The sequence below is a fragment of the Cryptomeria japonica genome, chromosome 9, assembly GCF_030272615.1.
Source record: "Cryptomeria japonica chromosome 9, Sugi_1.0, whole genome shotgun sequence".
NCBI lineage: Eukaryota > Viridiplantae > Streptophyta > Pinopsida > Cupressales > Cupressaceae > Cryptomeria > Cryptomeria japonica.
Window position 1 is genome coordinate 658,885,608 of NC_081413.1, and position 72,089 is coordinate 658,957,696.

Below are 72,089 nucleotides of genomic sequence, written 5' to 3' on the forward strand. Positions count from 1 at the left end.
GAAAAGACAATATTTCCTCAAATTGATTTAATCATTACAAGTCGATCAAGTTTTCTACAAGATCTAAATCAGCTTACAGTTATCTACCTCATCTAGGGATAGGTTGTTCTTGGTTTCCTAACTCTTGAAGGTTCAAAGCATCGAACAGATATATAAAGCCATAAGGAGTTTTTAAACCAAATTCAAAATTAATAAAACTCAGACAACCATTAATCTATTAAATAAGATATTTAATCTCCGACAAAACATCATTAACATACTGGTCTAAAACCGACCTCTACAGTTTCGTATTATTTCTCAAGCCCAGATGCATTATACGGATTACGAAAATATAAATGCAGAAAGAGAATCTAAATGGAGATAATCATTTCCAAAGCATATCGTTTAAATTCAAATACCCAACGATAAATATTTCACTTACTTCTCAATTACTCAAATGATATGTTCTACGATAATATTTAACATCATCAATTAGTAACTACATCGTATTTCAACGATTTTCCAGTAACATATTATTCTCTATTAATTTTATTTTTAAACAATACTACCTCAATTAGCCAAATGCTCTAATCAGCTAGAAGGTAAGATCTAGATTTATTAATCCAAGATCAATCAGAATATATTCGACAATATTAATTTGCAAAATTACAGTTATAGAACCTAATTAAAAGGAATGCATAAGCCATAAAATGAAATTGAATAATAGTTAACTTATAACTTCCATTATAAAATTAATTAATATCCAATTAACATAATCAAGATTAATGCAACCTTAATCATAATTAAGAACTAATTAACACTAACATTAAAATAATATTTAACATATTATAAGCTCACTCTTTTTTTTTTTTTGAATGGTAAAAAAATACATTAAAAAAAACCATGTTAAAAAAACTATGTTTTCTTTTTAACAAAAAAAAAATGCATTTTAAAAATTAGGGCGAGGGCGGGCCGTGCCCTAACCCTAGCCATAGGCGCGGGGAGCATGGGCAGTGCCACGGTGGTGCCCGCAGGTGCCGCGGCGCCCTGCGGCCATCGCGGCCCCTGTGGCCACCACCGTGAGCCGTAGGCACTGCGGACTGCAAACGGCGGAAGGGGAGCTTGCGGGGGACGAGCGGGGGAAGGGGAGGAGGAGCGGGTGGAGCTCCGCTCCCCGCCCTCCGAACCCCAACCCAAACGGTGCTAAAAACAATGCACAACTCGGTTCATATTCACGATTTCATTTTTTTTTTAATTAATCTCGCCCAGTTCAAAATTTGATAATAAATTTGATTAAAACACCCAGGTTCGATAACATTGAACCTCATTTTTTTTAAACACACAGGTTCGAATAAAAGAACAAAACGCACAGACTGGGTTTTAATATACATATTTTTTTTTTTAAAACACCCAGTCCAAAAACTGAAACAAACGCCCATCACCAAATTTGATAAGAAATTTTGATTCAATAAAAAAAAATTTGATTTAAAAGGGTCTGGTTCGGTATCAAGTTCTTTGGTGATTTTCCTTCTTCCCAACAACAAAGGGATTCAAACACCCAAATAGCAAAGATGAATAACACATCTCAATTAAAATCTCTAGCCAAACTCATAATGGACAATCAAATTGATTTTTCAATAACAAATTCATTTCTTTCAACCAGAACCGTAAATTCTTTTGGCAGCAAGGAAACAATTCAGGATCCTACCTTCATTCGCAATCCTGGAATAGTTGAAGGAGAGCCCACCTGTCAGATCCAGCAAAGCTTACTTCCTCCCAACACCCCCAATTTTGTCCAAAATTATTTTCCAACCAAAAATTCCCAAAAAAAGTCCATCCCCCCAAAATTTCCCCAAATTTTGGGTTATATGGAAGAGTTGACCAAAAATTCCATTTTTGGAATTAAAATTTTTATTTACAAATAATTCTCAACAAAATAAATTTCTTTTCAATTCCAAAAACGATTTTCTCATTTAATCAAATTTAATCTTTCTAATCTCAAAAGCCAACAGATTACGATCAATCTATTGCGATAAAATACAAAACTTTCTTTTTCAACAGCATAAATATAAAATGCATTTAATATTCAAAATCAGTCATTTAATCGAATTTACTCCCAATTTGAAATGAGCAATCCAATATCCACGGAAATCGCATAACGGAAACCAGATTAATTTAGTCCATAAATCTCTAATGCACAAACACATATATAATCAAGATAATTACTAAGGACTAATTAATCAAATTAACCATGCACACCAAGCATGCAAATCAAGAAGGTCAACCAAACAGACGACTCACAAACCCAAACAAAAAGGGAATACCGACGATGACTGGCGATGCTCACTTGAGCACGACTAAGGTCAACTAGGGTCTTACGACCACCTAATCCAACTCTAAGGATTAAAAAGGTACACTCAAACCTGTACATCCAGGTGAAGATGAACTTCGCACTCATGCGGCGTTGTACCTGAAATTTCCTGCAACCAAGAGTCATACATGCATACATATATAAAATTTAATGAAAACGTTAGCCCGATATTAATACCATGAAATAGGAACACTAATCAACTTGCATACAACTAGTGAGAAAACCACATCAATAGCTATGCGTTAAATCAAGCATCTGACTGTAACATCATATTAAGATAAACTAATCAAGATTAAACCAAGGTTAGAGATTGATTAGGGCAGGGGTGCTACAAATCCTAAAAATTATTTAAACCCTAAGTTTGATCCTAATCTTCATCCTAAACCCTATCCCAAAACATAACCCTAACCCTGACCATGACTTTAATACTAAACCTAACCATTATCCTCACAATAACCGTATTCATGGTGTATATCCTAACCATAACACTAACCTTAAATCTAACCCAAACCATTACAAACACTAACATTATTCCTAACACTAACCCTGAACCCTAACCCTAACCATGATGTAGAACATAACCCTAGCTATAATACCAATGTTAACCCTAACCCTAAGCTGAACCATGATGTAAAACCTAAGCTTTACCATAGTCCTAACTATAACTCTAAACCATTACCCTAATCATATTCCTAACCCTAACCCTAACCTAACCTAATCATAACCCTAAACCCTAACCCTAAAAAATGAGGAATGGGTCTACAATTCTTAAGATGCACCAATCATCTATTACAATGCATTAATAATATATGAAGGGTATTAATATCTTGGTGCATCCTAAGGGCTCGATGGCCATTTCCCTAAAAATAACTTTAAACCTAACCCTAACCATGATGTACACCCTAAACCTATCCATAATTTAAACCATGATGTAAACCCTAATCCTAATCATGATGAAAATCCTTAGCTTAATTATAACCACTACTATAATTATAACCCTAAAACTAACTATAATACAGACCCTAGATCCCAACCCTAACATGATGCAAATCCTAACTCTAACCATAACCATGATATAAACATTAACATTAATCCTACTACTTACCCTTGACCTTAAACCTAACCATGATGTAAACCTTAACCCTATCCATAATCCTAACAATAACTGTAACATTAAGCCTAACCATAAACCTAACCCTAACTCCAACCCCAACCATGATGTGAACTATAACCCTTACCATAATCCTAGCTATAACTCTAAACCCCAAGCCTAACCTAACCATAACCATACACACTAACCCTAACAATAATCCTTAGCCCTAACCCTAAAACATAATCTAACCCTAACCCTAACCATAACCATAACTAAAAACCTCTATGTAATCCTATCCATAATCCTAATCGTAATCTTAAAACCTAACCCTAATCTTAATCTTAAACATTAACCTAACCATAGTCATCACCCTAACCCTAAGCCTAAGCTTAACCCTAAAAACAATGTTAATCATCACCCTAACCCTAACCCTAACACGAACCCAAAATTTAACCCTAGCTAATATGTAAACCCTAACCCTAGCCCTAATCCTAACTACGCCCCTAACCATAATCCTAAACCTAACCTTAACCCCAACCATGATGTAAATAATAAACCTAACCATAACCCCAAACCATAACCCTAATCATAATCCTAACCTTAACCCTAACCTTAACCATATTTGAATACTAATAATAAATCTAACTACAATTAAACCCTGAATAAATTATAATACTAACCCTAATCCTAACCCTAATCAAGATGTAAATCCTAACCCTAATAATAACCATACTTATAACCCTAAACGTAACCATAACCCAAACCCTCAAATTAACCCTAATCCAAACAATGATGTAAACCCTACAACTTTGAGCCTAAACCTAATCTTAAACCCTATCACAAACCATAACCCTAGCCCTAAACCTAACCATTATCATAATCCTAACCTTAAACCCTAACCTAATCATAACCCTAACTATGATGTAAACCTTAACCTTGACCATAATATTGATTTTAACTCTTATCCAAAACATAACTGTCAACCAAATCCTAATCCTAACCATACCCCCAGTTATAATTCTAACCCTTATCCTACCTTTGACGTAAACCATAAACATAATTGTAACCATTTCACTATACCCTAACCCGAACCATAAGTTTAAACCTAATATTAAACTACAACCATAACCCTAACCCTAATGATTATCCTAAAGCAAACCCAAACCCTGACGTTGAAGCTAGCCCTAACCATTACCATAACCCTAATGCTAATCATAACCCTAACTAGAACCATGATCATAATCCTTACTGGAACCATGATGTAAACATTATCCTCAACCATAACACTAACCTTAACGCTAACGCTAATTATAACCAAAATACTTGCCATTAAATAAAGTTTAATATATCTTAGATTTTAGTATTTTCTTTGATCCTACAACACATATATATTGATTAATTTTATGTTTTCCATGTTGGGCGGTGCCAATGTCACTAGCATATATACCTTAAATTTTAATTTATTCTATATAAAATACGCAAAGAGGTATCATTCTGAAGGCACCTATTTCAATTTAGGGTATACAATTGATTAAAAATAGGCACCTCAAGAAGTTGATAACATTCTATCTTTTTAAAACTGAAATAATTCTATGAATCTAATAATTCTAATAATTCTATCATCTTAATTCAATTTTTAGATTAACAAATCTATTTTTAAGTAACATAAAATGAATATCATTATATTTTAAAGATTCTAACATTTCTTAAAATTATTTAAATTATAAAAAAATTAATTAAATTTAATTTATAATACTTAAATCTCAAAACTAATAAACTATTTAATAATAAACCAAAATACTTGCAAAATAATCAACTAAGCATGTACAATTTAAAAAATTTAAAAATAAAATTATAAAAAATAACTTAAATTACTTATTGAAAAGTATAATGCTAGGTCCCTGTGATTTAAATTTTAAAACTGGTGGTCCCATGAATTTTGTCATAGTTCACCTTAGAAGTTTAAACTCAAAAAGGAAACTGTTAAACTCCGACATTTAAGGAAACTAGTGATCTCATGAATATAAGATTTTTGTATGTGCATAATAAGGCATAGTTTAAACTCAAAAAAGAAACTGTTAAACTTTGACATTTAGGGAAACTAGTGATCTCATGAATATAAGATTTTTGTATGTGCATAATAAGGCATTGTGAACAATCCGACATGTTGTTTTTACTGCATCACGTAAAACTGCCACATGGTTGCGCAGTGACTGAAGACCCTGCATTTCAATTAAAAGAAGAAATATTTCATGAAGAAAAAGATTACATTTAAACTGACCATTCCCATTAAATGTTTCTAAGCAAACTTACGACAAAGTAAAATTGTATGAATATATATCACCCATCACTGTAATTGGTGATCGAAAAATAAGAAGAATAAGAATGCAAGCATACAATGAAGAGCCCATCACAACTCCTTTGCCTGCCATTTGTTTTGAAATTACAAAATTATATGCAATGATAATAAAGACAAGTATTTATATATTAAAAGCGTGAATTATTTAGGGAAGCTCTACATTTTCTCTCAACACATTGGAAACTTTCTTGTTTGAAGAAAAGTATTTATATATTAAAAGCGTGAATTATTTAGGGAAGTTCTTCGTTTTCTCTCAACACCTTATCCGGATGGGGTAAGCTTTGCAGGTTGTGCCATCGAAGAAAGAATTTAATTAGTTGCCTCCTTTTGAAAATGTTTCTATCTAGCCTTCTTCACCTCCTCCTTGGTGAATCTCATCTAAGTAGCTACTTCATCTACTATCTTTGATACCTTTCTCTTCCAGGCAAGAGTAGGGAATAGTTGGTACAAACTAAGGTCCTTTTCTTTACATGTCTCAAATCTCCCTTCCTTTGGATACACTGGTTGACTCAAGAGATGTTTTGCATAACCTTCAAGTATAATGGAGCCAACTTCATACCCCATGGACATGATCCAGACAATTTGGGGCTCCACTACTTCCATCAAGCATTCATCCTTATCCACCATAAATAAAATGGTTTGCTCATACCTCTCAACAACCTTCTTAGGAATCATTTCCCTATTTTTCATTGAGGCTTGGGAGGTTTGGAAGTATCCCCAGAGGGAAGATATTCTCATAGTACCATCACCAATTCCCCATAGACCTTCCTTGATCTGCATGGCCAATGGTCTATAATTGGGCCCATTGGACCTTGCCATTTATACTGGGTATCTCTTGAAAGAAGTATTGTGCCAGGAAAATAAAGAGTGTACCATATTTAAAAGTATGCTTTTTTTCCTCCTTTATCTTCTTTAGATTGCTTAATAATTCATTTAGAAGTGTCGTGCACATGTCATACATGGAAAGAGAGGGGGAGAGAGAGATGGATAAAGAGAGAGAGATAGAAAGGGGGAGATAGAGGGAGGGATAGAGGGAGAGATAGAGATAGAGGATAGAATAGAGAAGGAGACTCAGAGAGAGAGAGGATGGGATAGAGACACCTAAGAGAGGGGGAGAGAGAGAGAGAGAAAGAGACCAAAGAGGTAGACGGAGGGGAGGTGAGAGAGAGAAAGATAGTGTGAGAGATAGAGAGAGTTTGAGTGAGAGGAAGGGATGGAAGGATAGTATAAGAGACTAGAGAGAGAAGTGCAAAGAGAGGGACAAAGAGATAGAGTGAGAAAGAAAGGTAATGAGAAAGGGAGAGAAGGAGGGGGAGGAGAGAGGGAGAGAGTGAGAGAGAGAGAGAGAGATACACCTAAAATGAAGGGAGATTGAGATATAGAGATAAAGAAAGAGAGAGAGAGAGAGAGAGTTAAGTGAAAAATAGAAAGAGAGGGGTGGAGGTAGGGAGAGAGTGGAAAGAGATACACCTGACAAAGGAGGAGAGTGAGAGAGAGAGAGAGAGAGAGGAATGGATCGAGATGGGGAGAGAGAATGAGAGTTATAGGAAACAAAATACTTGATAGAGGAAGAGATAGGGAGGGGGAGGGAGAGAGAGATAATGGGAGAGAGACACCGAAGAGAGGGGAGAGAGTGAGAGAGAGAGATATTTGAGAGAGGGAGAGAAAGACAGAGATAGATAAAAGAGAGAAAGAGGGTGAGGGAGATGAGAAAGAGAGGGAGAGATATGTAAGATAGGTAAGAAAGTAGAGAGGGACAGGTTTAAGAGATAAATAGGTAGGGGTTGAGGAAGAGAGAGGGAGAATGTAGGGAAGAAATGAGAGAGATAATATTGATATAACAGTTTGATGCTATTTGAAAGGTAGAATACTCAAAAAACTAGAATCTTCATTATAACTCTTAGAGATCTGGAACCACTCTCAAACATCTTGACAATATCTAAGAAACATAAAAGACAAAGAGAAATGCCACTTATACTGAAATATTATATTTTATGTATATATCCTATCGAAAAACCTAATGGAACGCTAAATGAACTGCATACAAGTCCATATTACTAATTTAAATTTTATTGATATACAAACGCATATGTTTTTTACAAACTAAAACTACGTACGGGGTTTTAGTTTCTAACCATGTATGCGATTAGTATACTTTAAACCCCATACACGGTTTAGCTTCGGTCAGGCTTGGCAAAAAGAGCCTAAACTTCTATAAGGGGTTTTCTAAATTTCAAATACCCCGTCTGCATTTTGTGTTTTTTCATGTTTTTTGGGGGTGTGTCCACCTTTTTGCATACCATCTTGGTGCACACACCCAATATTGATATTAAAAATGATTGAAAACAACTATCTTGACATTGGTTAGGGTTAGAATGATGTCCAATTAAATTAAGAGTTGATCAGGATCATGAAACGACAATTGAGGTTGATGTCAACAAGACCTAATTCAAATTTGAGAAAATGGGATCGAATAGGAAAAGAATGCGAAAGAATGACACAATTACAACAATTACACCTCATCACCAATTTACTGCTCGTTAAATAATTTTTTTTTTCTTTTATAACATTCTATCTTTTTAAAACTGAAATAATGGTGCTTCATTTCATATGGAATCCTTTCTTTTCTGCCACGTCATCCCCAATCTACCGCTAGTTAAAATAAATATGTTTTCTTTTGATAACGGTCTATCTTTTTAAAACTAAAATAATGAGGCCTCATGTCTGCTATTTAAATAAATTTGTTTTTCTTTAAATTATTTAAACTATAAAAAAATTAATTAAATTTAATTTTATAATACTTAAATCTCAAAACTAATAAACGTTTTTATAATAAACCAAAATAACTTCAAAAATGATCAACTAAACATGTACAATTTAAAAAATTTTAAAATGAAATTATAATAAATAACATAAATTACTTAATGAAAAGTATAATGCTAGGTTGCTGGAGGGGGCCTTCCTAAAAAGTAGAGCTTGAGTTGGAGAAGGAGCTACTGAGATTTAACTCCCAAAAGAAGTTGTTAAACTCCAAAATTTAAGGAAACCATTGATCTCATGAATATAAGATTTTTGTATGTGCATAATAAAAACAAGTAAAATTAATTTATTTCCCTCCAAAACTATTTTTATAATAGAAATTAAATTAACAAAAGATTTTGTATGTGCATGATAAAAACTAGGAAAAATTTATTTCCATCTAAAACTATTTCTTAATAAAAATTAAATTTAGATGTTTAACAAGTAGGATGCCTCTATTTTTGAAAAAGATCTCAAATAATCTTACAACATAATTTTTGTTTATTCATAAAACCCCATCTTCTTTAAAATAGAGCTTAAACCCCTCTCATGTAAATCATTCCATGATATCTTCTCACTGTAGTGGCGAGTACTTGCCTTATAATATTGATATAAGAATAATTGTGAATATAAATTTTATATATTAATATAAAATATAAGAAAATTAGCATTAATCATAACTAAATAAATCTAGTTAATTATTATAAAATTGATTTAATATTATGATATAACATTGATATAATATGATAATTATTAACATTAATATTTAAAAATTAAAAAATAATAATTTAGCATTAATAATAAAATAAATAAATCTAATTAATTATTCATTAATTTTTTATATTAAAGATCAAGAATAAACAAAATACAATTAGCTGTAGACAGGGGAGGCTACGCCTCAACCATCAAAACCACTGAGGATCTTTGTTACATCACTAGAGAGTAGTGCGATATCAGAAAAGGAATAGTGAAAAAAGGGAAAGTCTAAGCACTACTGCAACATGTGATCAAAAGGATCAATCCAAGTGGTCCACCCTTGGGCCCCTTCCATCAAAACCACCTTCTTTCGGTCCTGGATCTAGGTTAGCATGGCAATGTGATCAGCCTCGGGCATCCTGTCGCTGATGATCTCTTTGTGTAGTTTCTTTAGAGCCTCTTCAAAGAAAGACTGGTTTTTTGCAAGCCTCCTCCATTCATAGCCATCCTTCATCTCATGTATGAACATAGTTGCGTGACCATCTTGTACAAACTAGAGGAACTTATGCCTTTCGACATTCATAACGAAGGAGACCTGCGAGGCATTATTAAAAAAATTGAGTCTACGAAGAGACTCAGTAAGATACTTGCCATTGCCATTAAACTTGTCCTCATTTCGCATCTTCCAAATGAACCAAAGGATATAAGAAGATAAGATAAACAAAATTAAATTAGCATCCATTTTTAGCCCATCAATATAACTAGAAATAATGTTAAGGGTATCCACATTATTAGGAATGCAAAAACAAAACATTAACCAAACCTCCCTGGCGAAGGAGCGTTCTTTATCATATGGTAGGTTCTTTTCTGGGTGGGAGAGAGATTGTGGGCAGCACTGAGCTCTTCCTAGCTGATTAGACACCACTCTCAAATAAGTCCTCAAAGATCTTGATGTTGAATTTGGCCCAAAGTTTGGCCGAGCAGCCTTGAGTGCGGCTAAAGGTTTACTAGCATGAAAGAGATTCCACCTAATCAACCTTTCCCCATGAATGGTGCCATTGCTGCTAATACTAGGGCTGTCAATAAGATGTCTAATATGCTCCCAGGCCTTCCAAATGGATTTAAAAAGATATGAGCCTTGCATGGAAATAGGAAAGCGAGCTACCACTAGGTCAGCCAAGGGAAGGGCTTTCCAAGACTTGGCATTCTTAGAGACACCTCTCTCAATATTGTTTCTAATCAGGAATTTCTAGGGCTCCATGCCATCTAAGGAATGAAATATCCATTTCGCAGCAAGGGAAATACCCATTTGTTTAGTCATGTGACACCATTTCCACTTAACTGCATGCATTTTTCTCCCACCTTTTCCATCAGAACAAAGGTATTGCCTTATGGCTTTTTGGATATCAAGGATTTGGTAGTTATTGAACATCCAGGTAGAGGAGTAGTAGACACTATTTGAGGAGAGGATTTTCTGACAGAATTGGATCCTACCAGCAAGTGAGAGGAATCTATTATCCCACCTATGTAGTTTTTTGTCAATCTTATCTTTATCCATTGCCACATCTCTTTAAGAGAGGGAGAAATAGAGAAAGTGATGCCAAGGTACCAGACGATTTTGTTGGGGCCTCCCCACTGAAACCTGTAGGGAATAAGCCAATCTAGGGGTTTCTCTTTCTAGCCAAGGAGAGTAGATTTGGCAAGGGAGATTTTAGCTCTAGAAATGATACCAAAGGTTTTAAGCTTTTGAACAAGGTTGTCAATATTCTGGGGTGAAAGTTCAAGGAAAATGGCAGTATCATCCACAAACTGGATGTTGAGGAGGCTGGAGTCATTAGGGAGCTTAATTCCTTTGACATAGGAGGATACAGAATTGTCCTTGAGAAGATAGTATAGAGCATTTGATGCAATGACAAATAGAACAGGTGCAAGCGGACAACCTTGCTTGATGGATCTACTAAGTTAAAAGTTCTGGGATAAGGATCCATTGACTTCAATTTGAGCCAAGGCATCCTCGAGAAGGACCTTAACATATTTGTAGAAGTTAACCGAAAACCCAAAGGCTTGTAGCATCATGATGACAAAGTCCCATTCCACATGGTCATATGCTTTTTCAAAATCCAGTAGGAACATAGCAGTGTCTTGGTTAGAGGCTCTAGCCCAATCCATGGCTTCCCAACTCATAATGAAGGTTTTCAAGGATATATCTACCCTTGATCAAACCTGTTTGGGTAGGGTAGATGAATTTAGGGAGGATCTTTTCAAGTTGAAGGGCAATAACCTTAGCCAAAATTTTGTAGGAGACATTGAGGAGGGTGATGGTCCCCTTGTTAATGTTAGCACCAAGGTTGCCATTGTCAAAAGCTTCAGAGTAAACACCATGTAGGTCAATGGCAATCCATTCTAGATTGGCCTTGTAGAATTCAATAGGGAGGCCATCTGGGCTCGACACTTTGTCAGATTTCAGGGAGTTGATAGTAGCAGTGATTTCCTCAACAGATACCCTTTGGTTGAGGAGGATGGAGTCCTCAGGGGAGATCCTAGTTGGGATCATGGTTTTGCACTTGTCACTAATGTCCTTAGCCTTGGCATCGTCTTTAGAGGTGAACAAGTTTTTGTAGAATAGTTCAAAAGCATCTTTGATAATGGGGAGGTCAATAATTTCTTTATTGTCAATAATCAGCCTATCAATCTTTTCCTTGGATTGTTTGTGCTTAAGTAGGTTAAAGAAGAATTTGGAGCCCTTGTCCCCAAATTGTAGCCAGTGGGTGAGAGCCCTCATAATAGCCCCATGGATCTTAACTTGCTGGTGTTTTCTAAGAGCTTCTCTAGCAAGCGCAACATGAGTAGCCTTATGAGAACAACTAGAGTTGTTTTGGATATTGAGCTTTGAGGACTCGAGCTGGCTAATGAGAGATTTTTTAGCAGATCTGAAGTCTCTTGCCTTTTTTGCCCTATAGTCTGTAGGGTTTTTTGCCAGGAATTCACATTAAAGTTCCATCTATCAATATGAGAGGGGAGGAGTTTGTTTCGATAGTTGAGGAGTCTGATGAGATGCAAGGTGATCAAAACATCATGATCCTTGAGGAGGGAGGTGTTAAGCATAAATTTATAGGATTTGTTGACCTGGGTAGTCATAATATTTCTAACATTAATAAAATCCATTATAGGGTGATGGTCGGACAAGGACGTAGGCCAAACAAAAATAGGCCTACCTTGGGTATTAGGTGAGAAGGAAAAACTCTCTTTATTAGCATAGAATCAGTCCAGTGTAGAATAAGATGTCTAATATGCTCCCAGGCCTTCCAAATGGATTTAAAAAGATATGAGCCTTGCACGGAAATAGGAAAGCGACCTACCACTAGGTCAGCCAAGGGAAGGGCTTTCCAAGACTTGGCATTCTTAGAGACACCTCTCTCAATATTGTTTCTAATCAAGAATTTCCAGGGCTCCATGCCATCTAAGGAATGAAATATCCATTTCGCAGCAAGGGAAATACCCATTTTTTTAGTCATGTGACACCATTTCCACTTAACTACATGCATTTTTCTCCCACCTTTTCCATCAGAACAAAGGTACTGCCTTATGGCTTTTTCGATATCAAGGATTTGGTAGTTATTGAACATCCAGGTGGAGGAGTAGTAGACACTATATGAGGAGAGGATTTTCTGACAGAATTGGATCCTACTAGCAAGTGAGAGGAATCTATTATCCCACCTATGCATTTTTTTGTCAATCTTATTCTTTATCCATTGCCACATCTCTTTAAGAGAGGGAGAAATAGAGAAAGGGATGCCAAGGTACCTTAACATATTTGTAGAAGTTAACCAGAAACCCATAGGCTTGTAGCATCATGATGACAAAGTCCCATTCCACACGGTCATATGCTTTTTCAAAATCCAGTAGGAACATAGCAGTGTCTTGGTTAGAGGCTCTAGCCCAATCCATGGCTTCCCAACTCATAATGAGGTTTTCAAGGATATATCTGCCCTTGATAAAACCTGTTTGGGTAGGGCAGATGAATTTAGAGAGGAGCTTTTCAAGTTGAAGGGCAATAACCTTAGCCAAAATTTTGTAGGAGACAGTGAGGAGGGTGATAGGCCTCCAGTTCTTGATTAAGGCCCTATCCCTATCCTTGGGTATCAGTTTGATGGTCCCCTTGTTAATGTTAGCACCAAGGGTGCCATTTGCTGGGGCCTCCCCACTGAAACCCGTAGGGAATAAGCCAATCTGGGGGTTTCTCTTTCTAGCCAAGGAGAGTAGATTTGGCAAGGGAGATTTTAGCTCCAGAAATGATACCAAAGGTTTTAAGATTTTGAACAAGGTTGTCAATATTCTGGGGTGAAAGTTCAAGGAAAAGGGCAGTATCATCCACAAACTGGAGGTCGAGGAGGTTGGAGTCATTAGGGAGCTTAATTCCTTTGACATAGGGGGATAAAGAATTGTCCCTGAGAAGATAGTACAGAGCATCTGATGCAATGACAAATAGAGCGGGTGCAAGTGGACAACCTTGCCTGATGGATCTACTAAGTTGAAAGTTTTGGGATAAGGATCCATTGACTTCAATTTGAGCCGAGGCATCCTCAAGAAGGACCTTAACATATTTGTAGAAGTTAACCAGAAACCCATAGGCTTGTAGCATCATGATGACAAAGTCCCATTCCACACGGTCATATGCTTTTTCAAAATCCAGCAGGAACATAGCAGTGTCTTGGTTAGAGGCTCTAGCCCAATCCATGGCTTCCCAGCTCATAATGAGGTTTTCAAGGATATATCTGCCCTTGATAAAACCTGTTTGGGTAGGGCAGATGAATTTAGGGAGGAGCTTTTCAAGTTGAAGGGGAATAACCTTAGCCAAAATTTTGTAGGAGACATTGAGGAGGGTGATAGGCCTCCAGTTCTTGATTAAGGCCTTATCCCTATCCTTGGGTATCAGTTTGATGGTCCCCTTGTTAATGTTAGCACCAAGGGTGCCATTGTCAAAAGCTTCAGAGTAAACACCATGTAGGTCAATGGCAATCCATTCTAGATTGGCCTTGTAGAATTCAATAGGGAGGCCATCTGGGCCCAATGCTTTGTCAGATTTCAGGGAGTTGATAGCAGCAGTGATTTCCTCAACAGATACCCTTTGGTTGAGGAGGATGGAGTCCTCAGGGGAGATCCTAGTTGGGATCATGGTTTTGCACTTGTCACTAATGTCCTTAGCCTTGGCATCATCTTTAGAGGTGAACAAGTTTTTGTAGAATAGTTCAAAAGCATCTTTGATACTGGGGAGGTCAATAATTTCTTTATTGTCAATAATCAGCCTATCAATCTTTTCCTTGGATTGTTTATGCTTAAGTAGGTTAAAGAAGAATTTGGAGCCCTTGTCCCCAAATTGTAGCCAGTGGGTGCGAGCCCTCACAATAGCCCCATGGATCTTAACTTGCTGGTGTTTTCTAAGAGCTTCTCTAGCAAGCGCAACATGAGTAGCCTTATGAGAACAACTAGAGTTGTTTTGGATATTGAGCTTTGAGGACTCGAGCTGGCTAATGAGCGATTTTTCAGAAGATTTGAAGTCTTTTGCCTTTCTTTGCCCTATAATCTGTAGGGTTTTTTGCCAGGAATTCACATTAAAGTTCCACCTATCAATATGAGAGGGGAGGAGTTTGTTTCGACAGTTGAGGAGTCTGATGAGATGTAGGGCGATCAAAACATCGTGATCCTTGAGGAGGGAGGTGTTAAGCATAAATTTACAGGATTTGTTGACCTGGGTAGTCATAATATTTCTAACATTAATAAGAGCCATAATAGGGTGATGGTCGGACAGGGACGTAGGCCAAACAAAAACAGGCGTACCTTGGGCATTAGGCGAGAAGGAAAAACTCTCTTTATTAGCGTAGAATCGGTCCAGCCTAGAGTAGATTCTACTCTCCCCCTTTTGAAAGTTACACCAGGTATACCACAGGTTGAGGGGGGAATATCCAAGCTCCTCAAATGGATCAAATAGGGCTTTATGCAGTTTCAGCCCGTACCAATGCTCTCTTTCCGAATTGTTCCATGCAAAGGGTAGGCCACCAGTTTTGTCAAAGCTATTTTCAACCATATTGAAATCCCAAGCAATTATCCAGGGGATTTCTGGGAGTGATCTAAGACAATCCCAAAAGGCAGTCCTATCTCTATAATAATTAGCAGCATACATAGAGTAGATCCCAAAGTGAGTGCCTTTCAGTTTGATGTAGGTCCAGATAGCCCTATTGCATGGGGAGATACCCTTGTTAGTAATGAGATTGGACCACTTTGGTTTGATAAGGAGTCCAACACCTCCCTTGCCTCTAGGGTGATTAGAGAAGATTTTAATGGCATCCTTCCAGACATAGTTAAGTGTAGTTTCAAGAATAAGCTCAGTAGCTTTTAGTTCTTGTAATAGTAGAAAATCTGTATCCTTATGTAAGTCAAGGAGTCTTTTCACAATAAACTTTCTGTCAGGTGACTCCAACCCTTGCACATTCCAAGAAATAAATTTCATCATTACTGAGAAGGGGTTAAGGAGAAACTACCAACCTTAGAGCTGGAAGGATTCATGGGAGTGTCGGGAATTGTGGGGGGATTAGTCCCCTTCTTCTTATTCTTGGAGCCAAAGGGCCTCCCTTTTTTCTTGGTCATGGAGCCATGATCCAACTAGTCTTCCTCCTCCTCACTAGGGGAGGAACAAGCTAGGGGATCAATGATCCCTTCCCCATTCTAGCCTAGAAGACTCAATTTACTATATCTTGTGCAAGACTTAGATGTTGATTTGAAGTAGGGGAGCACATTAGGGAACATCTTAGGGCCAGTTGTAGTGTTAGCAGGAATGATTTGGATAATAGAAGATTCATCAATTTCATTAAACACCTTGGGGACACCACACTTGTCAGTAGTGTTATCAAGACCCGAAGGAGGTGCTGGAGTGGGAATCGTAGAGGAGGAACTTAGGGGAGTTCCAGGTCTATGAGCCATCTCAACAGAGCTAGATCCAAAATCCATAGTAGTGTTGCCAAGGATGGTGCCCTCAAGGTTTTTAATCATAGACTTGAAGTTTGGATGGTCTGAAGAATGGGAGGAGGTATTCTTTCTAGAGTTGCTCTTTTGAATTCCAGATCGGATTTTATCAGCCGCCAATTCTTGTGCATTTTTCCTCTATCATTTTTTGCTGATAGCTAATTGGAGGCCATCATCGGAGGGGCTTTGGTGGTGTCCATGGTAGAGGCCTTAGGGAGGGTGGGCATGGGTTGGAGGGGGCTTATATTGGCATATCCCAGGCTAGGATATCCATTGCTTAGGCCCAAGGCAGAGTTTCCACACCCAACCATCCCATTAAGTGGATTGTTCATGCTAGTTACAGGGGGGTTGTTAGCAGGCGAAGGGGTGGTATTAGTTCCATTCACAGACGACATTGACTCGGTGCTTTTAGAATTTTGGGGGTCGCCCTTGGAGGGATCAGCCTTGTTTTGAGTAGTTCTTTTTTTAATAATCAGGCAATTCTTACGCTGGTGTCCTTCTTTCTTGCATAGAAAACAAGCATTTATCCCTCCTAGGGTTTCTAAAGGGCATGAATATACCTCTTTTTATATCTTAAGATTCAGGGTATCGAGTATATCAATTCCTGGTTTGATTGAAACCAAAATTCTTGCATCAAGATGGGGGATAAGTCTATTAGAATCATCCATCCTGACAAATTTGCCCACAGGTTCGAAGATTTGGGGTAGGAAGCACCGAGACATTTTTAAGAAGAAGCCACCTGGGACATGAGAGAGCCATAATTTCCTCATTGACGGCTTCGGCCGACCAAGCAAGGGCACGAAAGGAAGTGTTTCCTATGGCCCAATATTGTTTTTTCAGGACCTCAGCCTATATTTCTGAAGAAGTGAAAATAATGATAAATAAACCCTTTTGAATTTGCCTACAAAACGAAAATCTGAAACCAAGCTTTAAATTCCAAAAAATATGAAACGAGTCATCCAAACATTTGCTGGCCGGGGGCATTTTTCAACACCTATAGTGGCAAAGAAGATTGCTGTGTTTCTTAACCTATCTTTCTCATGCAAGATTTATTTAGCCATAGCATCATTATGCGAAATGGAGGAGAGATCGATGGAGATGGCTGAGGTCTTACCTTCTCCGTCGGGTCGAGCGAAGCCAGCCATGAACTTAGCATTCTTATTGCAGGTAACGCCATCTCTAGGACCCGCGATGACATCTGAGAAAGACCTCTTAGGTTTCGGCGGTGAGAGTTTAGGGTTAGGCGATGGGTCTGGGACAATAACTTCCTCAGGCTCCATTAAAGGCCAAGTGCGGTGCTCACGCAAGGGTGGTACAGTATTAAATGCGAGCACAATCAACTACTAAAACATCTAGCGGGCAAAAAATAAAATAAAATAACACACAACTGAAATGAAGTGGATGTTTTAAGTTAGGAGGCTCAAACCAGATGGAGGAGAGCGGTCTCCTCCACCACCTTCATTGTTGACCTAGCTTACAGTCTCCATATTTGCAGTAATTCATAGTCTCCAAATTCATAGTAATCACCATTCAATCTTCCCAACTTGTTCCTGTTAAGCTATTTTTAAGTTTTCTGTAATCGCAGATTCACAGTAATCGCAATAATCGCAATTCCAATTAATCGCAGTAATCACCATTCTAATTAATCGTAGTCTCCTCCATTTTAATCTCCAGATTCGCAGTTGCAGATTCATAGATTTAATTCGCAGATGCATTTAAAACATTTTTTTTCACAGATTTAATTCGCCTCTTTCATCGCAGTTTTCTGTAATCGCAGACAATTTTAATTTGCCTCTCCAATAATATCAATTATTCATTAATTTAATATCTAATAATTAAGAATATATCTCAATAATAAATATTAAATATAGTTATATAATAAATTTATTAACATATAATATATATTATATAAATAACAAATATGTCAATTTCAATTGATTATTAACAAATTAATATATAGATGGAATTATCAATTATAATTCCATAATATTAATAAGAAATATTTTTCAATATAAGTATGATTTTTAGTTGAACAATTATTACAATATTTCCAAGTTATTATTTATAGAGAGTAATGAAAAAGAGTTGAAAGTTTATAATTTATAATTAATTTTATTTATATAATTTGAATTGTCATAAATATAGAGATAAAAAAAATATTATATTATTTTAAGAAGTTTGTGTTGAAAAATTAATTATCGTTCACTAAATCAAATAATTAATTTTTTTTTTAATTTCATAATAATTAATATGTAATGTAGATTATAATTTAATTAACATATTGTTTTACTATTTATAACAATCAATAATAATTTTTTAAATAAATTTAATTATTAATATATTTATTATTTAACAATATAATATAAATATTGATATTAATCTTATGATGATATTATTATAATAATTGAATTATAATTAAAAAAATTATTTACCAAAATGGGTTTGAAATAGTTTTATTTACAAGTACTATAAGATTGGAACCATAGGTCTTTATAAAATAGAGTATGGTATTTTTAATAAATAAATAAAAAAATATAGACTCTCTTAGTTATGGGTAAATCATTGAAGTATGCAACTCTCAAATTAATTGTCACATAATAATGTAATGGAAGTATCCACGAAATTAGTAAGCCTCCAAAAAATCTGTCTAAGTAAAACAATATTGTCCACTGGTTGATAAGAAAAATGATTTTTCTAGTTTTATTTGCAAGCATACAATGAAGAGCCCATCACAACTCCTTTGCCTACCATTTATTTTGAAATTACAAAATTATATGCAATGATAATAAAGACAAGTATTTATTTATTAAAAGTGTGAATTATTCAGGGATGTTTCTACGTTTTCTCTCAAGACATTGGAAACTTTCTTGTTTGCAATTTGTAGAGATTGAAATGCATTTAATTGGTAAGGTTGTCAAATATTCAAGGAGATGTTTCTATTGTTGTAAAATAGTATTGAATCTTGGTATTAGATATAAAAATGATGACCATGCATTAGTTGCATAATTCATTTTCATTATATTATATGGACTGCCCAAAAAGACAACAAGGCGAGTAAAACCAGCCCAAACAACCAACTACAAAGACCCTCGTTTTTCCTTGTAGGAACGAAGAGTCATATCAAAAGAGGGCTTGGATGTCTTTGAATGCTTTTCCTTAACAGTAATCCAACCATCTTCAAATTTAGCTACCGCAACATACCAATGCGATGGGCACAACACCGATCTTTTCGGAGAGGAAAAAAGGGTGCCAGAAGAGGGAGCAACAACCATCGTAGGCAGAGAGTCACAACTAGCAAAAGTTGTGCCAGCACCCTTTGAAGAAGTTGGTGATATTATTTTTCATGTTAATGATTCTTTTTACTTGTTCATGGAATTATATATTAGATCATAGGTACATCAAATCTAGGGAGAATATAATGGAGAAAAATATATAAATATGTGATTTTTTCTATTGTTTTGGTCTAAAATAAATTAGAATATCAATGGAATAACATATTTTCAACTAGCATGTTCTTACATATATTTGTCTATTAAATCATATGCTTTTAATCCAAAATGTAAATACGTAGCATACTCATAATTTCACTATTAATTATGGTTGATAAAAAATTTAAGGCTTTTGGGGATCCTATGTTGAGATGGCTACATTTGAAGATGATTTTTAGGAAATACAAAGGATCCTACTCATGATAATGGATGTGAACTCATTTTGGACCTAACTTGAGAAGGTTATAATTTATTGTAAGCTTTTATTACTTGGTGTTTCATATACATAATAATCTTGTATGCCACTCTTGGTGTACATGATAAGTGAAGGATCCAATAAGTACTTCCAACCTAATATTATATGTATTATTTTATTTTGTGTCTTGTCTTCTAATATGATTTAGTCTTGTATATTGAAATTCCAGGTATTCTTATGAAATAGATCCTAGGGTATTCTCCTTGTTTTGATATTGAGATATGGATCTAGTTATGAGGACTTATTTCGAGAAGTGCAAAAAATGATTTGTAGCTTATGGCATATTCCCCTTGTTGCAAGAATGATTATTTTAATTGATCTACCTTTAGTATGAGAGGTTTCAATCTATTACTATCATATTTGCATTTGATTTGAATATTACATGTTAATATCATTTTACTTCAGGAATGGTGGTGGATATCTTACTTTAGAGAGCTTGGTACATGTTAGTGTTGAAAAAGGATATGGTTTAATTTGTCAGTTCTCTTGTTGTTCTTGTCCTTCTTGTTCTTCTTTTTATATGTTTGTATTTACATTGTTGAGTATGCAGAACTTGTGAGAGCTATGGAAACTACTGCTAAGATATTTATTGCAAATCTTTTATAGGATTTGCATATTATAGTATGTTTCTTTCACCCTATGTATTAGAGGAGTTAAAGCCATATTCTCTGTGAATTACTATAGATATACTTGATATGTTTTAATCTATTTTAATATCTTACATTACTTATGTGCTGGGATTTATTGGATATATGTCTAGTGATCCTCTTGGGTATCTTACATTGTTCATTACTAATGTGATGATGAGTTATGTAGGTTGTTGATTAGCTACCTATTTTATTGTAGTGAGATAACTTCGATGTGAAGTACCTATATCCACAGGATCATATTAGAGTTAATGCAAACCTTGTTATTTTTCCTTGTTTTGGTAATTTACGCATTGGTATGTTACCTTGTGATAGGAGGATGGATATGGGTTAGTGCAAGAAGATGAGTCCACTTTTTGGCCAAAAAGTGGAAGTGTTTTCCTTGATTTTCAGATTTTGTCTCATTTGAGCTTAAAACTTAAAACACTTAAGAATTGAATCTTGGAAAAAGTCAGTAATATAAAAGATATCCCTCTGAGTGTAATTTCCAAATATGTAATTTATTTTAATACCCACATAATAAAAAATAACTTTTTGAATGGAGTATATTGGATGCTAATATAATATTTTTGGACTTTTTTGTGTAATCCCATTGATGTAATAGAAATATTAGTTAGGGGCCACATGCATCAAATGATAAATCACGAGAAGGTGTTGGTAAGCTCATATAATCATCATGTTAACTATGTCTAAAAAAATGAGTGATAATAATGTAAGCCCTAGTTGTAAAGGAATTGTAAAAGAAATAAGATAAATCAAACAATTGAAAACCTCTACCAATCAGTTATATTTCTAAATTATCTCATCATATAATACATAATCATCACATTTTTTATAATTAACAAGTAAAAATTATTTCACATATCAAAAAGAATATGTAGAACCATCATAATCATCTTGTAATTTTTTTTTTCTAAGGATCATGATGTTATGATGTAATGAATAAGAGGGTGTATGAAAATCTTCCACTTACTTATGTCATGATCATGATAATTATAATTGAAGAAAACTTGTGATGTAGAATATTTTTTATCATGTTTTGCATCATAATATATAACTAGCATATATGTCTTGAATTTTAATTTAATCTATATAAAATATGCTGAGAGATATCCTTCTCGAGGCGTCTATTTCTATTTAGGGTGTAAAATTGATTAAAAATAGATGCCTCAAGAAGAATATCTCTCGGCGTATTTTATATAGATTAAATTACAATTTAAGACATATATGCTAGTGGTAGTCACGGTACGTGACATGGAAAACATAAAATAAATGCAATATATAATTATATAGTATCTTTTTCTTGAATTGAATTATATTATAGTATTATAATATTAATAGTTATTATATTATCATGTAGAGATATAAGAAATATATCCATTTAGACTATTTTTAATAAATGTAGGTGTTGCAAGATTAAAGTATATACCAAAATGTAAGATATATATTAGACTTTATTTAATGATAATATAAAATAATATTTAATGGTCAGGATTATGGCTATGGATAGGGTTAGGGTTAAGGTTAGTATTATGGTTAGATTTAAGGTTCACATCATTGTTAGGGTTACGATTAGGGTTCACATCAAGGTTAGGGTTTGGTTTAGGACCTTACATTTAGAATTATGGTTAGGATTAGGATTTCAGATTACTATTAGGATTATGGTTAGGGTTAGAATTTAGGATTATTAGGACTACGGATAGGGTTAGGACTTACATCATGGTCAAGACTAAGGTTTGGGTTAGGATTAGTATTTGTATCATGGTTAGGGTTAGGATTTACCTCATGATGAGGGTTGGGGTTATGGTTAGGGTTAGGTTTTGAGTTTACAGTTCGGGATTATTGTCAGGGTTAGCGTTAGGTTTATATTTAGGGTTATGGTTAGGATTACGATTATGGTTATGGATTATGTCATGGTTGGGGTGAGGGTTAGGGTAAGGTTAACATTCAGAATAAGGTTATGGTTAGGATTTTGATTACAGTTGGGGTTTAGAGTTATGGTTAGGATTATGGTTAGGGTTATTATTTATATCATGATTGGGATAAGGATTAGGTTTAGGGTCATAGTTTGGATTATCGATACGGTTAGGGTTTACATCATGGGTAGGCTTGGGTTAGGGTAAGGGATAAGGTTAGGTTAAGGTTTAAGGTCACGATCAACATCATAGTTAGGGCTGGGTTTAGGTTTACGGTAATGGTTTCAGTTCAAATTTACATCATCATTATCATTAGGGTTAGGATTATGATTAGAATTTGGGATTAATATTAAGGTGAGGGCTAGGATTAGGATTATGGCTACGGTTGAAATTTAAGGATAGGGATAAGTTTTAAATTAGGGATAAGGATTATTGTTAGTATCGAGGTTAGAGTTATGTTGAGGATTAGGGTTAGGGTTAGAATTATGATTAGTGTTAGGGTTTAGAGTTATAATTAGGATTGTAGTTTGGGTTATGGTTCACACATGGTTGGGGTTAGGGTTAGGGTTAGGGTTTGGATTATGATTAGGCTTAGGGTTATGGTTATTATTAGGATTATTGTGAGGGTTAGGCTTTCATTAGGGTTATGATTAATATTTGCATTGTGATTAGGTTTATTATGAGGGTTAGGACATATGATTAGGGTTATTGTTAGGATTATGGTTAAGTTTAGGTTTATAGTTAGGATTATGGTTACAATTAGGGGTGTATCATAGTTAGGGACAATGCTTGGGTTAGGGTTAGATTTTGGGGTAGGGTTATGATTATGGTTATGATTATATAATAGTTAGGGATATTGTTAGGATTAGGCTTCGCCTTTGGGGTGGGGTTAGGGTTAGACTTTAGGATTATGGTTAGAGTTATAATTTATGATTATGGTTAGTGTTTACATAGTAGTTAGGTAAATAGATTAATAGATAAGGTTAGACTTAAGTTTAGGGTTTGGATTAGGGTTAGGTTTTTCCTTAAAGATAGATTCAAGGTTAGGGTTAGGATTTATGATTAGTGTTATAGTTAGGGTTAGGGCCTAGTATTAGGTTTATTGTTAGGATTATGGCTAAGTATGTTGCAAGGTGTGCACCCTTGGTCTCTATGTAGCAAAAGTGATGTGTTTGCGACATGGCATAAGTGCCTCTTATGGATTCTATAACTCGAGTGGTTGTATTGGGCATTGATAGGTCGATCTTTTGGTGCAACGACAACCACTCTGAACAATTGGTATCAAAGCTAGGTCACAAGCTCAAACCCCGCTTGTGTTGAGGGGGCATTGTTGCAAGGTGTGTGCCCTTGGTCTCTATGCAGCAAAAGTGATGTGTTCGCGACATGGCTTAATCCTCTCCTATGGATTCTATAAGTCTAATGGTTGTATCAAGCATTTACAGGTTGATCTTTTGGTGCAATGACAACCACTCGCAATAATGTATGGGGTTATAGATAGGGTTATAATTACAGTTAGGGGTGTATCATAGTTAGGGAGCAGTTTGGGTTAGGTTTTGGTGTAGGGTTACTATTACAATTATAATTATGGTTAGGATTTACATCATGATTTGCGTTATTATTAGGGTTAGGGTTTAGGATTATGGTTACTATTAATATTCTGGTTAAGTTTAGGGTTATAGTTATGATCATGTCTATGGTTAGGGGTGTATCATAGCTAGGGACAATGCTAGGGTTTACGGTTAGGTTTTGGGCTAGGGTTAAGGTTGAAGTTATGATTATGGTTAGGGGTATATAATAGTGAGGAAGAGTATTAGGATTAGGGTTATCGTTTAGGTTAGGGTTACAGTTAGGTTTATATTTAAGTCAGGGTAAGCTTTAGGTAAGGGTTAGGGTTAAGTTTAGGTTGGGGCATATTATATCTACGGTTAGGGATGTATCATAGTTACATACAACATTAGGGTTTAGGGTAGGTTTTGGGGTAGGGTTAAGATTATGGTTATGATTATTGTTAGGGGCATATAAGAGTTAGGGATAGTGTTAGGATTAGGGTTAGATTTTGGGGTAGGGTTAGGTTTAGACTTTACGATTACGATTAGAGTTATGGTTTGGGATTATGGTTATGGTTATATCATAGTTAGGTTTTGGATAATAAATATTGTTAGACTTAAGTTTAGGGTTTGGATTAGTGTTAGGTTTTAACTTAGAGATAGATTCAAGGTTAGGGTTAGGGTTTATGATTATTTATAATTAGAGATATAATTTAGTTTAGGGGTGGGTGCAAGAAGTTGAGTCCCACTTTTGGGCAAAAAGTGGAAATGCTTTCCCTATTTTTCAATTTTTTTGTCGATTGATGTCAAAATTTGAGGTACTTAGAGTTTGAATATGAAAAAAATTTAGTAATAGAAAATGTAGTGCTCGGAGTCTAATTTTCAAATATGTAATTTATTTCAATACCCACATGGTAGAAATTGATTTTTAGTAGGCACATTTAAAAACCACTTTTTCAAAATGCTTGTTTCAGGACCATACCACACATGTGTATGACCACCATATTTTGATGTAAATAAAAGAATTTTTGCAAATCCTTCTCGGAAACGATACCTAGTACACCAAATATTGATGAGAATATTTTTTATTATTTTTTTATTGAATATTTTTTTTTAATTAATTTTTAATTGACTATAAAGTACATTTTCAAAACATCTGGTGTACGACCACCATAATTTGATGAAAATTTCATATTTTAAAAAAAAAATAATTTAATTTTTGAAAGAATTGTATGTAGATTGATGTCATATAATTTATTTTCAAAAAAACTAAAAACAAAAAAGTTATTAAAGTTTTACTAAACCTCACTATTTTACATTTAGGTACCACTTTTGACTAATAAATAATGCAAAAATTGTAAAACTAATCATATCACTGTGAAATTTACATTTTTGAAATCAGGACAGTGAGAACTCTAATGGGTTTTTCTTTCATCAAAAAATACGATCAGGAAGACCTTCAAAAAATTATGCCAAGGCAGAAATCTGGTATTCCAGTGCCTTAGCCATTTTTTTGGAGGTCCAAGCATAGGCTTGCTCCCACCAAGCCTAACCCGAAGCCAAAACTGAGGCATAGGTGTGTTTCCCGCTCCATATTCTATGAAACGGGCGCCCGTTATTTAAAATTCAAAAAAGGGCACCCGTTTTGAAATTTATAGTATTTTAAGAAACGTGTGCCCATTTTTAGAAACGGGTAGATGTTTTTAGAAACGAGTGCCCGTTTTTAGAAACGAGTACCCATTTTTAGAAACGTGTGCCCGTTTCTAAAAATTGTGCACCCATTTCTCTATGGTGGTCCGATCCTAAATGGGCACCCATTTTTCAAAATGTGCACCCATTTTATTTTTATGGGTCAGGGCTCCGAAGCTAAATGGGAGCCCATTTCTTAAAAAATGGGCACTCGTTTCTAGCGGCAAAATTTTTTTCTCATAGACTTCCGTGGAATTGGGACCCAACTTCTTGCACCCACCCTTAGGGTTAGCGTTAGGGTTAGGGTTTATATCATGGTTAGGGTTAGTGTTAAGGATTACTATTAGGATTAATGTTAGGGTTTACACCATTATTAGGGTTAGGTTTAGTGTTAGGGTTTACAATAATGGTTAGCATTTACATCATTATTAGGGTTATTGTTAGGGTTAGAGATAAGGTTTAGAGTTAATGTTAGTATTACGGTTTAATTATAAGGTTACAATTACAAGTAGCTTAAGATTAGAGTTCAATTATGGTTAGATTTAAGTTGAGGGATAGGATCCAATTATGGTTATTTAGGACTCATGTTGTAAATAGAGATTAATTGTAGAGTTATAGTAAACTTTAAGGTTAGCTTATGATTAAGTTTAAATTAGTGTTAAGGTTTAGTTTGAGGTTATGGTTCAATCATGGCTAGATTATGGTTGATGTTGTATATAGTATTTAATTCTTTGGGGTTATAGTTAATTTTAGGGTTAGATTTTAATTTTGTAGGATTAGTTTTAGTGTTAATGTTAGGGTTTGAGTATGAAGCATGGTGTTTGGAATTAGGGTCCTCCAGTAAAGATGGATTTTAAGGTTAGAGTTAACATTTAATTAGGGTTATGGTTATTGTTAACCTAAAGGATAAATTAGGGCATCTTTTAAATTAGGGCTATGATTCAATTAAATTAGGGCATCTTTTTTTTTGAGTGATAAAAAAAATACATTAAAAAAACAAAAAAACATTTTTTTAAAAACCACGTTTAAAACAAAAACGCATTTCAAACAAGAGAGGTGAGGGCGGCTGTGCCCTAACCCTAGCCGTAGGCGTAGGGGACTCTCGTGGGCGGTGCCACGGTGGTGCCCGCAGGTGCCGCGGCGCCCCTGCGGCCATCGCCATGTGCCGCGGCCCAACGGTTTGCGAGGGAGGAAGTGCGGGGGACGTGCGGGGGAGGGGGGAGGAGGAGCGGGTGGAGCTCTGCTCCCCGCCCTCCAACCCCAAACCACAGTGAAAAACACACGCCCGGTTCGGTTTTTTTTATGCGTTTAACACAGCGCTTAAATAATATAAAAACACAGAATGCACAGTCCGACTAAAATGAACGCACAGGGGGGGGGGTAAAACAATATATATTTTTTTTTAAAAACAAAATACACACAGTCCGAAAATTACCACAAACGCCCAGCACAGGTAATTTGATAAAAATTCCGATTCATTATAAATTCAAATTAAACGAACTGCGTTAGAAAACATATTTTCTTGATGGATTTTTTTTTTCCTCCTTTCCAATAACAGAGGGTTTCAAACACACAAATAGCAATGAGGAATAACACACCTCAATTAAAACACTTCCAGCCAAGCTGGTTAATCTACTAAATCAGTCAAAAGCATTGCGTTCAATGGAGAATCCAAAGCCAAGATAGCATGAAACATTAAAACCCCCATTTCCATTTTAAACAATAACTAAAATCGAGAGTTGGATCCTACCTGATCTCGCGATCCTGGCAAGATCGGCTGAAGAGTCCCAATCTCCAGCTGTCCAAAGCCCTCCTTCTCCATCCAAAATCCTCCAATTTCATCTCCAACATATTTTCCAACCAAAAATTCTCCAAAATGACCATCCTCTCCAAATTTCCCCAAATTTGGGTTATGTGGAAGAGTTGACCCAAAAATTCCATTTTTGGAATTAAAATTCTTATTTAAAATAATTCCCCAAATTTAATCCTTTTTAAACTATTAGCAACAATTAACTTGCTTTTCAATTCCAAAATCGATTTCTCAATCAACTGAAATTTAATCTTTCTAATTTCAAAAGTCAACAGAATACAATCAATCTATTGCGATAAAATACAAAACTTTCTTTTTCAACAGCATATACAAAATGCATTTAATATTCAAAATCAGACATTTAATCGAATTTACTCCCAATTGAAAATAAGCAATTCATATCAACGAAAATCGCATAACGAAAACCTGATTAATTTAATCCATTAATCTTCAATGCACAGACGCATATATTTAATAAAGAAAATTACTAAGGACTAATTAACCAATTAACCATGCACATCAAGCACGCAAATTGAGAAGGTCAACCAAACAGACGACTCGCAACCCCAAACAAAAGGGATTACCGACGACGACTGACGATGCTCACTTGAGCACGACTAAGGCCGACTAGGGTCTTACGACCACCTAATCCAACTCTAAGGATTAAAAAGGTACACTCAAACCTGCAATCCAGGTGAAGACGAACCTCGCATTCAAGCGGCATTGTACCTGAACTTTCCTGCAACCAAGAGTCATACATGCATACATATATAAAATTTAATGAAAGTGTTAGCTCAATATTAATACCACGGAATAGGTACACTAACAACTTGCATACAACTAGTGTGAAAACCACATCAATAGCTATGCGTTAAATCAAACATCTGACTATAACATCATATTAAGATTATCTAATCAGGATTAAACCAAGGTTAGAGATTGATTAGGGCAGGGGTACTACATTCTCCCCCCCTAGGTTTCGACTTACTCCTGGAAGTCGTAAGGCTAGATGGAGAACGTGTCGTACGCATCAGCCTTGAAACTCATTCAACAAAGATCAAATTGCACATAGAAATCTTTCCCTAAATAAATGAAATATTATTGCAAAATCCTTTACAAACGCCATCATCCATTGGCAAGATACATCTAAAACCATACATTCCTTAAAATATTCTAGGAATTATCCACAATCATAGCGGAGAAACAAAAGTTTTCTTCCTTTCATTACACCAAATTAAAGCATTACAAAGAGGTAAACAACAATTACCATAATCATCTATCTAACATGACTAGAAAACATGCTATCAAGATCAATTTCCTTTACCAATCGATCTTTTTCGTAAACTTAATAACATAGAACTAGCTCAAAATATCAATTTCTACAACCAAATTAGCCTTCGATAAATAAGAGCAACATAAATAACTCAATTTTTTACACTTGCCAGGCATAAGAAAACCTTTCTAATGACTATGTCCCATAACATAGCAACAAGTTAACACAATTTACTCCATGATACAAATATTAACCATCCACATAACTGGAATGCATAACACAAAAGCCACATGTGAGCATGTCTAATGCTCGGTCAAAGATAACATACACGATCAGCATCTCTATGCCTGATCTCAGAACAACAATATGATCATAAATATCCAATATCTCACTCAAAGGCTTGATGGTGCTAGGCACACCATAGCGGTGCTACCTTCCATACAAGACCTTTGTGAATATCTCTTGTTGAACAAGGTGGTTAGCCTCCAAGAGATAGTCACCACACATAGGTAAGTAGTGGACACTAGCTGCATCACAGCCTCACATACCCCCATCCTCAAGGTTCCTTGCATCTACTTCCTCGCACACACTCTACCAATTCCGTCTCATACGTCCTTGGAGAGGAATTTCACATCTCGACACAAGACCAACATCCGAAAACAATAATGATAAACCAGTTTAGCCACCAAAGTACAGATGAATAAAGATAATAAATCCTCAATTCCAACAGTAAGGCAAGAAAATAATCCGGAATTTCAACACCAAATCAAAAGTGCAAAAGATCACAAGATCGTGGCTAAACCTTCAAAATCAAAGTAAAAATAAATTGCTGATCCCCAAAGAAATAATAAGAATATCACAACTGCACATAACATCACTGTGTGACTAGCATCTAGCCACCAACGAGGAAGGAAGGAACAACTGACTAGCTATTGCAGTAGCTCATCATGTGGTGCGACATATTCACACTATCCACATGGCATGGCGGTGTGCACCTCGACATCACCCCGCATCACGTCGTCACGTGGCATGGCAATACCCCAAGTGGAGAAAACACACAATGGACGTATCCCGCATGGTAGTGCACCTCACGAAAAAAGCACATGCAGTTCACATCCCGCATAGCGACGTATCTAGAAGGATACTCGTCGTAAGTCAGAGGTATACATGACTCGGGTCCACCCACATGTCCACCAACACATACTAACTGGCAGCACATGTGAATAAACCTACCTTTCATGAAGACAAGGCAAAGGAACCCCCAAATAATACCATCACTACACACAAGAATCACCATCCATATGCTCAAATAAAGGGAGGGAATAGGCTGACACACATAAACCTATAAATAGATTCATCAAAGGGAAAGTATTGAGTACACCTTGATATAGTTTAGTAGTACAACTATATCATTCCTCGAAGTAGAGAAGCTAAAGTCGCTTCGCGCCGACATTACTCGTACGCCAATCCATACTATTCAAGGAACGGTCACTTCGAATACTACCCCTTAACATACTGAGTTACCCACAACCCGAGGTTGGTACTTAGCAGGGAAACAAATAAGCAACATCACATAAACAGTATGGTTTCCCATACTCATACGCAACATATCCTCCATGGTTGATTACTTCACCAATCCATGGGCACATATAATAAGCACTGGTTTCTTACAATACACACAATTACACCAATACTGGTTTAGTCACATTTACGGGGAGTACTTTTCAGTACGCTAACATCTATACAAGGAAGATTTCAATTATGCTTTCTACATAAATAACTGAATCAAGTTACTCTAGATCCAAGTACTGAATTTATTAACACTTCACAATTATATAAGGAATTAACATCATTCCTATAGCTTTCTCAAATTTCACTAAGCATCCGTAACTAAATTTCTAGCTAAGCAAATTCATTTCTAAAGCTTAAGACTTTCATCTATCACTATGAAGCCAAAAAGCAAACACACAATTTCACATGTTTTATAAACATTCTATTTAAATCAATGTACTCTTTAATAGCATTTCAAAAATTCTTATGATTAGGCAAAGAGAAGGGAAAGAGAGTTTGATAGCCAAACTATTTCCTACAAAAACGCAAGATCAAACAAGATCACGCTATAATATTAAATTTTTCTCTATAAGCCTATCATTTCAATTATACGGTTTTCATTTCGCTACCGTTAAGAAGGATGAAAATTAGCCTAACAAAACACTTCCAATAGTTACGGTTGCAATAAGAGGTTCTAGTTTTCCAAACAAAACAGAGATCAAGAGAGGCAATCTTATAGATAATGCAAGACCTCATAAGAACACTCACTTGTAATAATACGATATAGACACATGTCATAATTTGTAACCTATTAGAGAAAATCACATTACGATCAAAGATAAGCAAAGAGTTATCACCCAAATAAAACATATTAATGCACGCACATCAAACAAGCTTTCCATTTGCACTTTCTAAACACATCAAGGTAATTACATATACCCAAAAGCGAGTTCAATGGAGCATTTGCTAAAATAATTCTTCAATCAACTGGTTTAATGAGACAAATAAGACAATCTTTCGGAAAACACATTAATATTCCCTCGAAGCTACAATAGCATGCTCTTTTTAATACTTCTTCTACAGCCAAGCAGTTTCACATAATTCATCTATTCGCATAAAAATGCACCTTACTAAGGTAGAATTTAATCATGCTACTCCTACAACATACACATGGAGAATTCTTTAAACATACACATACAGTTTTCTCCCAAAAATCAATAAGCACACAATGCACATATAAACACTCAAACACCAACATCAAGAAGGTGACAACAAGGTGTGAACACACACGTTCCACACAAGTTAAGGTCTGCTCAATCACTCACATGCAAAAGGAGGACAAGCATACACATAAGGTCGATACACCTCACACAATTAGAGGGCACACACGACACCAGAGATCCCAACATTTGCAACATGGGCTCTAATACCAAATGTAATGCCCCGCCAGGAAACCCCGAAGGGATTAAGCCATAACACAAGAATAGAGAGCAATTTTTTTTTTTTTAAAGTTACAACACATAAGATGCAACAAGATATCAAAGATTCAGATTACATAGTGGAAGACTTCAACTAACACCTAAAGAGTTTCCCAACGAGATTACTTAAATTTCACAATTCACTTAACTCACACGATTAATCCAGTAAGCTGATATCTTAAATAACGAGATATTTCATAATCAGGATAATTTCTTTCAAAGGACTGAAATGTAAATCACAAGCAAGGGTTCATCATTAAGATCCATTCATAATCCTCATTCAAGCTTTTCATTTAAAATTACAAACCATACATCTAACATTCTAATACACTAGGATTTCATCATAACATAAGAGATCTTTCCAAGTATATATAAATTCCTTAACAACAACTAAGTATAATTCATTACTCTAAGTTACATTCTTTCAAATTCCAACTTATTGCATTTCAAATGACGATTGCATACTAGCATCTACGATGAATCTCATCTAAACCACTTACACATTCAATCAACATGGCATTCAAGAAAGTACTGCATAAAAGCATTTAAAGTTAATTCCATTCATCCACTTAGCCATTTTAAACATAAGCTAATCATACATGATAAAGCTGAATAAAGGAAACATTAGAGAATACATCACATAACACCATAATGATCTCAGAGTTCACCCCTAAAGGGCTACATCTCCGGGTCTGCTCAACTGCAAGACCCCTCTGATAAATAATAAAGTTAAGAATACAAGAGGTTACACCAATTACTATCCAGCCATTAAGGCAAAACATAAACAATATACAAACGACCGCATCGGTCAATAATACATAAACGATCCCTGAAAAGAATAGGATCCAGCTGAACATAATCAAAGCTAAAACAAGAGGTCCATGAGAGCATCCATAACACTGAGCCATCACCACCCAAGGTCTAACATGAAACCGACACTCACAAGGGCAGAGACAAAAGGGACTGTTGGATTCTGCCAAGATCAAGAGGTCAATGAAATGTACAAGATAGAGACATAATATGGGACAAGAATAAACTGTATTCTCATCAATAGAAAAATATTAATAATTGTTCAATAGTTGTTGTTACATACAATGTAGATGAGCCTGCTTATATAGACAAGGCTAGGGATATGTATGAGCACACAAATATGACATGTGGCTCAATAAGAAACAAGGGTAGGTAGGAAATAGGTGTGGGTAGGTAGGAGAAATAATATAATATTCCACATGAGGTGGATCACCCACCGAAGGTGGAATTATCACTCCACAATAAGTGGATATGATAGTGTAATAACAAGATCAACACCATAAGAGGTGGAATTTCTCCTACACACAGTATCCCAATGTGACACAAACACCCAAGTGTCTCATATCCAAACTACTATGAAATGCATTATCCTAAGTAAACTTAAGTAAGTGTAATAATATCCATGATGAATAATTATTTACACCAACACCCCCCCTTAAGTGCAACGTAGGGGAATGCACTTAAGTCTACAATGCAACTAAGCAATGCAAGATGGGTCCCGGCTACGAGGCCATGTTAGGTACCCATGAACAAATGCAAATGCATGCAAACCAATGCAATGAAATCTCTCACAAAGTGGGGAAAGAGAGAAAAACCCAATGGGAAAAAACCCTCAACCAAAAGAGAGATGAAAGCTATACAAGAGAACTCTCAAAGAAGTATGTGAGGAACAAAACCCCATGTGAGGAAAAAGTCCCCCCCATATGAGAGAAGAAGAGAAGTCAAACTATGATCGTCCCTCAATGAAGAATCTACACCAATGATAGAAGCTCGATGTATGAAGAAACTGCTCCACGAACGTCAAACAACATTCCTCCCCTTAGGAAGAAACAAAACCAAAGGTGTATCCATGAAGTCTCCCCAATCATGAAGGGAAGATGTATGAAGAAAACTCATGATGAAAGGAATCTCTGAAAACTGCTCAAGTGTCCCCATGTCGATGCTGAAAGATACCCCTTCCAAAGGTGGTAAACTATGCCACACTGCTGTAAAAGGAACTCCAACATCTAGTGAAGATGGATGTAGAACAATATCCAAAGACTCATGTGTCTCCTCAAAGAATAAAGAGACCTCCTCCAATTGCTGTACATAAGTATCCACAATCATGTCAACCTCGAAAGAATGATCATGTAGAGAATGAACAAGAGGGTCAGAGTGTGCCCTCGCAACAATCGAAGAAGGATCATCTTCATCAAAGAGAAGATGAATGTCATCAATGATGTCTCCCAAATCTGCAATGTAGGATTCCAAAAACAAACCTGCAATATCTGTCATGTAATCATCCCATGAATCTGAAGCTGGAAGACAATGTATAGCCTGCTGCATTGAATCACATGAAGGCAAAACTGTCGCACTATCTGCATCATCAGGTGCAATAGGTGAGGTGATATCAATATGAGGAGATGAAATACAATACTCAAGAACTGGGTTACATGTGAGAATCCCCAAGTTCAAGTGTCCAAAGTTCTCCTCAAAATCTGAATCATCACAATAAGTGTGATCATCATGTGTAGAATCATCAAATGTGAAATCATCATCATCAACAAAATCTGAAAAGGAGTATAACCGAGATGCATGATCAACCACCCCAGTTGCAATGATAGCTCTAGTCTCCATGTCTCTAATAAAAATTGAGTCAAGTGTGAACTCCACAACTCTCTTAGTTGCGCCATGTGTGATTTGATAGATAGAAAGGAGATTGTTTGTCAAGTGGGGTACACACAACACATCATTGAAGGAGTTATCCCCAATGTCAATAGATCCTTTCCCAATCACATCCATATATGTATGATTGCCCATCAAAATCTGTGGCATGGTGCAAGGCTCAAATGTAGAGAACATAGATTGTGAAGAAGCCATATGATGAGAAGCCCCTGAATCTAGAAGTCATCTCTCTGAATCATGACTGATAGTAGCACATAGAGATTTTCCTTTTCTTGTTTCAAAAGAGTGAGTCTTTCCACTTGTAGAAGCCATGAATGCTTGCCCTTTTCCTTTTGAATGTGAGGAAGTGGAAGTTGATGAATCATCCTTTTTGTAGACTTTAGGCAAATCAATGTTATGCTTTTTGATGATATGTGTGAGCTCATCAATCTTCTTAGTATGGCAACGATGTTCCTCATGACCAATCTTTTTCTAATAAGCACAAGTAGGTCTCTCTCTCTTTGGTGAATTATCTCTCTTGGAAGAGGATGAATCTCCTTGTTGTGGAGAAGATGGTGCTTTTTCTTTAGGTTTTGATTGCCATTTCTTCTTGTTTGAGTTGTCCTTTCCTTGATTTCCTTTGTTTCCTTGATTTGCCACTAATGCTTGAGACTTAGAAGAAGCCTTAAGAATGCCCATGCTTATCAACTTAGTTTGTTCCATCATCAACATTTCATTGAAAGCATCAAATGTAGGCATTTTGTAGCTTGAACCCATTGTCATCCTATGAGTTTGGAAACTAGAAACAAATGCTGCATATTCTTGTGGAAGCTTCCCTATCAAGTTGAATATCAATTGAGTATCCTTTTTATCAATGCCACAATCTTTAAGTTGTGCCCTCAACTCATTTGCCTTAGTGACATAATCTTGTATAGTATCAAAGTTCTTGGGATCTAACATGGTGAGATCACTATCAATTTGATATCCCCTAATCTCATCAACTTGACCATACAAGACTTGAAACTTTTGCCAAGCATCCTTGATTAGAGTACATTTCTCAATATGAAAAATGAGATCCTTTGATACATACTTTCTTAAGGTACCAATTGCCATGATATTTTTAGTGAGCCAATCTAAGTGACCAACTGGATCAGCCTTAGGATCAGCTGGAGCAACAATAGTTCCATCAATGTAATGAGTGAGTCCTTTTTCCATAAGTTTACTCCATGCATCAATTTTCCAAGTAGCATAGTTATGTGGAGTTAAGAGAGGAAACTTAGAAGAACCCATAGTAGCAAAAAGGAAGGAACACAAGATGACAAAAGCGCAAGAGACACCCCCCAAATTCAATCAATCAAAGTACCCCCCCAAAAGTGATGATTTTGGCACTTTATACTTAGTGCGATTACAATGAGCCACTTGCAAGACAAGGCAAAGTGGACTTATGATGCAAATTTTACAACTTCTCAAATGAGATACAAGAGACTTCAATCAATAGTGCAATGAATCTAATTGAGATTCAAGCAAATATACAAGTACCAAGAGAGCCAAAAATGGCCAAGATCTTAAAGTACAATTTCTACTTACAATGACATCAATCTGGTAGCATCATATGAAAGTAGATGAAAAAATACGCACTTTCAAAAAAAACAGCACCTAAAAAGGAGGTCGGATGACCCCAAACGAAGCCTCTGACGTTGCAAAAACTAGGATTACTCAGGGACAGTCACCAAAAACTGCATTTTCTAAAAAATCCGTGCATCAAAATCAAAAAATTCTTTCACCACTGTGGAGAGCACGAAATTCTAGCCCATTTAAAAAAAATTGCACCCAAAAAGGAGCAAAAATGAGCAAGTTATGGCCATTTGAAGTTGAACTACAAAATCAAAAATGCAAATGAGAGGGGGTCCAAAAATTTTCAAACCCTGCTGATGTGGCGCTGAAGTCAGCAATTCACGCAACTAAATTTGACGGCCGTATGACCATCGCCAAAACTTCGCCCTGCTGACTGGATGTTCGTACTGTACGGACGGATGACTCAGTCTGCTGACTGTACGATCCATACTGTACGGAATTATTGATTGGATAAACCGCGTGGCAGATGACTAGTGTACGGAAATCTACGTGGATCTGTACGAAAAATCGGCGTGTCAGGGTTTTACCCGCGGGCCAGTGGCCGCCTGCCACGTGGCGGGCGCGGGACCTCCGTGTTCGTTGACTGCCGGCGTGCTAAAGCGGCCAGAGCCGAGGTTCGGCGGCGGCTAGGAGCACCGGTGGAGAGGAGGGGAGAACCGGTGGGCAAAGCAAGGGGCGCTGCGGGCTCGGAGCGGCACGACCGGGAGGAGGCGGAGACACGGTCTACGGCACGGACAAAAAACGTTGTGGCGGCGGGCAGTACTCTGCGGGAATTGGCAGACGAACAGGTACGGAGGACTGGCAGTGGTGGGTACAGTCGACTGGAAGTACGACAGTCTGCAGAAAGCGGTACACCTGCGACCTGCGAAAAGACAGGTATGGCGAGCACGGGGGTGGGTCTGCGGACCCCCCAAAAAATCTCTTTTTTTTTTTTATTTCTTTTCAAATTTTTTTTATCGAATTTTTTCAACTTTGCGATTTTTTTATTTTTTTGATTTTTGAAAACAAATTTTCAGAAAGATGAAAAAAAATTTTCAAAAAAAAATAATTATATTTCAAAAATCCGTACAAATAGGGCAAAAATGGAGAAAAAAAATTTCTCACCAAAATAGGCCAACTTTATAACCAAAATTCATGGAAATGGCCTTCCGAATGCAATGGAGAGGTCGGATCTAGTCTAGGACGCCTCCAAATGATGATGCTCCTCAGATCTGCCTCTTGACGTCACAATAATGCCTCTTCAAGACGAATCAATGAAGCCCCAAATAGCTCTGATACCATGTTGGATTTTGCCAAGATCAAGAGGTCAATGAAATGTACAAGATAGAGACATAATATGGGACAAGAATAAACTGTATTCTCATCAATAGAAAATGATCAATAATTGTTCAATAGTTGTTGTTACATACAATGTAGATGAGCCTGCTTATATAGACAAGGCTAGGGATATGTATGAGCACACAAATATGACATGTGGCTCAATAAGAAACAAGGGTAGGTAGGAAATAGGTGTGGGTAGGTAGGAGAAATAATATAATATTCCACATGAGGTGGATCACCCACCGAAGGTGGAATTATCACTCCACAATAAGTGGATATGATAGTGTAATAACAAGATCAACACCATAAGAGGTGGAATTTCTCCTACACACACTATCCCAATGTGACACAAACACCCAAGTGTCTCATATCCAAACTACTATGAAATGCATTATCCTAAGTAAACTTAAGTAAGTGTAATAATATCCATGATGAATAATTATTTACACCAACAGGGACGACTCACAAAGGTACTCCTAACAGGACAAAACGACAACACACTAGCGAACGTAGGGACAAGTGTCATCACACAACCTGGTATGGATACCATGGCAAGTCTTCATAGGTCCCGACACCATACACTGGGTTACCCTGGCAACCTAATCCGAGCTTCCAGCCCATCCAAGCCTCATGTGGACTCACACATCCTCTCATGAAGACAAGGATGGTGGTTTGCCATTTCAGGCCTTCCCACAGCATGTCGAGTCTATGATAGCACTCATCCCATGTGTGAGGCACATTTATCATATTAGAGATTACATTCTAATCTACTTAAAGGTTATCACTTATTAGACTCACTTTCGACGGGTTACCCAGCAGCCACTTTGGGCGCGGCCCCCAATCGAAAGCCACTTTCCCATACGACACTAGACTATACTCAGACGAACTCAAAACCAAGGAATACACATGGTCAGACGAACGGAGTTCAAGAAGAGAGAAACCACCATCAGGTCAAATACGACTCAAAGATGAACACTTACAGAGGGTACTCTAACTAGAGACCTGACAAATTAAGGTCAACCACGAATCATCATTCGACTCACACATAGAGGATATGACCGATTACGACATTACCACAAAACCATAGTCAACTCGGAATCGAGGACTGAAACAGGTACCCCAAGTCAATCCATACGACAGGGTCCTACTAAACAAAGCAAAACATGCCATTTCATAATTAAAGGCGAATACAGAAATTAAACTTGCAAGGCAATAATCAGAATGACAATATTTCCTCAAATTGATTTAATCATTACAAGTCAATCAAGTTTTCTACAAGATCTAAATCAGATTACAGTTATCTACCTCATCAAGGGATAAGTTGTTCTTGGTTTTATATTTCTTTAAGGTTCAAAGCATAGAACAGACATATAAGCCATAATGAGTTTTTTTTCTTTTTTTTCTTTACCAATTCATATTAATACAAATCAGACAACCATTAATCAACTAAAATAAGATATTTAATCTCCAATCAAAACATCATTAACATACTGGTCTAAAACTGACCTCTATAGTTCGCATTTTTCAAACCCAGATGCATAATACGAATCACGGAAATATAATTATAAAAAGAGAATCTAATGAAGCTAATCATTTCCAAAAGCACATCGTTAAATTTCTAATGATCAATGGTTCAATATTCATTTCGGACCCTTCCAGATAACTTATACCCTTAAAATCTTCAAACAATATATATAGGCAATAAGTACGTTTAAACTCAAAAGGATTTTTCTAATATAACACATTTGATCTACCCAAAATATTCACAATTTGATATTAAACCTTACATCAGAATCTACATTACATAGTATTAAAAACGTTATATATATATTTTTTGAGTTTAAAAAATACATTAAAAAAAACAACTTTCATTAAAAATTATACTCATAAAATATGCATTTTTTTTTTTGAGTGATAAAAAAAATACATTAAAAAAAAACAAAACATTTTTTTAAAAACCACGTTTAAAACAAAAACGCATTTCAAACAAGAGAGGCGATGGCAGCTGTGCCCTAACCCTAGCCACAGGTATAGGGGACTCTCGTGGGCGGCGCCACGGTGGTGCTCGCAGGTGCTGCGACGCCCTGCGGCCACCGCGGCCCCTGCGGCCACCGCCGTGTGCCACGGCCCAACGGTCTGCGAGGGAGGACATGCGGGGGACGTGCGGGGGAGAGGGGAGGAGGAGCGGGTGGAGCTCCGCTCCCTGCCCTCCAACCCCAAACCACAGTGAAAAACACACGCCCGGTTCGGTTTTTTTTATGCGTTTAACACAGCGCTTAAATAATATAAAAACATAGAACGCACAGTCCGACTAAAATGAACGCACAGGGGGGGGGTAAAACAATATATATATTTTTTTTAAAACAAAATACACACAGTCCGAAAATTACCACAAACGCCCAGCACAGGTAATTCGATAAAAATTCCGATTCATTATAAATTCGAATTAAACGAACTGCGTTAGAAAACATATTTTCTTGATGGATTTTTTTTTTTCCTCCTTTCCAATAACAGAGGGTTTCAAACACACAAATAGCAATGAGGAATAACACACCTCAATTAAAACACTTCCAGCCAAGCTGGTTAATCTACTAAATCAGTCAAAAGCATGGCGTTCAATAGAGAATCCATAGCCAAGATAGCATGAAACATTAAAACCCCCATTTCCATTTTAAACAATAACTAAAATCGAGAGTTGGATCCTACCTGATCTCGCGATCCTGGCAAGATCGGCTGAAGAGTCCCAATCTCTAGCTGTCCAAAGCCCTCCTTCTCCATCCAAAATCCTCCAATTTCATCTCCAACATATTTTCCAACCAAAAATTCTCCAAAATGACCATCCTCTCCAAATTTCCCCAAATTTGGGTTATGTGGAAGAGTTGACCCAAAAATTCCATTTTTGGAATTAAAATTCTTATTTAAAATAATTCCCCAAATTTAATCCTTTTTAAACTATTAGCAACAATTAACTTGCTTTTCAATTCCAAAATCGATTTCTCAATCAACTGAAATTTAATATTTCTAATTTCAAAAGTCAACAGAATACAATCAATCTATTGCGATAAAATACAAAACTTTCTATTTCAACAGCATATACAAAATGCATTTAATATTCAAAATTAGACATTTAATCGAATTTACTCCCAATTGAAAATAAGCAATTCATATCAACGAAAATCGCATAACGAAAACCTGATTAATTTAATCCATTAATCTTCAATGCACAAACGCATATATTTAATAAAGAAAATTACTAAGGACTAATTAACCAATTAACCATGCACATCAAGCACGCAAATCGAGAAGGTCAACCAAACAGACGACTCGCAACCCCAAACAAAAGGGATTACCGACGACGACTGAAGATGCTCACTTGAGCACGACTAAGGCCGACTAGGGTCTTACGACCACCTAATCCAACTCTAAGGATTAAAAAGGTACACTCAAACCTGCAATCCAGGTGAAGACGAACCTTGCATTCAAGCGGCATTGTACCTGAAATTTCCTGCAACCAAGAGTCATACATGCATACATATATAAAATTTAATGAAAGCGTTAGCTCAATATTAATACCACGGAATAGGTACACTAACAACTTGCATACAACTAGTGTGAAAACCACATCAACAGCTATGCGTTAAATCAAACATCTGACTATAACATCATATTAAGATTATCTAATCAGGATTGAACCAAGGTTAGAGATTTATTAGGGCAGGGGTACTACATTCTCCGCCCCTATGTTTTGACTTACTCCTGGAAGTCGTAAGGCTAGATGGAGAACGTGTCGTACGCATCAGCCTTGAAACTCATTCAACAAAGATCAAATTGCACATAGAAATCTTTCCATAAATAAATGAAATATTATTGCAAAATCCTTTACAAACGCCATCATCCATTGGCAAGATACATCTAAAACCATACATTCCTTAAAATATTCGAGGAATTATCCACAATCATAGCGGAGAAACAAGAGTTTTCTTCCTTTCATTACACCAAATTAAAGCATTGCAAAGAGGTAAACAACAATTACCATAATCATCTATCTAACATGACCAAAAAACATGCTATCAAGATCAATTTCCTTTACCAATCCATCTTTTTCGTAAACTTAATAACATAGAACTAGCTCAAAATATCAATTTCTACAACCAAATTAGCCTTCGATAAATAAGAGCAACATAAATAACTCAATTGTTTACACTTGCCAGGCATAAGAAAACCTTTCTAATGACTATGTCCCATAACATAGCGACAAGTTAACACAATTTACTCCATGATACAAATATTAACCATCCACATAACTGGAATGCATAACACAAAAGCCACATGTGAGCATGTCTAATGCTCGGTCAAAGATAACATGCACGATCAGCATCTCTATGCCTGATCTCAGAACAACAATATGATCATAAATATCCAATATCTCACTCAAAGGCTTGATGGTGCTAGGCACACCATAGCGGTGCTACTCTCCATACAAGACCTTTGTGAATATCTCTTGTTGAACAAGGTGGTTAGCCTCCAAGAGATAGTCACCACACATAGGTAGGTAGTGGACACTAGCTGCATCACAGCCTCACATACCCCCATCCTCAAGGTTCCTTGCGTCTACTTCCTCGCACACACTCTACCAATTCCATATCATACATCCTTGGAGAGGAATTTCACATCTCGACAGAAGACCAACATCCGAAAACAATAATGATAAACCAGTTTAGCCACCAAAGTACAGATGAATAAAGATAATAAATCCTCAATTCCAACAGTAAGGCAAGAAAATAATCCAAAATTTCAACACCAAATCAAAAGTGCAAAAGATCACAAGATCGTGGCTAAACCTTCAAAATCAAAGTAAAAATAAATTGTTGATCCCCAAAGAAATAATAAGAATATCACAACTACACATAACATCACTGTGTGACTAGCATCTAGCCACCAACGAGGAAGGAAGGAACAACTGACTAGCTATTGCAGTAGCTCATCATGTGGTGCGACATATTCACACTATCCACATGGCATGGCGGTGTGCACCTCGACATCACCCCGCATCACGTCGTCACGTGGCATGGCAATACCCCAAGTGGAGAAAACACACAATGGACGTATCCCGCATGGTAGTGCACCTCACGGAAAAAGCACGTGCAGGTCACATCCCGCATAGCGATGTATCTAGAAGGATACTCGCCGTAAGTCAGAGGTATACATGACTCGGGTCCACCCACATGTCCACCAACACATACTAACTGGCAGCACATGTGAATAAACCTACCTTTCATGAAGACAAGGCAAAGGATCCCCCAAATAATACCATCACTACACACAAGAATCACCATCCATATGCTCAAATAAAGGGAGGGAATAGGCTGACACACATAAACCTATAAATAGATTCATCAAAGGGAAAGTATTGAGTACACCTTGATACAGTTTAGTAGTACAACTATATCATTCCTCGAAGTAGAGAAGCTAAAGTCGCTTCGCGCTGACATTACTCGTACGCCAATCCATACTATTCAAGGAACGGCCGCTTCGAATACTACCCCTTAACATACTGAGTTACCCACAACCCAAGGTTGGTACTTAGCAGGGAAACAAATAAGCAACATCACATAAACAGTATGGTTTCCCATACTCATACGCAACATATCCTCCATGGTTGATTACTTCACCAATCCATGGGCACATATAATAAGCACTGGTTTCTTACAATACACACAATTACACCAATACTGGTTTAGTCACATTTATGGGGAGTACTTTTCAGTACGCTAACATCTATACAAGGAAGATTTCAATTATGCTTTCTACATAAATAACTGAATCAAGTTACTCTAGATCCAAGTACTGAATTTATTAACACTTCACAATTATATAAGGAATTAACATCATTCCTATAGCTTTCTCAAATTTCACTAAGCATCCGTAACTAAATTTCTAGCTAAGCAAATTCATTTCTAAAGCTTAAGACTTTCATCTATCACTATGAAGCCAAAAAGCAAACACACAATTTCACATGTTTTATAAACATTCTATTTAAATCAATGTACTCTTTAATAGCATTTCTAAAATTCTTATGATTAGGCAAAGAGAAGGGAAAGAGAGTTTGATAGCCAAACTATTTCCTACAAAAACGCAAGATCAAACAAGATCACGCTATAATATTAAATTTCTCACTATAAGCCTATCATTTCAATTATACGGTTTTCATTTCGCTACCGTTAAGAAGGATGAAAATTAGCCTAACAAAACACTTCCAATAGTTACGGTTGCAACAAGAGGTTCTAGTTTTCCAAACAAAACAGAGATCAAGAGAGGCAATCTTATAGATAATGCAAGACCTCATAAGAACACTCACTTGTAATAATACGATATAGACACATGTCATAATTTGTAACCTATTAGAGAAAATCACATTACGATCAAAGATAAGCAAAGAGTTGTCACCCAAATAAAACATATTAATGCACGCACATCAAACAAGCTTTCCATTTGCACTTTCTAAACACATCAAGGTAATTACATATACCCAAAAGCGAGTTCAATGGAGCATTTGCTAAAATAATTCTTCAATCAACTGGTTTAATGAGACAAATAAGACAATCTTTCGGAAAACACATTAATATTCCCTCGAAGCTACAATAGCATGCTCTTTTTAATACTTCTTCTACAACCAAGCAGTTTCACATGATTCATCTATTCGCATAAAAATGCACCTTACTAAGGTAGAATTTAATCATGCTACTCCTACAACATACACATGGAGAATTCTTTAAACATACACATACAGTTTTCTCCCAAAAATCAATAAGCACACAATGCACATATAAACACTCAAACACCAACATCAAGAAGGTGACAACAAGGTGTGAACACACACGTTCCACACAAGTTAAGGTCTGCTTAATCACTCACATGCAAAAGGAGGACAAGCATACACATAAGGTCGATACACCTCACACAATTAGAGGGCACACACGACACCAGAGATCCCAACGTTTGCAACATGGGCTCTGATACCAAATGTAATGCCCCGCCAGGAAACCCCGAAGGGATTAAGCCATAACACAAGAATAGAGAGCAATTTTTTTTTTTTTAAAGTTACAACACATAAGATGCAACAAGATATCAGAGATTCAGATTACATAGCAGAAGACTTCAACTAACACCTAAAGAGTTTCCCAACGAGATTACTTAAATTTCACAATTCACTTAACTCACACGATTAATCCAGTAAGCTGATATCTTAAATAACGAGATATTTCATAATCAGGATAATTTCTTTCAAAGGACTGAAATGTAAATCACAAGCAAGGGTTCATCATTAAGATCCATTCATAATCCTCATTCAAGCTTTTCATTTAAAATTACAAACCATACATCTAACATTCTAATACACTAGGATTTCATCATAACATAAGAGATCTTTCCAAGTATATATAAATTCCTTAACAACAACTGAGTATAATTCATTACTCTAAGTTACATTCTTTCAAATTCCAACTTATTGCATTTCAAATGACGATTGCATACTAGCATCTACGATGAATCTCATCTAAACCACTTACGCATTCAATCAACATGGTATTCAAGAAAGTACTGCATAAAAGCATTTAAAGTTAATTCCATTCATCCACTTAGCCATTTTAAACATAAGCTAATCATACATGATAAAGCTGAATAAAGGAAACATAAGAGAATACATCACATAACACCATAATGATCTTAGAGTTCACCCCTAAAGGGCTACATCTCCGGGTCTGCTCAACTGCAAGACCCCTCTGATAAATAATAAAGTTAAGAATACAAGAGGTTACACCAATTACTATCCAGCCATTAAGGCGAAACATAAACAATATACATACGACCACATCGGTCAATAATACATAAACGATCCCTGAAAAGAATAGAATCCAGCTGAACATAATCAAAGCTAAAACAAGAGGTCCATGAGAGCATCCATAACACTAAGCCATCACCACCCAAGGTCTAACATGAAACCGACACTCACAAGGGTAGAGACAAAAGGGACTGTTGGATTTTGCCAAGATCAAGAGGTCAATGAAATGTACAAGATAGAGACATAATATGGGACAAGAATAAACTGTATTCTCATCAATAGAAAATGATCAATAATTGTTCAATAGTTGTTGTTACATACAATGTAGATGAGCCTGCTTATATAGACAAGGCTAGGGATATGTATGAGCACACAAATATGACATGTGGCTCAATAAGAAACAAGGGTAGGTAGGAAATAGGTGTGGGTAGGTAGGAGAAATAATATAATATTCCACATGAGGTGGATCACCCACCGAAGGTGGAATTATCACTCCACAATAAGTGGATATGATAGTGTAATAACAAGATCAACACCATAAGAGGTGGAATTTCTCCTACACACAGTATCCCAATGTGACACAAACACCCAAGTGTCTCATATCCAAACTACTATGAAATGCATTATCCTAAGTAAACTTAAGTAAGTGTAATAATATCCATGATGAATAATTATTTACACCAACACCCCCCCTTAAGTGCAACTTAGGGGAATGCACTTAAGTCTACAATGCAACTAAGCAATGCAAGATGGGTCCCGGCTACGAGGCCATGTTAGGTACCCATGAACAAATGCAAATGCATGCAAACCAATGCAATGAAATCTCTCACAAAGTGGGGAAAGAGAGAAAAACCCAATGGGAAAAAACCCTCCCCCAAAAGAGAGATGAAAGCTATACAAGAGAACTCTCAAAGAAGTATGTGAGGAACAAAACCCCATGTGAGGAAAAAGTCCCCCCCATATGAGAGAAGAAGAGAAGTCAAACTATGATCCTCCCTCAATGAAGAATCTACACCAATGATAGAAGCTTGATGTATGAAGAAACTGCTCCACGAACGTCGAACAACATTCCTCCCCTTAGGAAGAAACAAAACCAAAGGTGTATCCATGAAGTCTCCCCAATCATGAAGGGAAGATGTATGAAGAAAACTCATGATGAAAGGAATCTCTGAAAACTGCTCAAGTGTCCCCATGTCGATGCTGAAAGATACCCCTTCCAAAGGTGGTAAACTATGCCACACTGCTGTAAAAGGAACTCCAACATCTAGTGAAGATGGATGTAGAACAATATCCAAAGACTCATGTGTCTCCTCAAAGAATAAAGAGACCTCCTCCAATTGCTGTACATAAGTATCCACAATCATGTCAACCTCGAAAGAATGATCATGTAGAGAATGAACAAGAGGGTCAGAGTGTGCCCTCGCAACAATCGAAGAAGGATCATCTTCATCAAAGAGAAGATGAATGTCATCAATGATGTCTCCCAAATCTGCAATGTAGGATTCCACAAACAAACCTGCAATATCTGTCATGTAATCATCCCATGAATCTGAAGCTGGAAGACAATGTACAGCCTGCTGCATTGAATCACATGAAGGCAAAACTGTCGCACTATCTGCATCATCAGGTGCAATAGGTGAGGTGATATCAATATGAGGAGATGAAATACAAGACTCAAGAACTGGGTTACTTGTGAGAATCCCCAAGTTCAAGTGTCCAAAGTTCTCCTCAAAATCTGAATCATCACAATAAGTGTGATCATCATGTGTAGAATCATCAAATGTGAAATCATCATCATCAACAAAATCTGAAAAGGAGTATAACCGAGATGCATGATCAACCACCCCAGTTGCAATGATAGCTCTAGTCTCCATGTCTCTAATAAAAATTGAGTCAAGTGTGAACTCCACAACTCTCTTAGTTGCGCCATGTGTGATTTGATAGATAGAAAGGAGATTGTTTGTCAAGTGGGGTACACACAACACATCATTGAAGGAGTTATCCCCAATGTCAATAGATCCTTTCCCAATCACATCCATATATGTATGATTGCCCATCAAAATCTGTGGCATGGTGCAAGGCTCAAATGTAGAGAACATAGACTGTGAAGAAGCCATATGATGAGAAGCCCCTGAATCTAGAAGCCATCTCTCTGAATCATGACTGATAGTAGCACATAGAGCTTTTCCTTTTCTTGTTCCAAAAGAGTGAGTCTTTCCACTTGTAGAAGCCATGAATGCTTGCCCTTTTCCTTTTGAATGTGAGGAAGTGGAAGTTGATGAATCATCCTTTTTGTAGACTTTAGGCAAATCAATGTTATGCTTTTTGATGATATGTGTGAGCTCATCAATCTTCTTAGTATGGCAACGATGTTCCTCATGACCAATCTTTTTACAATAAGCACAAGTAGGTCTCTCTCTCTTTGGTGAATTATCTCTCTTGGAAGAGGATGAATCTCCTTGTTGTGGAGAAGATGGTGCTTTTTCTTTAGGTTTTGATTGCCATTTCTTCTTGTTTGAGTTGTCCTTTCCTTGATTTCCTTTGTTTCCTTGATTTTCCACTAATGCTTGAGACTTAGAAGAAGCCTTAAGAATGCCCATGCTTATCAACTTAGTTTGTTCCATCATCAACATTTCATTGAAAGCATCAAATGTAGGCATTTTGTAGCTTGAACCCATTGTCATCCTATGAGTTTGGAAACTAGAAACAAATGCTGCATATTCTTGTGGAAGCTTCCCTATCAAGTTGAATATCAATTGAGTATCCTTTTTATCAATGCCACAATCTTTAAGTTGTGCCCTCAACTCATTTGCCTTAGTGACATAATCTTGTATAGTATCAAAGTTCTTGGGATCTAACATGGTGAGATCACTATCAATTTGATATCCCCTAATCTCATCAACTTGACCATACAAGTCTTGAAACTTTTGCCAAGCATCCTTGATTAGAGTACATTTCTCAATATGAAAAATGAGATCCTTTGATACATACTTTCTTAAGGTACCAATTGCCATGATATTTTTAGTGAGCCAATCTAAGTTACCAACTGGATCAGCCTTAGGATCAGCTGGAGCAACAATAGTTCCATCAATGTAATGAGTGAGTCCTTTTTCCATAAGTTTACTCCATGCATCAATTTTCCAAGTAGCATAGTTATGTGGAGTTAAGAGAGGAAACTTAGAAGAACCCATAGTAGCAAAAAGGAAGGAACATAAGACGACAAAAGCGCAAGAGACACCCCCCAAATTCAATCAATCAAAGTACCCCCCCAAAAGTGATGATTTTGGCACTTTATACTTAGTGCGATTACAATGAGCCACTTGCAAGACAAGGCAAAGTGGACTTATGATGCAAATTTTACAACTTCTCAAATGAGATACAAGAGACTTCAATCAATAGTGCAATGAATCTAATTGAGATTCAAGCAAATATACAAGTACCAAGAGAGCCAAAAATAACCAAGATCTTAAAGTACAATTTCTACTTACAATGACATCAATCTGATAGCATCATATGAAAGTAGACGAAAAAATACGCACTTTCAAAAAAAACAGCACCTAAAAAGGAGGTCGGATGACCCCAAACGAAGCCTCTGACGTTAAAAAAACTGGGATTACTCAGGGACAGTCACCAAAAACTGCATTTTCTGAAAAATCCGTGCATCAAAATCAAAAAATTCTTTCACCACTGTGGAGAGCACGAAATTCTAGCCCATTTTAAAAAAATTGCACCCAAAAAGGAGCAAAAATGAGCAAGTTATGGCCATTTGAAGTTGAACTACAAAATCAAAAATGCAAATGAGAGGGGGTCCAAAAATTTTCAAACCCTGCTGATGTGGCGCTGATGTCAGCAATTCACGCAATTAAATTTGACGGCCGTATGACCGTCGCCAAAACTTCGCCCTGCTGACTGGACGTTCGTTCTGTACGGACAGATGACTCAGTCTACTGACTGTACGATCCATACTGTACGGAATTATTGACTGGATAAACCGCGTGGCAGATGACTAGTGTACGAAAATCTACGTGGATTTGTACGAAAAATCGGCGTGTCAGGGTTTTACCCGCGGGCCAGTGGCCGCCTGCCACGTGGCGGGCGCGGGACCTCCGTGTTCGTTGACTGCCGGCGTGCTAAAGCGGCCGGAGCCGAGGTTCGGTGGCGGCCAGGAGCACCGGTGGAGAGGAGGGGAGAACCGGTGGGCAAAGCAAGGGGCGCTGCGGGCTCGGAGCGGTGCGACCGGGAGGAGGTGGAGACACGGTCTGCGGCACGGACGAAAAATGCTGCGGCGGCAGGTAGTACTCTGCGGGAATTGGCAGACGAATAGGTACGGAGGACTGGCAGTGGTGGGTACAGTCGACCGGAAGTACGACAATCTGCAGAAAGCGGTACACCTGCGACCTACGAAAAGACAGGTATGGCGAGCACGGGGGGGGGTCTGCGGACCCCCCAAAAAATCTCTTTTTTTTTTTTATTTCTTTTCAAATTTTTTTGATCGAATTTTTTCAACTTTGCGATTTTTTTATTTTTTTTATTTTTGAAAACAAATTTTCAGAAAGATGAAAAAAAATTTTCGAAAAAAAATAATTATATTTCAAAAATCCGTATGAATAGGGCAAAAATGGAGAAAAAAAATTTCTCACCAAAATAGGCCAACTTTATAACCAAAATTCATGGAAATGGCCTTCCGAACGCAATGGAGAGGTCGGATCTAGTCTAGGACGCCTCCAAATGATGATGCTCCTCAGATCTGCCTCTTGACGTCACAATAATGCCTCTTCAAGACGAATCAATGAAGCCCCAAATAGCTCTGATACCATGTTGGATTTTGCCAAGATCAAGAGGTCAATGAAATGTACAAGATAGAGACATAATATGGGACAAGAATAAACTGTATTCTCATCAATAGAAAATGATCAATAATTGTTCAATAGTTGTTGTTACATACAATGTAGATGAGCCTGCTTATATAGACAAGGCTAGGGATATGTATGAGCACACAAATATGACATGTGGCTCAATAAGAAACAAGGGTAGGTAGGAAATAGGTGTGGGTAGGTAGGAGAAATAATATAATATTCCACATGAGGTGGATCACCCACCGAAGGTGGAATTATCACTCCACAATAAGTGGATATGATAGTGTAATAACAAGATCAACACCATAAGAGGTGGAATTTCTCCTACACACACTATCCCAATGTGACACAAACACCCAAGTGTCTCATATCCAAACTACTATGAAATGCATTATCCTACGTAAACTTAAGTAAGTGTAATAATATCCATGATGAATAATTATTTACACCAACAGGGATGACTCACAAAGGTACTCCTAACAGGACAAAACGACAACACACTAGCGAACGTAGGGACAAGTGTCATCACACAACCTGGTATGGATACCATGGCAAGTCTTCATAGGTCCCGAACCCATACACTGGGTTACCCTGGCAACCTAATCCGAGCTTCCGGCCCTTCCAAGCCTCATGTGGACCCACACATCCTCTCATGAAGACAAGGATGGTGGTTTGCCATTTCAGGCCTTCCCACAGCATGTCGAGTCTATGATAGCACTCATCCCATGTGTGAGGCACATTTATCTTATTAGAGATTACATTCTAATCTACTTAAAGGTTATCACTTATTAGACTCACTTTCGATGGGTTACCCAGCAGCCACTTTGGGCGCGGCCCCCAATCGAAAGCCACTTTCCCATACGACACTAGACTATACTCAGACGAACTCAAAACCAAGGAATACACATGGTCAGACGAACGGAGTTCAAGAAGAGAGAAACAACCATCAGGTCAAATATGACTCAAAGATGAACACTTACAGACGGTACTCTAACTAGAGACCTGACAAATTAAGGTCAACCACGAATCATCATTCGACTCACACATAGAGGATATGACCGATTACGACATTACCACAAAACCATAGTCAACTCGGAATCGAGGACTGAAACAGGTACCCAAAGTCAATCCATACGACAGGGTCCTACTAAACAAAGCAAAACATGCCATTTCATAATTAAAGGCGAATACAGAAATTAAACTTGCAAGGCAATAATCAGAATGACAATATTTCCTCAAATTGATTTAATCATTACAAGTCAATCAAGTTTTCTACAAGATCTAAATCAGATTACAGTTATCTACCTCATCAAGGGATAAGTTGTTCTTGGTTTTATATTTCTTTAAGGTTCAAAGCATAGAACAGACATATAAGCCATAATGAGTTTTTTTTTTTTTTTTCTTTACCAATTCATATTAATACAAATCAGACAACCATTAATCAACTAAAATAAGATATTTAATCTCCAATCAAAACGTCATTAACATACTGGTCTAAAACTGACCTCTATAGTTCGCATTTTTCAAACCCAGATGCATAATACGAATCACAGAAATATAATTATAAAAAGAGAATCTAATGAAGCTAATCATTTCCAAAAGCACATCGTTAAATTTCTAATGATCAATGGTTCAATATTCATTTCGGACCCTTCCAGATAACTTATACCCTTAAAATCTTCAAACAATATATATAGGCAATAAGTATGTTTAAACTCAAAAGGATTTTTCTAATATAACACATTTGATCTACCCAAAATATTCACAATTTGATATTAAACCTTACATCAGAATCTACATTACATAGTATTAAAAACGTTATATATATATTTTTTGAGTTTAAAAAATACATTAAAAAAAACATCTTTCATTAAGAATTATACTCATAAAATATGCATTTTTTTTTTTGAGTGATAAAAAAAATACATTAAAAAAAAAAAAAACATTTTTTAAAAAACCACGTTTAAAACAAAAACGCATTTCAAACAAGAGAGGCGAGGGCGGCTGTGCCCTAACCCTAGCCGCAAGTGTAGGGGACTCTCGTGGGCGGCGCCATGGTGGTGCCCGCAGGTGCTGCGGCGCCCTGCGGCCACCGCGGCCCCTGCGGCCACCGCCGTGTGCCGCGGCCCAACGGTCTGCGAGGGAGGACGTGCAGGGGACATGCGGGGGAGAGGGGAGGAGGAGCGGATGGAGCTCTGCTCCCTGCCCTCCAACCCCAAACCACAGTGAAAAACACATGCCCGGTTCGGTTTTTTTTATGCGTTTAACACAGCGCTTAAATAATATAAAAACACAGAACGCACAGTCCGACTAAAATGAACACACAGGGGGGGGGTAAAACAATATATATATTTTTTTTAAAACAAAATACACACAGTCCGAAAATTACCACAAACGCCCAGCACAGGTAATTTGATTAAAATTCTGATTCATTATAAATTCGAATTAAACGAATTGCGTTAGAAAACATATTTTCTTGATGCCTTTTTTTTTTTCGTCCTTTCCAATAACAGAGGGTTTCAAACACACAAATAGCAATGAGGAATAACACACCTCAATTAAAACACTTCCAGCCAAGCTGGTTAATCTACTAAATCAGTCAAAAGCATGGCGTTCAATGGAGAATCCAAAGCCAAGATAGCATGAAACATTAAAACCCCCATTTCCATTTTAAACAATAACTAAAATCGAGAGTTGGATCCTACCTGATCTCGCGATCCTGGCAAGATCGGCTGAAGAGTCCCAATCTCTAGCTGTCCAAAGCCCTCCTTCTCCATCCAAAATCCTCCAATTTCATCTCCAACATATTTTCCAACCAAAAATTCTCCAAAATGACCATCCTCTCCAAATTTCCCCAAATTTGGGTTATGTGGAAGAGTTGACCCAAAAATTCCAATTTTGGAATTAAAATTCTTATTTAAAATAATTCCCCAAATTTAATCGTTTTTAAACTATTAGCAACAATTAACTTGCTTTTCAATTCCAAAATCGATTTCTCAATCAACTGAAATTTAATCTTTCTAATTTCAAAAGTCAACAGAATACAATCAATCTATTGCGATAAAATACAAAACTTTCTTTTTCAACAACATATACAAAATGCATTTAATATTCAAAATTAGACATTTAATCGAATTTACTCCCAATTGAAAAGAAGCAATTCATATCAACGAAAATCGCATAACGAAAACCTGATTAATTTAATCCATTAATCTTCAATGCACAAACGCATATATTTAATAAAGAAAATTACTAAGGACTAATTAACCAATTAACCATGCACATCAAGCACGCAAATCGAGAAGGTCAACCAAACAGACGACTCGCAACCCCAAACAAAAGGGATTACCGATGACGACTGACGATTCTCACTTGAGCACGACTAAGGCCGACTAGGGTCTTACGACCACCTAATCCAACCCTAAGGATTAAAAAGGTACACTCAAACCTGCAATCCAGGTGAAGACGAACCTTGCATTCAAGCGGCATTGTACCTGAAATTTCCTGCAACCAAGAGTCATACATGCATACATATATAAAATTTAATGAAAGCGTTAGCTCAATATTAATACCACGGAATAGGTACACTAACAACTTGCATACAACTAGTGTGAAAACCACATCAACAGCTATGCGTTAAATCAAACATCTGACTATAACATCATATTAAGATTATCTAATCAAGATTAAACCAAGGTTAGAGATTGATTAGGGCAGGGGTACTACATTCTCCCCCCCTAGGTTTCGACTTACTCCTGGAAGTCGTAAGGCTAGATGGAGAACGTGTCGTACGCATCAGCCTTGAAACTCATTCAACAAAGATCAAATTGCACATAGAAATCTTTCCATAAATAAATGAAATATTATTGCAAAATCCTTTACAAACGCCATCATCCATTGGCAAGATACATCTAAAACCATACATTCCTTAAAATATTCTAGGAATTATCCACAATCATAGTGGAGAAACAAGAGTTTTCTTCCTTTCATTACACCAAATTAAAGCATTACAAAGAGGTAAACAACAATTACCATAATCATCTATCTAACATGACCAGAAAACATGCTATCAAGATCAATTTCCTTTACCAATCCATCTTTTTCGTAAACTTAATAACATAGAACTAACTCAAAATATCAATTTCTACAACCAAATTAGCCTTCGATAAATAAGAGCAACATAAATAACTCAATTGTTTACACTTGCCAGGCATAAGAAAACCTTTCTAATGACTATGTCCCATAACATAGCGACAAGTTAACACAATTTACTCCATGATACAAATATTAACCATCCACATAACTGGAATGCATAACACAAAAGCCACATGTGAGCATGTCTAATGCTCGGTCAAAGATAACATGCACGATCAGCATCTCTATGCCTGATCTCAGAACAACAATATGATCATAAATATCCAATATCTCACTCAAAGGCTTGATGGTGCTAGGCACACCATAGCGGTGCTACCCTCCATACAAGACCTTTGTGAATATCTCTTGTTGAACAAGGTGGTTAGCCTCCAAGAGATAGTCACCACACATAGGTAGGTAGTGGACACTAGCTACATCACAGCCTCACATACCCCCATCCTCAAGGTTCCTTGTGTCTACTTCCTCGCACACACTCTACCAATTCCGTATCATACATCCTTGGAGAGGAATTTCACATCTCGACACAAGACCAACATCCGAAAACAATAATGATAAACCAGTTTAGCCACCATAGTACAGATGAATAAAGATAATAAATCCTCAATTCCAACAGTAAGGCAAGAAAATAATCCAAAATTTCAACACCAAATCAAAAGTGCAAAAGATCACAAGATCGTGGCTAAACCTTCAAAATCAAAGTAAAAATAAATTGCTGATCCCCAAAGAAATAATAAGAATATCACAACTGCACATAACATCACTGTGTGACTAGCATCTAGCCACCAACGAGGAAGGAAGGAACAACTGACTAGCTATTGCAGTAGCTCATCATGTGGTGCGACATAGTCACACTATCCACATGGCATGGCGGTGTGCACCTTGACATCACCCCGCATCACGTCGTCACATGGCATGGCAATACCCCAAGTGGAGAAAACACACAATGGACGTATCCCACATGGTAGTGCACCTCACGGAAAAAGCACGTGCAGGTCACATCCCGCATAGAGACGTATCTAGAAGGATACTCGCCGTAAGTCAGAGGTATACATGACTCGGGTCCACCCACATGTCCACCAACACATACTAACTGGCAGCACATGTGAATAAACCTACCTTTCATGAAGACAAGGCAAAGGATCCCCCAAATAATACCATCACTACACACAAGAATCACCATCCATATGCTCAAATAAAGGGAGGGAATAGGCTGACACACATAAACCTATAAATAGATTCATCAAAGGGAAAGTATTGAGTACACCTTGATACAGTTTAGTAGTACAACTATATCATTCCTCAAAGTAGAGAAGCTAAAGTCGCTTCGCGCTGACATTACTCATACGCCAATCCATACTATTCAAGGATAGGTCGCTTCGAATACTACCCCTTAACATACTGAGTTACCCACAACCCGAGGTTGGTACTTAGCAGGGAAACAAATAAGCAACATCACATAAACAGTATGGTTTCCCATACTCATACGCAACATATCCTCCATGGTTGATTACTTCACCAATCCATGGGCACATATAATAAGCACTGGTTTCTTACAATACACACAATTACACCAATACTGGTTTAGTCACATTTATGGGGAGTACTTTTCAGTACGCTAACATCTATACAAGGAAGATTTCAATTATGCTTTCTACATAAATAACTGAATCAAGTTACTCTAGATCCAAGTACTGAATTTATTAACACTTCACAATTATATAAGGAATTAACATCATTCCTATAGCTTTCTCAAATTTCACTAAGCATCCGTAACTAAATTTCTAGCTAAGCAAATTCATTTCTAAAGCTTAAGACTTTCATCTATCACTATGAAGCCAAAAAGCAAACACACAATTTCACATGTTTTATAAACATTCTATTTAAATCAATGTACTCTTTAATATCATTTCTAAAATTCTTATGATTAGGCAAAGAGAAGGGAAAGAGAGTTTGATAGCCAAACTATTTCCTACAAAAACGCAAGATCAAACAAGATCACGCTATAATATTAAATTTCTCACTATAAGCCTATCATTTCAATTATACGGTTTTCATTTCGCTACCGTTAAGAAGGATGAAAATTAGCCTAACAAAACACTTCCAATAGTTACGGTTGCAACAAGAGGTTCTAGTTTTCCAAACAAAACAGAGATCAAGAGAGGCAATCTTATAGATAATGTAAGACCTCATAAGAACACTCACTTGTAATAATACGATATAGACACATGTCATAATTTGTAACCTATTAGAGAAAATCACATTACGATCAAAGATAAGCAAAGAGTTATCACCCAAATAAAACATATTAATGCACGCACATCAAACAAGCTTTCCATTTGCACTTTCTAAACACATCAAGGTAATTACATATACCCAAAAGCGAGTTCAATGGAGCATTTGCTAAAATAATTCTTCAATCAACTGGTTTAATGAGACAAATAAGACAATCTTTCGGAAAACACATTAATATTCCCTCGAAGCTACAATAGCATGCTCTTTTTAATACTTCTTCTACAACCAAGCAGTTTCACATAATTCATCTATTCGCATAAAAATGCACCTTACTAAGGTAGAATTTAATCATGCTACTCCTACAACATACACATGGAGAATTCTTTAAACATACACATATAGTTTTCTCCCAAAAATCAATAAGCACACAATGCACATATAAACACTCAAACACCAACATCAAGAAGGTGACAACAAGGTGTGAACACACACGTTCCACACAAGTTAAGGTCTGCTCAATCACTCACATGCAAAAGGAGGACAAGCATACACATAAGGTCGATACACCTCACACAATTAGAGGGCACACACGACACCAGAGATCCCAACATTTGCAACATGGGCTCTGATACCAAATGTAATGCCCCGCCAGGAAACCCCGAAGGGATTAAGCCATAACACAAGAATAGAGAGCAATTTTTTTTTTTTTAAAGTTACAACACATAAGATGCAACAAGATATCAAAGATTCAGATTACATAGCGGAAGACTTCAACTAACACCTAAAGAGTTTCCCAACGAGATTACTTAAATTTCACAATTCACTTAACTCACACGATTAATCCAGTAAGCTGATATCTTAAATAACGAGATATTTCATAATCAGGATAATTTCTTTCAAAGGACTGAAATGTAAATCACAAGCAAGGGTTCATCATTAAGATCCATTCATAATCCTCATTCAAGCTTTTCATTTAAAATTACAAACCATACATCTAACATTCTAATACACTAGGATTTCATCATAACATAAGAGATCTTTCCAAGTATATATAAATTCCTTAACAACAACTGAGTATAATTCATTACTCTAAGTTACATTCTTTCAAATTCCAACTTATTGCATTTCAAATGACGATTGCATACTAGCATCTACGATGAATCTCATCTAAACCACTTACGCATTCAATCAACATGGCATTCAAGAAAGTACTGCATAAAAGCATTTAAAGTTAATTCCATTCATCCACTTAGCCATTTTAAACATAAGCTAATCATACATGATAAAGCTGAATAAAGGAAACATAAGAGAATACATCACATAACACCATAATGATCTTAGAGTTCACCCCTAAAGGGCTACATCTCCGGGTCTGGTCAACTGCAAGACCCCTCTGATTAATAATAAAGTTAAGAATACAAGAGATTACACCAATTACTATCCAGCCATTAAGGCGAAACATAAACAATATACAAACGACCGCATCGGTCAATAATACATAAACGATCCCTGAAAAGAATAGGATCCAGCTGAACATAATCAAAGCTAAAACAAGAGGTCCATGAGAGCATCCATAACACTAAGCCATCACCACCCAAGGTCTAACATGAAACCGACACTCACAAGGGTAGAGACAAAAGGGACTGTTGGATTTTGCCAAGATCAAGAGGTCAATGAAATGTACAAGATAGAGACATAATATGGGACAAGAATAAACTGTATTCTCATCAATAGAAAATGATCAATAATTGTTCAATAGTTGTTGTTACATACAATGTAGATGAGCCTGCTTATATAGACAAGGCTAGGGATATGTATGAGCACACAAATATGACATGTGGCTCAATAAGAAACAAGGGTAGGTAGGAAATAGGTGTGGGTAGGTAGGAGAAATAATATAATATTCCACATGAGGTGGATCACCCACCGAAGGTGGAATTATCACTCCACAATAAGTGGATATGATAGTGTAATAACAAGATCAACACCATAAGAGGTGGAATTTCTCCTACACACAGTATCCCAATGTGACACAAACACCCAAGTGTCTCATATCCAAACTATGATGAAATGCATTATCCTAAGTAAACTTAAGTAAGTGTAATAATATCCATGATGAATAATTATTTACACCAACACCCCCCCTTAAGTGCAACTTAGGGGAATGCACTTAAGTCTACAATGCAACTAAGCAATGCAAGATGGGTCCCGGCTACGAGGCCATGTTAGGTACCCATGAACAAATGCAAATGCATGCAAACCAATGCAATGAAATCTCTCACAAAGTGGGGAAAGAGAGAAAAACCCAATGGGAAAAAACCCTCCCCCAAAAGAGAGATGAAAGCTATACAAGAGAACTCTCAAAGAAGTATGTGAGGAACAAAACCCCATGTGAGGAAAAAGTCCCCCCCATATGAGAGAAGAAGAGAAGTCAAACTATGATCCTCCCTCAATGAAGAATCTACACCAATGATAGAAGCTCGATGTATGAAGAAACTGCTCCACGAACGTCGAACAACATTCCTCCCCTTAGGAAGAAACAAAACCAAAGGTGTATCCATGAAGTCTCCCCAATCATGAAGGGAAGATGTATGAAGAAAACTCATGATGAAAGGAATCTCTGAAAACTGCTCAAGTGTCCCCATGTCGATGCTGAAAGATACCCCTTCCAAAGGTGGTAAACTATGCCACACTGCTGTAAAAGGAACTCCAACATCTAGTGAAGATGGATGTAGAACAATATCCAAAGACTCATGTGTCTCCTCAAAGAATAAAGAGACCTCCTCTAATTGTTGTACATAAGTATCCACAGTCATGTCAACCTCGAAAGAATGATCATGTAGAGAATGAACAAGAGGGTCAGAGTGTGCCCTCGTAACAATTGAAGAAGGATCATCTTCATCAAAGAGAAGATGAATGTCATCAATGATGTCTCCCAAATCTGCAATGTAGGATTCCACAAACAAACCTGCAATATCTGTCATGTAATCATCCCATGAATCTGAAGCTGGAAGACAATGTATAGCCTGCTGCATTGAATCACATGAAGGCAAAACTGTCGCACTATCTGCATCATCAGGTGCAATAGGTGAGGTGATATCAATATGAGGAGATGAAATACAAGACTCAAGAACTGGGTTACTTGTGAGAATCCCCAAGTTCAAGTGTCCAAAGTTCTCCTCAAAATTTGAATCATCACAATAAGTGTGATCATCATGTGTAGAATCATCAAATGTGAAATCATCATCATCAACAAAATCTAAAAAGGAGTATAACCGAGATGCATGATCAACCACCCCAGTTGCAATGATAGCTCTAGTCTCCATGTCTCTAATAAAAACTGAGTCAAGTGTGAACTCCACAACTCTCTTAGTTGCGCCATGTGTGATTTGATAGATAGAAAGGAGATTGTTTGTCAAGTGGGGTACACACAACACATCATTGAAGGAGTTATCCCCAATGTTAATAGATCCTTTCCCAATCACATCCATATATGTATGATTGCCCATCAAAATCTGTGGCATGGTGCAAGGCTCAAATGTAGAGAACATAGACTGTGAAGAAGCCATATGATGAGAAGCCCCTGAATCTAGAAGCCATCTCTCTGAATCATGACTGATAGTAGCACATAGAGCTTTTCCTTTTCTTGTTCCAAAAGAGTGAGTCTTTCCACTTGTAGAAGCCATGAATGCTTGCCCTTTTCCTTTTGAATGTGAGGAAGTGGAAGTTGATGAATCATCCTTTTTGTAGACTTTAGGCAAATCAATGTTATGCTTTTTGATGATATGTGTGAGCTCATCAATCTTCTTAGTATGGCAACGATGTTCCTCATGACCAATCTTTTTACAATAAGCACAAGTAGGTCTCTCTCTCTTTGGTGAATTATCTCTCTTGGAAGAGGATGAATCTCCTTGTTGTGGAGAAGATGGTGCTTTTTCTTTAGGTTTTGATTGCCATTTCTTCTTGTTTGAGTTGTCCTTTCCTTGATTTCCTTTGTTTCCTTGATTTGCCACTAATGCTTGAGACTTAGAAGAAGCCTTAAGAATGCCCATGCTTATCAACTTAGTTTGTTCCATCATCAACATTTCATTGAAAGCATCAAATGTAGGCATTTTGTAGCTTGAACCCATTGTCATCCTATGAGTTTGGAAACTAGAAACAAATGCTGCATATTCTTGTGGAAGCTTCCCTATCAAGTTGAATATCAATTGAGTATCCTTTTTATCAATGCCACAATCTTTAAGTTGTGCCCTCAACTCATTTGCCTTAGTGACATAATCTTGTATAGTATCAAAGTTCTTGGGATCTAACATGGTGAGATCACTATCAATTTGATATCCCCTAATCTCATCAACTTGACCATACAAGTCTTGAAACTTTTGCCAAGCATCCTTGATTAGAGTACATTTCTCAATATGAAAAATGAGATCCTTTGATACATACTTTCTTAAGGTACCAATTGCCATGATATTTTTAGTGAGCCAATCTAAGTGACCAACTGGATCAGCCTTAGGATCAGCTGGAGCAACAATAGTTCCATCAATGTAATGAGTGAGTCCTTTTTCCATAAGTTTACTCCATGCATCAATTTTCCAAGTAGCATAGTTATGTGGAGTTAAGAGAGGAAACTTAGAAGAACCCATAGTAGCAAAAAGGAAGGAACACAAGACGACAAAAGCGCAAGAGACACCCCCCAAATTCAATCAATCAAAGTACCCCCCCAAAAGTGATGATTTTGGCACTTTATACTTAGTGCGATTACAATGAGCCACTTGCAAGACAAGGCAAAGTGGACTTATGATGCAAATTTTACAACTTCTCAAATGAGATACAAGAGACTTCAATCAATAGTGCAATGAATCTAACTGAGATTCAAGCAAATATACAAGTACCAAGAGAGCCAAAAATGGCCAAGATCTTAAAGTACAATTTCTACTTACAATGACATCAATATGATAGCATCATATGAAAGTAGACGAAAAATTACGCACTTTAAAAAAAAACAGCACCTAAAAAGGAGGTCGGATGACCCCAAACGAAGCCTCTGAAGTTGCAAAAACTGGGATTACTCAGGGACAGTCACCAAAAACTGCATTTTCTGAAAAATCCGTGCATCAAAATAAAAAAATTCTTTCACCACTGCGGAGAGCACGAAATTCTAGCCCATTTAAAAAAAATTGCACCCAAAAAGGAGCAAAAATGAGCAAGTTATGGCCATTTGAAGTTGAACTGCAAAATAAAAAATGCAAATGAGAGGGGGTCCAAAAATTTTCAAACCCTGCTGATGTGGCGCTGAAGTCAGCAATTCACGCAATTAAATTTGATGGCCGTATGACCGTCGCCAAAACTTCGCCCTGCTGACTGGACGTCCGTACTGTACGGACGGATGACTCAGTCTACTGACTGTACGATCCATACTGTACGGAATTATTGACTGGATAAACCGCGTGGCGGATGACTAGTGTACGGAAATCTACGTGGATCTGTATGAAAAATTGGTGTGTCAGGGTTTTACCCGCGGGCCAGTGGCCGCCTGCCACATGGCGGCCAGGAGCACCGGTGGAGAGGAGGGGAGAACCGGTGGGCAAAGCAAGGGGCGCTGCGGGCTCGGAGTGGCGCGACCGGGAGGAGGCGGAGACACGGTCTGCGGCACGGACGAAAAACGCTGCGGCGGCGGGCAGTACTCTACGGGAATCGGCAGACGAACAGGTACGGAGGACTGGCAGTGGTGGGTACAGTCGACCGGAAGTACGACAGTCTGCAGAAAGCGGTACACCTGCGACCTGCGAAAAGACAGGTATGGCGAGCACGGGGGGGGGTCTGCGGATCCCCAAAAAATCTCTTTTTTTTTTTGATTTCTTTTCAAATTTTTTTGATCGAATTTTTTCAACTTTGCGATTTTTTTATTTTTTTGATTTTTGAAAACAAATTTTTAGAAAGATGAAAAAAGTTTTTCGAAAAAAAATAATTATATTTCAAAAATCCGTACGAATAGGGCAAAAATGGAGAAAAAAAATTTCTCACCAAAATAGGCCAACTTTATAACCAAAATTCATGGAAATGGCCTTCCGGACGCAACGGAGAGGTCGGATCTGGTCTAGGACGCCTCCAAATGATGATGCTCCTCAGATCTGCCTCTTGACGTCACAATAATGCCTCTTCAAGACGAATCAATGAAGCCCCAAATAGCTCTGATACCATGTTGGATTTTGCCAAGATCAAGAGGTCAATGAAATGTACAAGATAGAGACATAATATGGGACAAGAATAAACTATATTCTCATCAATAGAAAATGATCAATAATTGTTCAATAGTTGTTGTTACATACAATGTAGATGAGCCTGCTTATATAGACAAGGCTAGGGATATGTATGAGCACACAAATATGACATGTGGCTCAATAAGAAATAAGGGTAGGTAGGAAATAGGTGTGGGTAGGTAGGAGAAATAATATAATATTCCACATGAGGTGGATCACCCACCGAAGGTGGAATTATCACTCCACAATAAGTGGATATGATAGTGTAATAACAAGATCAACACCATAAGAGGTGGAATTTCTCCTACACACAGTATCCCAATGTGACACAAACACCCAAGTGTCTCATATCCAAACTACTATGAAATGCATTATCCTAAGTAAACTTAAGTAAGTGTAATAATATCCATGATGAATAATTATTTACACCAACAGGGACGACTCACAAAGGTACTCCTAACAGGACAAAACGACAACACACTAGCGAACGTAGGGACAAGTGTCATCACACAACCTGGTATGGATACCATGGCAAGTCTTCATAGGTCCCGGCCCCATACACTGGGTTACCCTGGCAACCTAATCCGAGCTTCCGGCCCATCCAAGCCTCATGTGGACCCACACATCCTCTCGTGAAGACAAGGATGGTGGTTTGCCATTTCAGGCCTTCCCACAGCATGTCGAGTCTATGATAGCACTCATCCCATGTGTGAGGCACATTTATCTTATTAGAGATTACATTCTAATCTACTTAAAGGTTATCACTTATTAGACTCACTTTCGATGGGTTACCCAGCAGCCACTTTGGGTGCGGCCCCCAATCGAAAGCCACTTTCCCATACGACACTATACTATACTCAAACGAACTCAAAACCAAGGAATACACATGGTCAGACGAACGGAGTTTAAGAAGAGAGAAACAACCATCAGGTCAAATACGACTCAAAGATGAACACTTACAGACAGTACTCTAACTAGAGACCTGACAAATTAAGGTCAACCACGAATCATCATTCGACTCACACATAGAGGATATGACCGATTATGACATTACCACAAAACCACAGTCAACTCGGAATCGAGGACTGAAACAGGTACCCCAAGTCAATCCATACGACAGGGTCCTACTAAACAAAGCAAAACATGCCATTTCATAATTAAAGGCGAATACAGAAATTAAACTTGCAAGGCAATAATCAGAATGACAATATTTCCTCAAATTGATTTAATCATTACAAGTCAATCAAGTTTTCTACAAGATCTAAATCGGATTACAGTTATCTACCTCATCAAGGGATAAGTTGTTCTTGGTTTTATATTTCTTTAAGGTTCAAAGCATAGAACAGACATATAAGCCATAATGAGTTTTTTTTTTTTTTTTCTTTACCAATTCATATTAATACAAATCAGACAACCATTAATCAACTAAAATAAGATATTTAATCTCCAATCAAAACGTCATTAACATACTGGTCTAAAACTGACCTCTATAGTTCGCATTTTTCAAACCCAGATGCATAATACGAATCACGGAAATATAATTATAAAAAGAGAATCTAATGAAGCTAATCATTTCCAAAAGCACATCGTTAAATTTCTAATGATCAATGGTTCAATATTCATTTCGGACCCTTCCAGATAACTTATACCCTTAAAATCTTCAAACAATATATATAGGCAATAAGTACGTTTAAACTCAAAAGGATTTTTCTAATATAACACATTTGATCTACCCAAAATATTCACAATTTGATATTAAACCTTACATCAGAATCTACATTACATAGTATTAAAAACATTATATATATATTTTTTGAGTTTAAAAAATACATTAAAAAAAACATCTTTCATTAAAAATTATACTCATAAAATATGCATTTTTTTTTTTGAGTGATAAAAAAAATACATTAAAAAAAAACAAAACATTTTTTTAAAAACCACGTTTAAAACAAAAACGCATTTCAAACAAGAGAGGCGAGGGCGGCTGTGCCCTAACCCTAGCCGCAGGTGTAGGGGACTCTCGTGGGCGGTGCCACGGTGGTGCCCACAGGTGCTGCGGCACCCTGCGGCCACCGCGGCCCCTGCGGCCACCACCGTGTGCCGCGGCCCAACGGTCTGCGAGGGAGGACGTGCGGGGGACGTGCGGGGGAGAGGGGAGGAGGAGCAGGTGGAGCTCCGCTCCCTGCCCTCCAACCCCAAACCACAGTGAAAAACACACGCCCGGTTCGGTTTTTTTTATGCGTTTAACACAGCGCTTAAATAATATAAAAACACAGAACGCACAGTCCGACTAAAATGAACGCACAGGGGGGGGGATAAAACAATATATATATTTTTTTTAAAACAAAATACACACAGTCCGAAAATTACCACAAACGCCTAGCACAGGTAATTTGATAAAAATTCCGATTCATTATAAATTCGAATTAAACGAACTGCGTTAGAAAACATATTTTCTTGATGGATTTTTTTTTTTTCCTCCTTTCCAATAACAGAGGGTTTCAAACACACAAATAGCAATGAGGAATAACACACCTCAATTAAAACACTTCCAGCCAAGCTGGTTAATCTACTAAATCAGTCAAAAGCATGGCGTTCAATGGAGAATCCACAGCCAAGATAGCATGAAACATTAAAACCCCCATTTCTATTTTAAACAATAACTAAAATCGAGAGTTGGATCCTACCTGATCTCGCGATCCTGGCAAGATCGGCTGAAGAGTCCCAATCTCCAGCTGTCCAAAGCCCTCCTTCTCCATCCAAAATCCTCCAATTTCATCTCCAACATATTTTCCAACCAAAAATTCTCCAAAATGACCATCCTCTCCAAATTTCCCCAAATTTGGGTTATGTGGAAGAGTTGACCCAAAAATTCCATTTTTGGAATTAAAATTCTTATTTAAAATAATTCCCCAAATTTAATCCTTTTTAAACTATTAGCAACAATTAACTTGCTTTTCAATTCCAAAATCGATATCTCAATCAACTGAAATTTAATCTTTCTAATTTCAAAAGTCAACAGAATACAATCAATCTATTGCGATAAAATACAAAACTTTCTTTTTCAATAGCATATACAAAATGCATTTAATATTCAAAATCAGACATTTAATCGAATTTACTCCCAATTGAAAATAAGCAATTCATATCAATGAAAATCGCATAACGAAAACCTGATTAATTTAATCCATTAATCTTCAATGCAAAAACGCATATATTTAATAAAGAAAATTACTAAGGACTAATTAACCAATTAACCATGCACATCAAGCACGCAAATCGAGAAGGTCAACCAAACAGATGACTCGCAACCCCAAACAAAAGGGATTACCGACGACGACTGACGATGCTCACTTGAGCACGACTAAGGCCGACTAGGGTCTTACGACCACCTAATCCAACTCTAAGGATTAAAAAGGTACACTCAAACCTGCAATCCAGGTGAAGACGAACCTCGCATTCAAGCGGCATTGTACCTGAAATTTCCTGCAACCAAGAGTCATACATGCATACATATATAAAATTTAATGAAAGCGTTAGCTCAATATTAATACCACGGAATAGGTACACTAACAACTTGCATACAACTAGTGTGAAAACCACATCAACAGCTATGCGTTAAATCAAACATCTGACTATAACATCATATTAAGATTATCTAATCAGGATTAAACCAAGGTTAGAGATTGATTAGGGCAGGGGTACTACATTATGTCAAGGGTTAGGGTTTATATCATAGGTTAAGTGTTAGTGTTAAAGGTTAGGCTTAGGATTGTAGTAAGGGTGAAGTTAGGGTTATATTTAAGTTTAGGGTCAAGTTATGGTTTAGAGTTCAATCAAGTCTAGATTAGAGATATTTTCAAGGTGAGGATTTGATTATGGTAAGGTTTTCATTATAGTTAGGGTTTATATTTTTTTATGTTGTTAAATGAATCAACAATCAGTTTTAGAATAAATTTAAAATTAGTTAGTATGCTTTTTAATGTTTTTCAAATCGTGATGGTAATAACTATTGTAGGATAATGTATTTATTTTCATTTTTTATAAAATATTAAAAGAATATTTATTATTATGTACTTTTATTATGAATATTTTCTTTCTTATTTCAGTATTTTTATGAAATAATTACCTTGAAACTTTGCTCTTATGAAATAAAGACATTTTAAAATAGCTTATACTCTCTTTTAATTGAGATGTTATTTTTACTAAAAATTTAAAATATAGACATTTTAAAATAGTTTAAAGTTTCTTATAATTAAAATTATATTCTTCTTATCAAACCCTAATGATAATAAAATCAAATAGGTTTAAGCTTTATGAAATAATTTGAAACATTAATTAAATATTTTAAAATTATTTGAATAATAATAAAATTAACAAAGGTTGTATTAAAATATACTTTATTAATAAATATATTACATAAATAAGAATAAATGAATATTATCAATAGTAATTTGATGTTTCTACTTTTTAATTATACTTATTTATGTAATATATTATTTATATATTTTTAAATAAAAATTAAACTTATAATCTAGTGGCATTAGTAAAAATTAATTGATATTATATTTTTAATTGATATTAATTAATATTAATTCATTTAACAACATTTCTATTCGACCTTTTTTGGTTTTGCATGAAAATCAATTCACAATCAATTAACATTTTAAAATTAAAATAAGTTTTTTTTAATGTTGTTAAATGAATCAACAATTAATTTTAGAATAAATTTTAAAATACATGTCAAATTATTTGAAAACCCCTAAATGTTAACGTATAAATTGTTGCCATTATAAAGCCTCTCGGCTTAATAACATTGGCTTTTAAGTAATAGCTTGTCCGTTGACATCTTTTATTGAACAAAAATGGTATGTATGATTTGTATGACAGTGTCACGATTATAAATCTAAAAAATCAATTTAACAACTATAAAAAAAAGCTATTTTAAGTTTAGAAATTTGAATTCATTTGCATGCAAAAGGGAATAGAATAGAAATTTTTCTCATATAGATAGAAAATATAGAAAGATTCTATATATATTTAGATTCTACTTTTAAATTAACTCAAACTACCATTTATTTTAAAACTAATTGATATTTAGAACTTGAAATGATTTGCTTGTAAAAAGTGAAAATAAAATAGAAATGTTAATTATTTTTTAGAAAATCTCAATTTATAAATAATTTTTTGTTTTAAATTTGTTCTTTAACTAACTCTTGATTTATTTAAGAATTTAAAAATATTATAGTTATTTTAAGTTTAGAATTTGTATTAAAATTTATTTTGTCAACTATATTTATTAATAAAATATGTATTGATATAAGGTTTGTTATTTTTATTATTATTCAAATAATTTTAAAATAAGTTTAAATATTTTAAATTATTTTATAAAGGTTAAACAGATAAGATTTTAACTTAAGTAGTGTTACGGCGAAACTTTAACTTGTTTAAAATTTATATTAATAATATTGTTTGAATTAAAAGAAATTTTAAGCTATTTTAATATTAACTATAACCTTAATCTAACCTTAATTTAACCACAACCTAATCCAAACCCTAACACTTATTGAACCCTAATCCTAATTGAATTCTATCCCAAACCCTAACCTTAATTAAACATTAATCCTAATTTAAATGTAACCCTAACATAATGGAATCATAAAGTTATTTCTTAACCCTAATTAAACTCTTATACAAACCTTAAATATAATTTTAAACTTACCATAATCAAACCCTAACCTTGACAATATCCGTAATCTAGATCTAATTGAACCATAAACCAGATCAACCTTAATCTAAGCATAATTGAATCCTAACCATAACCTAACCCTAAATTTAATTCTAACCCTAGAAATAGACCCTAAAGTTAACTCTAACTATAGAAATAGACCCTACCTACAACTTAAACCTTAATCTAACCTTAATATGTTCTCTAAGCCTTAGTGGATCCTAATTCTAATTCAGTACTAACTCTCACCCTCATGATGCGTTATCCTAAATACAACCCTAATTAAACCTTAATGTTGACCTTAAAATCAAGATTTATTATATAACCCTAACCCTTACACCATGCTTTATCCTTAAACTATAACACTATAAATGAATACTAATTCTAACTCTAACCATAATTAAACCCTAAATAAATTGTAATACTAACCTTAACCCTACTCAAGATGTAAATCCTAACCCTAACAATAACCACAATTATAACCCCATTCCTAATCATAACCCAAGCCCTAAAGCTAACCCTAATCCTAAAAATTATGTAAACCCTAACTTTGATCCTAATCCTCACCCTAAACCCTATCCCAAAACATAAACCTAACCCTGACCATGATTTTAACACAAAACCTAACCATTATCCTCACAATAACCATAATTCAAATTCAATACTAACTCTCACCCTCATGATGCGTTATCCTAAATACAACCCTAATTAAACCTTAACGTTGACCTTAAAATCAAGCTTTATTATATAACGCTAACCCTCACACCATGCTTTATCCTTAAACCATAACACTATAAATGAATACTAATTCTAACTCTAACCATAATTAAACCCTAAATAAATTATAATACTAACCTTAACCCTACTCAAGATGTAAATCCTAACCCTAAGAATAACCACAATTATAACCCCATTCCTAATCATAACCCAAGCCCTAAAGCTAACCCTAATCCTAAAAATTATGTAAACCCTAACTTTGATCCTAATCCTCATCCTAAACCCTATCCCAAAACATAACCCTAACCCTGACCATGATTTTAACACAAAACATAACCATTATCCTCACAATAACCATAATTAAAATTCAATACTAACTCTCACCCTCATGATGTGTTATCTTAAATACAACCCTAATGAAACCTTAATGTTGACCTTAAAATCAAGTTTTATTATATAACCCTAACCCTCACACCATGCTTTATCCTTAAACCATAACACTATAAATGAATACTAATTCTAACTCTAACCATAATTAAACCCTAAATAAATTATAATACTAACCTTAACCCTATTCAAGATGTAAATCCTAACCCTAACAATAACCATAATTATAACCCCATTCCTAATCATAATCCAAGCCCTAAAGCTAGCCCTAATCCTAAAAATTATGTAAACCCTAACTTTTATCCTAATCCTCATCCTAAACCCTATCCCAAAACATAACCCTAACCCTAACCATGATTTTAACACTAAACCTAACCATTATCCTCACAATAACCCTATTCATGGTGTAAATCCTAACCATAACACTAACCTTAAATCTAACCCAAACCATTACAAACACTAACATTAATCCTAACACTAGCCCTTAACCCTAACCCTAACCATGATGTAAAACATAACCCTAGCTATAATACCAATGTTAACCCTAACCCTAAGCCAAACCATGATGTAAAACCTAAGCTTTGCCATAGTCCTAACTATAACTCTAAACCATTACTCTAATCATAATCCTAACCCTAACCCTAACATAACCTAATCATAACCCTAAACCGTAAACCTAAAAATGGGGAATGGGTCTACAACTCTTAAGATGCACCAATCATCTATTACAATGCATTAATAATATATGAAGGGTATTAATATCTTGGTACATCCTAAGGGCGGGATGGTAATTACCTAAAAATAACTTTAAACCTAACCCTAACCATGATGTGCACCCTAAACCTATCCATAATTTAAACCATGATGTAAACCCTAATCCTAATCAAGATGAAAATCCTAACCTTAATCATAATCATTACTATAATTATAACCCTAAAACTAACTATAATACATACCCTAGACCCTAACCCTAACATGATGCAAATCCTAACTCTAGCCATAACCATGAGATAAACATTAACATTAATCCTACTACTTACCCTTGACCTTAACCCTAACCGTGATGTAAACCTTAACCCTAGCTATAATCCTAACAATAACCGTAACCCTAAGCCTAACCATAAACCTAACCCTAACTCCAACCCCAACCATGATGTAAACCATAACCCTTACCATAATCCTAACTGTAACTCTAAACCCTAACCCTAACCTAACCATAACCATAAACCCTAACCCTAACAATAATCCTTAGCCGTAACCCTAACCCTAACCCTAACTAAAAACCTATATGTAATCCTATCCATAATCCTAATCCTGATCTTAAACCCTAACCCTAATCTTAATCTTAAACCTTAACCTAACCATAGTCATCACCCTAACCCTAAGCCTAAGCTTAACCCAAAAAAATAATGTTAATCATCATCCTAACCCTAACCCTAACACTAATCCAAAATTTAACCCTAGCTAATATGTAAATCCTAACCCTAGCCATAATCCTAACTATGACCCTAACCATAATCCTAAACCTAACCTTAACCCCAACCATGATGTAAATAATAAACCTAACCATAACCCCAAACCATAACCTTAATCGTAATCCTAACCTTAACCCTAACCTTAACCATATTTGAATACTAATAATAAATCTAACTACAATTAAACCCTGAATAAATTATAATACTAACCCTAATCCTAACCCTAATCAAGATGTAAATCCTAACCCTAATAATAACCATACTTATAACCCTAAATGTAACCATAACCCAAACCCTCAAACTAACCCTAATCCAAACAATAATGTAGACCCTACAACTATGAGCCTAAACCTAATCTTAAAAACTATCACAAACCATAACCTTAGCCGTAAACCTAACCATTATCATAATCCTAACCTTAAACCCTAACCTAATCATAACCCTAACTATGATGTAAACCTTAACCTTGACCATAATACTGATTTTAACTCTTATCCAAAACATAACGATCAACCAAATCCTAATCCTAAATATACCCCCAATTATAATTCTAACCCTTATCCTACCTTTGACATAAACCCTAAACATAATTCTAACCATTTCACTGTACCCTAACCAAAATAAAACTCAAATCTCAAAACTAATAAACTATTTAATAATAAACTAAAATACTTTCAAAACAATAAACTAAGCATGTATAATTTAAAAAAAAATTTAAAAAATTATAAAAAATAACTTAAATTACTTATTGAAAAGTATAATGCTAGGTCCTTGAGATTTTAATTTTAAAATTGGTTGTCCCATGAATTTTGTACTAGTTCAACTTAGAAGTTTAAACT